At 31.5% G+C, this 56,437-nt stretch overlaps 5 protein-coding genes across 8 annotated transcripts; 2 read left to right on the top strand and 3 right to left on the bottom strand.

Moving 5' to 3' along the window:
• Nucleotides 1-2,487: 2,487 nt before the first annotated feature.
• Nucleotides 2,488-4,835, bottom strand: LOC112783244 (uncharacterized). The gene is made up of 4 exons (XM_025826092.1): nucleotides 4,350-4,835; nucleotides 3,717-4,286; nucleotides 2,926-3,520; nucleotides 2,488-2,834 (listed from the first exon to the last, which is right to left on the bottom strand). The coding sequence occupies exons 1-4, from the start codon at nucleotides 4,833-4,835 to the stop codon at nucleotides 2,488-2,490; spliced, it is 1,998 nt and encodes a 665-aa protein (XP_025681877.1).
• A 20,160-nt stretch (nucleotides 4,836-24,995) lies between these two features.
• Nucleotides 24,996-27,781, top strand: LOC112791907 (probable serine/threonine-protein kinase PBL3). The gene is made up of 6 exons (XM_025834933.3): nucleotides 24,996-25,325; nucleotides 25,438-25,781; nucleotides 25,887-26,022; nucleotides 26,328-26,464; nucleotides 26,555-26,678; nucleotides 27,233-27,781. The coding sequence occupies exons 1-6, from the start codon at nucleotides 25,259-25,261 to the stop codon at nucleotides 27,688-27,690; spliced, it is 1,266 nt and encodes a 421-aa protein (XP_025690718.1). The 5' UTR covers nucleotides 24,996-25,258; the 3' UTR covers nucleotides 27,691-27,781.
• A 2,694-nt stretch (nucleotides 27,782-30,475) lies between these two features.
• Nucleotides 30,476-33,086, top strand: LOC112791906 (L-type lectin-domain containing receptor kinase IV.1). Of its 2 annotated transcripts, XM_025834932.3 has the most exons (2): nucleotides 30,495-30,958; nucleotides 31,087-33,086. In XM_025834932.3, the coding sequence occupies exons 1-2, from the start codon at nucleotides 30,866-30,868 to the stop codon at nucleotides 32,722-32,724; spliced, it is 1,731 nt and encodes a 576-aa protein (XP_025690717.1). In that variant the 5' UTR covers nucleotides 30,495-30,865; the 3' UTR covers nucleotides 32,725-33,086. The 2 variants fall into 2 exon arrangements, with proteins under 2 accessions (XP_025690716.1, XP_025690717.1); XM_025834931.3 differs by having other exon boundaries at nucleotides 30,476-33,086.
• LOC112791905 (F-box/LRR-repeat protein At3g59190-like) lies at nucleotides 30,695-37,651 on the bottom strand. The gene is made up of 3 exons (XM_025834929.2): nucleotides 36,589-37,651; nucleotides 35,370-35,528; nucleotides 30,695-35,278 (listed from the first exon to the last, which is right to left on the bottom strand). Exons 1-3 carry the CDS (start codon nucleotides 37,627-37,629, stop codon nucleotides 34,943-34,945), a joined length of 1,536 nt encoding a protein of 511 aa, XP_025690714.2. The 5' UTR covers nucleotides 37,630-37,651; the 3' UTR covers nucleotides 30,695-34,942.
• A 12,935-nt stretch (nucleotides 37,652-50,586) lies between these two features.
• LOC112791904 (protein IQ-DOMAIN 30) lies at nucleotides 50,587-53,675 on the bottom strand. Of its 3 annotated transcripts, none has more exons than XM_072212741.1 (7): nucleotides 53,540-53,675; nucleotides 52,768-52,879; nucleotides 52,394-52,690; nucleotides 51,830-52,018; nucleotides 51,666-51,746; nucleotides 50,914-51,487; nucleotides 50,587-50,821 (listed from the first exon to the last, which is right to left on the bottom strand). In XM_072212741.1, the coding sequence occupies exons 2-7, from the start codon at nucleotides 52,864-52,866 to the stop codon at nucleotides 50,784-50,786; spliced, it is 1,278 nt and encodes a 425-aa protein (XP_072068842.1). In that variant the 5' UTR covers nucleotides 52,867-52,879; nucleotides 53,540-53,675; the 3' UTR covers nucleotides 50,587-50,783. The 3 variants fall into 3 exon arrangements, with proteins under 3 accessions (XP_072068842.1, XP_029153084.1, XP_025690713.1); XM_029297251.2 differs by lacking the exon at nucleotides 53,540-53,675 and adding an exon at nucleotides 53,426-53,495; XM_025834928.3 differs by lacking the exon at nucleotides 53,540-53,675 and adding an exon at nucleotides 53,222-53,462.
• Nucleotides 53,676-56,437: the final 2,762 nt, after the last annotated feature.

The following is a 56,437-nucleotide window of genomic DNA, read 5'->3' as shown; positions in this document are numbered from 1 at the left end:
TAAAAACTCAAAAAAACAACTTTTAAAATTTTTCAAACAAAACCTTAAAATACCTCAACCCTTGGAAGTTGGAATCAGGTCAGTGGGATCCAATAAACTACTACATGTATATCATCATTGGAGTATTCATTATGTATTTGTATTCCTTTTCAAGTTAGAGTAAAGTACCAATTCGATCCCTGTCCATTTCCCAAAATGTCAAGACGATCCTTAACCAAAAATACGTTCTATTACGGTCCCTGACCCTGAACTCCGGCTGCCAACCCGGTCCTTCTGTCAAGTCACGGCGAAAAATTGACGGAAAATGCTGAGGTGTGAAGGCTAGGGTATGACAAAGATGGCTCGGGTTGTGACGTGGAAGATGGAATCCTATCTGGCAAGATGAAATGGACAGGGGCCTTTATGTCATAGCCCAGAACACAAAAACGATGGCGTTTTGAGGGTTCCAGGCCTCCTTTTTAGACGAGTCTGGTCGTCTATGTTCCCTGTTTCGTGTATGGAACTTATACCACCATGAGCAACAGTAGAGATCGTGGGATTGGAGGAGATGCGTCGGACGATGAGGGTAGGAGCATTTCTGTGAGCTCCGTTGGTAGTGCTGGAGCCAGGATGAAGAAAAGATTCCTTGCCCCGAAATGCAATTGTGGGATTCATGCAATTCTATTCATGTCATCAACAAAGTCGAACCCTAAGAGGCTATTCTTTGGATGCCCAAATTTTAAGGTATGAAACAGTTAATTATCTTGCTAATCATGCCAAGATCTGTAGCAGGCATCTCTACATTAATAATTTGAGTTTGCTTTCTTTTTACTGTGCAGATTGCACAAGGTGGTTGCAAATATTTTCAATGGTTGGATGAATATATTTCACTGTTTGAAGAGGAGCAAATAAATAATTGCAGTCCTTATGCTTGGAATCGAAAGCCAAAAAATTTTTTGGATACTGATGTTTGGATGGAGGAGAAAGTGACAAAGTTAGATAATAGAGTTTCTGGGTTAGAATTGCAGATGAAAAATTCTAGCCAGGATAAGTGTAATAGGTGGTTTAGTTATCCATTGATAGTTGTTGTATTTGTCTTTGGAGTTGTATGTGCAAATTATCTCCTTTAGAGTAGATAGTGGATAGTTAGTGTATCTTGTTTGTTTTGTGTTGGAAGTTGCTGCTGCTGAATTAGATGTATTGTATCAGTTAACAGTGTAAATCTGAGTTTATTAAATGAAACAAGTGTGTTGGTTGTTTGGAAAAGGGACATTGTGTAAATATGTTATAATCGAATCCTTTCATACCATGAAAAGCAATTCAGTAATAACTAATAGTAATATGTAACATTAACAACTGCAAACAGCCACCAAATGTCAACATGTTGTTCACAAAATAACCCCAAAAGTGGTGGATTTATAGCCCTATACCAACATCAGCAACACCAAAATAAAAAGAGTATTGTTGACCTAAATTCACATATGCTATGAAAACACAAAGCAAAAAACTATTTGTGGTGGCTATATGTAAGCTAGTTTATCAAAAAGTCAGCATCTTCTTTTAACTTGATATAAACTTAGGACCACACTTCTAGTTCTTCCTAGAAGGCCTAAATCCAGAAGTGGGGATAAACTTGAATAGTCTTGATGCAGTTTCGGAAGCTGCTGCAGCCATTGTCTCGGCACTAAGACCATGTGGTTGACTTGGTGTAGGCATCCTTGATCCAGTAGGAACATTAATATCATTATAGGGTGGAATTTCCATGTTGGTAGGAGTGGGAGGCCTGAAGTGAGGTCCAATAGTTGGAGAAATTTGATTCACCACAGAACCTTGAACAAAGGTGGATGAGATTGGTGGCCTCACAATTGGTTGCTTCATCCTTTGTAGATGTGGATTATTGAAGGTGGGGGTGTCAGATGCTCCCTGCGAACCAACAAGATTGCATTATACCTCACACAAAAAGTAAGACTAAGACATTGCTATTCACAATTCAATTGTGAGATACACTGGGCACTTACAACTTCTGGTTCAGGAGCAAACTGTGAAAGAGGAATTTCATCTCCTTGTCCCAGTGTTGTTTCTTCCTTTGATGTCGATTTAGGTAGCTTCTTTTTTTTTTTTTTTTGCCTTTGTCTACATTCATGAATAGTACTCTATCTCAATCTAGAGTCAACAATAAAGATCATGAAAACATGTAAACAAATTAATCCTACAAACTACTTACCACAGGGTTCAGTATTGTTCCTTCAACATTAGTACTCATATTGTTTTCCTCACCAACCTGGTTCTATGTGGATCATCATACGAAACAGATATTTAAATACTGGATCAATCTTTGTTATAACAATTAAATACCTAACCATTATATCATGTGACACTTAAATCCTTAACCATTATAAAAATATGACAAATCGAACCCTGAAGGAGGCATACCTGTGTGGTGTTAGCAGAGTCCACTGTTTGAGCAGACTGCTTCAAATTCCTCCTTTCCTTCTTGGTCATAGGCTTTCAATTTGGATCTTTGGGTGGGTTGGAGCATGTTTTATAGTAATGACCCTTTTGGCCACACCTGTTACAAGTCACTTCGAATGACTTTTTGGCCTTGTGGGAATTCATCTCTGTCTCCACAGAATTAACTTTTCTCTTCATCTTTGGACGATGTGCAGCTTTCTTAATTAGGGGAGGTAGTGGCTGTGGTGAATCAGTTGGATTCCAGTATTCTTCACTGTTAACTGGATTAATGCAGACAGAGTAGCCTGATTTGATAGCATCCATAGTGAGCCATTTATGCACAAAGTCCTCTGCCTTCAACCCCATCTTAGCCATGGCTGCAACCGCATGTCTGCAAGGCATGCCTGGACACAAATTTTGTTAAAAAAATATTAACTAGTTAAAGGCTACACATTTGTAAAATAGACCAGTCATATAAGATGATGAATTGTATACCAGTTAGCTGCCACACATTGCAAGTACATGTCTTGCTTTGTAAGTTTACTCCAACTTTGTGCCTTTGCATATGAACCTTAAACAGTACTCTATCAGAATCACCAGCCCAGGTTGCTCTCCACTTGGTACTCTTGGGCTTGATAAACTGATCAAGCTTCTTCTGCTGCACAGGGGCCAATATACCAGTGTGGTGCTCCAGTCTCTTCTTGTGCATAGCCCTTTTTCTCATGATGTAACACCTCAAGTCTTCACACATTGATAGAATTAGCTTCTTCCTGTATTCAAAAATTTTGGCGTTCCACACCTCGCACATATTGTTCGTTATGTTATCAACTTTGGGCCCATGGCTGAAGTAGGCCTTGCACCACACACCCGGGTCAAACCTCTGCAAATACTCCCAGGCTCCCTCATTCAGTTTCTTCAATTTCTCCATTGCACTTCTGAATTCTTGAATTGTTGTACAATGAGAGCACTCCCATACCATCTGCTTTGTTTGTTCATCTTTGAAATGTTTTATGAAGTTCTTCCAAATATGAAGAACACAGTTTCGGTGATGGGCAGTAGAGTTGACATCCTTCATTGCTAGTTCCAAATCCTATGGCAAATTCATAACACAATATCAGTGTGATTATTATCAAGAAAAGGTAAACTGAACATGTGACATTTAACAGAAAAATGTAATTAACTTAAAATAATATAATTATGATAAGAAGGTATACTTGTTAAATAATTTAAAATAATTAACTTACTTTTTGTTGATCTGAAATAAAGTTTTAGCCATGTTATGGAACTTCACCCAAGTCTTCTTTCAATAAAGTTAAGAACCACTTCCATGTCTCTTTGCATTCATTTGGGACCACTGCATATGCAATGACATAGAAGTGGTTATTTGCGTCCTGGCCCACCGCACTAAGAAGCTGGCCACCATAACGTCCCTTCAAGAAGCAGCCATCCAACCCTATTAGTGGCCTACATCCCTCCTTAAACCCCTTCTTGCAGGTATCCAAACTAATGTATAACCTATCGAATAGTGGCAGAGATTCAGGTTGGGGAATTACTTCCATCAACGCGGTTGATCCGGGGTTACTTCTGTGCAATTCCATCAAGTAATCCCGTGTCTTTCCATATTGTGCCTTTTCACTCCCAATGACAACCTCTCTCGCAACCTTCAATGCTCTAGCTACCATTCTAATGTTCACCTTCACATTGTATTCATCTATGATATGATCCCTGGCTGCACCTAGCTTCAGGTCAGGCTCTGTGAAGAGCTTCTTAACTAACTTATCAGTGACCCATGCTCTGTCAGCCAAGTTGCTACCAAAATCTCTTCCACAGTTGTGTTCATTGTAAAGGGTTTTGACCTGAAAATAACCTTTTGAATTGTTCTAACTTGTAAAAATTAGCCAAGGACATTTTTCACCTACACAAGCTGCTCTCACCCTCAACTTCTCATTCTTAATGTATAAAACATCTTTATCCTCGTGTACAAAATAATCTTTCAGAGCCTTCTTGAATGACTCCATGGTGGGGAACAACTGTCCAACCTTAAACTGGACCTCACCATATTTAGTGTCCTCATCAAAAGTATCATAGGCTGTAGTACCCTCATCTCCAGATGAAACTGGACTGTTGAACACTTCACTTTCATACTCATAAGGTTTCTCATACTCACTATCTTGCTCTACTGCAGTTGGGTCTGGTACATGGTCTTCAGCTCCATTAGTAGCATTTGTTGTATTCTGCCTCCCAGGCCCATGTTGTCTGGAGGTTCTTGGGCCTCCCAGCTCTGGCCCAGACCCACTGTTCTCCCCCTGCATATCTCGCCCACCAAGCCCCTCCTTTAGCACATGTTTTCTCCTAGCTCCAGAGTATTTCCTACTAGCCCTTCTCTTAGCTGTTTTAGGAGACATCTTTGGCCCATCTTCTGCTGACTTAGTCCCCTTCTTCCTAGTCACACCAGTTTTTTTCTTCCTTTAGGTGACGTCTTCTCTTTAACTCGGGTCTTCTGCTTTTTCTTCTTCTCATTCAAATTGTCATCACTTCCACTGTCATCAGACTCATAACCAGGAGGAGGCGGTTTGTAAGCCTCATCCTCAGCGTTTTCGTATCCATCATCCGAGGAAGATGATGATGACCTAAGCGAATTGACATCACTGGCAATCACATCCTCCTCCACAACCCCCTCAGCAACTACCTCTGGCAAGTCCACAGGATGATCAAAGTAGATGTAAAATTCATCTGTGTGCCTGTTCTTATCAATACCCTCCCTCAGTTCGTTAATTTCTTTATCCCCATGAATTTGATGAAGCCCAGATTCCATATTACAGGCAGTCATATCACACCAATACATTGCTTTAAACTCCACATAGCCTAACTCTTTAAACAAAACAACCAAATCAAAGTAATTAATCAGGTCAACATCCATTGGTGGCCACCTATGAACTTTTCCATGCATGTAGCTAACATTTCCTTCACTGTCCTTCGTGAAATTCCCCCCATGGTGAAACACAGGGGTAACGAGACATTCAGACATCTGAAAAAAGTGCAAATAAAATTTTGTTAATTCCTAAATAAAAAATTTAAACATGCAACACAGTTTCTTTAATCTTACATCAATTTAAATAGCCAATCCTAATAATCTGTTCCAACTATCACTAATTTTTTAACTGATCTCTACAGTTTCATTTTTTTTAAATACATACAACTCCTATGATATGGCAGCAGAAACAATTTTTTAACCTCTCTCTACCCCACCAACACTGAATGCAAACAACAATGGTAGGAGAAGAACCACACACAAGCAAAATAGTGAAAGGGACAGTAATGACACCTACCTCAGCAATCACTCCAGTTTGTCGAATCGTCCAACTTCCGTCAAGAGCGCCGTCCAAGAATCGTCCAACTTCCGTCAAGAGCTTCGTCAGCAACCTTGTCACCAAGATTTTCACCAGTCACCAGTGCCTTGATGGAGAAGAGAGCTGTCTGCTAGGGTTTAGAATGTAATTGTATTGCAGAGTCAAGGGGTCTTTAGGGGATAACCCATAACGCACGAAACCAAACGACGCCTGAAACCCTCAAAACGCCATCGTTTTTGTGTTCTGAGCTATGACATAAAGGCCTCTATCCATTTCATCTTGCCAAATAGGATTCCATCTTCCACGTCACAACCCGAGCCATCCTTGTCATACCCTAGCCTTCACACCTCAGCATTTTCCGTCGACTTTCTGTCGTGACTGTGACAGAAGGACCGGGTTGACAGCCGGAGTTCAGGGTCAGGGACCGTAATGGAGCGCGTTTTTAGTTAAGGATCGTCTTGACATGTTGGGAAATGGACAGGGACCGGGTTGGTACTTTACTCTTCAAGTTACTTTGCTACAATTTTCTTGGTGTATCAGAGCTAGCATAGCTTTTCTGCCTCCGTACATTATTTTATTTTTAAAAGCAATTGTTTAAGCCTTTAAAGTTAACCATACGTATTCCAAAATTATATTGTGATCGCCTGATCGAGGTTGGCTGGTTAAGGTTTTGCTTATTTTTTTTTAATTAAATAAAAAACAATCATTCAACTATACATATCCCCAATTTCTCAACTTTTTGGTGTTATTTAAATTATTTTTTTTAACAATTTTAACTTTAGAATTTAAGGTCAAAGGAATCTAGAATTTTGTTTGTCTGTAAAATTTTTTTCTAAAAATTTGATTTTTTAGTATATATATTTTTTTAATAGGAGTTTCATAAATAGATTCCTAGTTTGTGTTTATTAAAAAATTTGCTAATAAAAAACAAAACGAACTAAATCCATGAGAATTTTTCAATTTGAATATAATTGATTATTTTGCATTAATAAAAATTGAATTTCAAACAGTACTTTTCAAATGAAAAACGTACATATAATTTTTGAAAAATAATTTTTTTTAAAGTTATAAATAAAATTCAAATTCATAATTTGTTAGATGAATATAAAAAAATTATACTATTTAAATTATAATTTATTAGCACTGCCATCTCTTAGCTATTACCGATAAAATTTAAAAATATATCCAACGTGGCATATTAAATATCTACTTGACACATCTCTGATAACTCAAAACTTTTATATTGGAATGCACACGTATGAGTCTTAAGCCAATTAGGCATCAGATTGTGAGTCAAGAATACATAAATTTGAGGAATTAGACTTTGTATTGGAAATTAGAAATAGGATTAAAAGTAAATCAAGTCAGTTTATGAGTCCGTTGGAGTTTGATTCGTTAATAATTTGATAAGTTGAGTTGAATTTGAGTTTAAAATTTAGCTCATAAATTAAATGAGTCGAAATATTAGCTTGTGAGTTGAATTGATATATATATATATATATATATATATATATATATAATAGTTTAAATTAAATATATATAAGATATGTGTATTAATAATTTAATATATATATATATATATATAATAATATATAATTTTACGTATATTAATGTTCTTAATTATTTAAAATTTTATAATAACTTTTTATATATAATTTTGATAAAAGATATAAATAAAAAATTTATAATTTATAGATAAATAATATATAAAATTAATTTTTTAAAATATTTTTAATATATATAAGTTATAATTTATTGATATAGAATTATAGATTATGTTCCTATTATTTGAACCAGTTCGTGAGTTTGAGCCAACTCGTAAACTTTCGTTTAATCGAATTTGAACTTACAAAATAGTCTCGATTGTTAATGAGTCGAACCATGAGCCAAGTTTAATTTTTGTGAGGCGAGCTTAAACTTGGTCTAACTCAACTCAATTCGACTCACTTCTATCCGTAATCAAAAGTTATACATTTTGGAGGTGTTTGATTGACGTGAAAATAAGAGAAAGAAAGTCGAAAAAAAAGAAATTAAAAAAATATTTTTTTATTTGATTGAATAAGAAAAAGAGTGAATAGTATAAAAGAATTAGAATTTACTAAATTTTTTCTTTTGATATTAGATGGAAAAAAATTGTACGTGATATTAATATCGTTTTTTATTTTTAATATATTTTAAAATATATAAAAATAAAATTATTTTTTATAATATTATATATTATTTTTTATTTTTTATTCATCTAAGCATATCTAAAAAAAATAAAACTTTTACTCAATTTTTTTTTCTGTTTTTTTTTCTCTATTTCTTTTCTTTTTCTATTTCAGCGGTTAGTGGCTAAATAGGATTGGCAACATAATTTGTATCCAATCTATTCTAATTTTGTCGTAGCAAATTGGTAACCCAATTACAATTAGGAGAATTGAATTAAGCGTCGAACAAATTTTATTCGAATACCTAACATCCAATTTGCAACTTTAATATAATCTAAATATGTATATATAATATATAAATGAGTAAACATTTGAACTCAATTTTTTTCACAAATACTTATTGTCAGAAAACAAGTGATTTAATTTGCTAATCATACATAAATAATAGCTAATATTATAAAATATAAAATGATTAAATATTGTATTTGAATTAAAATAAATTTATTTTTTAAAATTGAACTAGTGTATATTCTCGTGCCTTGTATGGAATAATACATAAAATTATATAATTTTTTTAAATTTAAATGAAAAATATCTATAGTAATTATTATTATAAATACTTTACAACTTAAAAATATTAAAAATAATTAATATTCATTTTAATTATTTTAAATTGGTTGAATAATCATCTCATTTGTCTGCTTAAGTAAGTATTTAGAGTTCGAATCTTGCATTGTGTGTATAACAATCCATTAGTTAGCAACAGACCCTTAATAAATAGAGCATTAATATGTGGTGGATTAGTCATCTATTTTCCGAGTTAGAAAATTGGTAAAAAAAAATTGTATTTGACTTTAAAATAGATTAATTTTTCCTTAATAGCAGTACTTATGGACTTTTGTCTTTGTTAAAATTTACTTAAAATAATTTTATTTATTAGTATTATATTCATTCTTGAAGTCAAAACAATATGATTAACATTGTTTACTTGTTAAAACTTCACATTTTATGAAATAATTTTTAAATTTTCAAATTGATAAACTTATATCATTACAAATGTTATTAGATCGATTAATATTTCTTAGTAACATGGTGTACCGAAACACCATCGTTGAGTATTAGTTAGTGTGAAAAGAAACCTATAACAACTTTTATTATTCGATATATAATTTATTCTATTGAAAAATAAATTAATATTTTCTAAACTTGTAAATATATTTTCTTCTAATTTCTTAAACCATTTTATTTGACAATATTTATCATTAAAAAAATAACAAATATATATAATGTACAAAGTAATTTCTTATCTTAAAATTAATTCTGGTTAGTAAGATAAAATTTAAAATATTTTTTATTTTCTTACTCAAATTTAAATTTAAATTTAGAATTGATTAACAACTCATCTTTTTTTAATTTCAATAAAAAAAATGTATTCGTTAGATGCAAAATATTAAGTATTTAATAATTTCAATCATTTAAATTTTAATTACCAAAAATTAGATTAAAAATTAATTATAAATTTAATAATCGATAATATATATTATATTAATACGTAAAGAATAATATTCAATATATTGATTATTTATTTTTTTTGACAGAATTAATATATAATTTATTGAGAATTGATTTATTATCCAAAATTTTTTCATGAACTTTATAATATATAAAAATAATGATCTTATTTTTTATTATTATTTAAGAAATTCTTCATCATTTTTTAATTATGTAATTAACTTAATCAATAACCTTTATTATTACTTTTATAATAAAAAATATCAATTTATATTATTTATATATTTTTTTGCTACTAATAAATAAATAAGTATTTGTACTATTATACTTATTGTCCTAGATGATGACTTAAGTTACTTATTTTGTATGTTAAATTTATTAAATATTAAGATGAAAAAATTGTTCAATAAATTATATAAATAGTCATTACAAAAAAAATATATATATCATATATAATAATCCTTGATATATATAATGTCATGTATACGTTAAAATTATCTATTTTAATTATGTGAGTGATTATTGTTATTTTTACTTTTTTGTTACATTAAAAAATAATATTTAAAACTAAAAAAGAGATAATTAATTTTTTAAATTTGAATTAAAAAATGTCTTATAAATATATCTAACTTTTACATATACTAAGTGTTATAAAATTAAATAGTATAGTATTTGCTATAACAATGACTCAAAATATTAATTCAAAATATATTTAGGTCTAGTAAAACCTCAATGCAAGCAAGATTAACTAAAATTCATTGTTAGGGTCCCAAATCTGACTTAGCAGTTCATTACCTTAAAAGCCCAGTGCAAATGAAGTCCACGCGTCCTCTCTTAAATCGATTCAGATTGGATCTCTGTTACTAGTTAGATACGGTAATGAGTACTCGGGGGAGCGTGAGAAGCCCTTTCTATCCTTCACTCCTATTTAAAAAAATGTCCTATTATTTCTCCGTCATTGCAAGTTTCTATTTAATTACCCCTTAGGGAACGCAGATCTCCTCGAGTATCTACGAATATTCTTTGAAAACTTTTGATATAATATAATAATCATAAAATAATCCATTCAGTATAATTAAACACAATTTATAACATATTCGTTATAAAAAATAACATTTTAAAAGGAAAAAAAATAAAAATATATTCTAACATAATAACATAACATAATTTTTTAGGACGATACTGAGCAACATAGTGACGGACTTGAGAGGTAGAGAAAATGAGTTAGAGAGAGAGGATCGAGGTTGAGAATGAATCTGAAAGAAAAAGAAAAAATTCGAATTGGAGGCAAAAATTAGGGTTACTAAATTCAAGAAATGAATTGATGTATATATGAATTATAATAAATTAATAATTTTATATTCACGTATATTTAATAGGTTCTATGAGGCGGGTACTTATGTCCATATCCCCATTAGAGGTGGCAAATGGGAAAGCCTGCCTTGTCTCGCCAAAAGTCCGCTATCTGGTGGGCTAGCCCGTCCCGCCCCATCTAGTAAGGCGGTCCTGAATTTCTCCCCCGTCCTACCTACTGATAGGCTGGCGGGTTGGTGGGCTCTCCTTTTTTTTATAAACCATTACATATTAAACAATATATATTATTTCACAATAATTTTAATAAATTTATAATTTCTAAAAACATAAAAAAATTATAATTTTTAAATTTACACACATTAAAATTTTTATAATTCTAAATATGTAATAAACATAATTATAAACCAAATTTTTTGAAACAAAATAATAAAACAACATTGTCCAAAATAAAATAAATATTATCCAAAATATATAATTAAACATCGTCAAGTTTATAATCAATCAAACATAAAGTATAATCCAAAATATAACTTAGAACATCTTCATTTATCATCTTTATCCTTTTGTAGATCAATAACATCATAAAAATTTGAAAAAAAAATGGCCCTGACAAAATAAAAGCTTGACCCAGTGGGAAAGCTTTCCCCGTCCTGCGAAACCCGCTAAATCCCATGGATTAAGCAGTGCGGGGTAGGCAGACTTTTTAAGTTTGGCGGTCTCAAATTTTCAGTCCAACCTGCCTTTTTGGTGGATTATGCAGGCCAGCCCGATGGGTTTTGACCCGTTTACCACCCCTAGTTCCCATTTATTTTCGTGTGGCAGGTCGTGAAGATTTTACGAGTCCTCATCTAGCCCCAAAATGTGAGTAATTTCTGCAAATATCCGTTTTGACTGTCTTTGTGATCATCCCTGTTGCTAGCATTCATTGGTTCGTAACGTGGAGCTATTCTAACCACTCAATAAATTCTTAGATAATCAAAGTTTAGGTTATATCATTTTTATAAAGTCACATGTATCCTTGTTATGACAATATTAATAAAAAATAAATGGATAAATACTAAACTATTGTTTGGATATAGAGTAGAAAATAAGAGGAAAGAAAATAAAAAGAAAGAAAATGAGAGGAAAGAAAATAAAAAGAAAAGTATATTTTTTTGTGTGTTGTTTAGATGAAGAGAAAATTCATGGAAAGAAATTAGAGGCAACATTTTCTTTTGCTTGGATGGAAGAAAAAGTAAGAAGAGAAAAAATTATAATAGAGTAAAATTATATTAATGTTTTTATATATTATATATAAATTATTATTCAAATTATAATTCTGTATTTTTACCCATGCTTGCACTTCTGCATCATTTTTTTCGCAACTTAAAAAAAAATTACATGAGCTCCACATATACTTTTATGTTTTTCATTCAATTTTTTTGTTGATCCAAATAATGAAAAATTGATTTTTTTTTTATCTATTTTCTTCTCCAACATTTTATTTTTCTACAAATTCTTTTAATTTAAACAATGCATAAATAAGTCACATTTTTCATATACATAACAATAACTAATATCACATATTAGGTTCATTTACATTGATAAACTAAAGCCACCCTAAAATTATCTGAATCCTCCAAACCCAAAATCATTACCTAGTTGTCTCCATTTACATTTCTATATAAATCGAATTTAATAAATTCGAATTACTTGACATTGTGATTCGAAAATAAATTGAATTCAAAAAATTCAAATTATGCCATCCCCTACTAAATCGAATCTATAAATTTCGATTTATATGATCCATGCTAAATCGAAGTAATAAGGTTTGATTTATACTCATTTAGTAGCAATCCAGCTCGTTATAAATTGAATCTCCTTCATTCGATTTAGTAGCATAGATAGCAACAAAGTAATTCGAATCTTATAGATTCGATTTATTACAAAAACACATAATTCAAACTCCATAAATTTGATTACATAGATATGTAAATTGAGACATGCACGTAGCCTTTTTTATTTTGAGGGATATACGTAAAATTAATATGCAAATGGTTTATAAAGGTGATTTATCCCACATATTATAACTTGTGAAATCATAATATTTTGAAAAGTGATGTATAAACAACTTAAATGTTGATAAATCTAAAAAATTTTAGAAAATAAAAATAAAAATAAAAATATTAAAAAATTACATATTGATCCATAAGATTTTTTTTAAATTTGTTCATAATTTATGATTAATAACTTTAAAATTATATATATGTTATTTATGTTATATTTTTATTTTATAGAGATTTATAATTTTGTTATCGGCGATGTTAGTGATTATAGAGAGATTTTTACCTTTAAATAAAATATAGAGAAATTAAAAACAAAATTGGTTGCTATTTTCTGTCAATTCATTTAGTTTTTAGTTTAAATTAAAATTAAATTATATATTTAATTTATATTTATTTGTTTATTATAATGATTATATATAATAGATAATATATTTAAGCATTTTTGAAAATAACTATTGAATTTTATATAATTGAAAGTTAACTATAAAATTAAAACTAAGATGAAGTGAAATACAATAAACATATGAGTGAAAGTAAAATAAATAATTAAAAATAAGGTAATAAAATAATTTAAAAAAAGTAAAAAAAAGACAAAAAAATAATGTATGTAGTTGATAAAAAATACACTGTAAAAAAATAGTATAATTAATAAATATAAAAGATGAAAGACAAAAATTAAGATATATTTTTGTTAAAAAAATAACAAAAAATATTGTGAAAAAGAACCTATTAATCAAATTTTATGAAAATATTATAAAAAATTTAAAATATTAGTAAATAAAATAATAACTTTTTTAAGAACTATTAATCAAAATACATAAAAGCACATTCTGAATCTTAGATATAAAAAATAATAAGAGAATAATTTAAATCAAATTTATTTATTTTATTATTTATTTATTATTTATTAAATAATTTAATGTTTATTTAATTTTGTTCAAATCAAATAATATAATTGATTAGTTATAATTAATGTTGTTCACCCTATTGGTATAATTGAAAATATTAAAACTTCAAAAGTAAAATTAAAACTAAATGTTAAGGATAAAATTAAAATAAAATTGTATTTGCTTTCTTATAATTTTTTTTAATAAAAATCTCATTTATACATCTTTAAAATACATCACTTTAATGCAATGATATTTTTATTAAAAATAAAAATTATGATAAGTATCTCATATATTTGTTAGTAAATTATATACAAATATTTTTTGAAGCATATCACTTTTATTATATGAAAATAACTTAAATACCTTTAAATGTGATTATGATAATTTATTAAGTATTATATTTTTTTTTACAAATTTATATTTAATAATTTATCTTTAACTTTTAATTATAGTAAAAATATAAGATATGATGCAAAAAAAAAGCTAAAGCGACATTAATTTTTTTATTAACAAAAAGATTATTTTTTATTTTTTAGACATGTATCTATTTTTTTAAGTTATATATTTTAATTTATATAAATTAATGACAATTAAATGTACAAAAAAATAATAATTAATAAAGAAATAAAATTTAAGATAAACATGTCATGAACAAATTGAAATAAAATAAAGACTTTTAATTATGATAATTAATTATAATTATATATATTTACTTTAAGATTTATACTTCGAAAATTCAGTATGTTAATATTTTGTATTTTTATTTCTCAATTTTAGATTATTACAAACATTAGTTACTCTCCAATAATGACAATGCTTTTTAAAAAAATAAACATAATTAAATGATCTTAAAATTATATAAATTTTTAAAATAACAAAAAATATACAATTACCTAAAATATAATATTTGTGTAGTAACTGAAATTTAATTGCCAATATGAAGGTAACATATAATATCATTTCATAATCAAATAAGTGTTTAATCAAAGAATTTAATATTTATATAATAACATGACAAAATAAATTAAAATTTGAGTTTAACCATAACAAGCGCTCAAGTTTAAATTTTCATAAATTAATTTATTTTTGTTAAAGTGAATTTCACAATAAAAAAGTTCATAAAAAAATTCATAAATTAAAGTATAAAAAAAGTTTTATTTATAAATACAAAATTAAAAAAAATATTCTTAAAAGTTGATATGCAGATAAAAAAAATAAATTATAACTTGTAAAAATTATTTCTAAAATTTATTACAATAAATAATAAACTGTAAAAATCATGTATCTATATAAATTAAATTATAAGATATCTAGATATTTAATCAACCTAATTAATTAGTTTGTAACTTATTTGATTTAATAATTTAAAAAAAATTAAATAACCCTTTTTAGAAATATACCAATCTAAATAATATAGATCGAAGATAAGAAAAATATAACTAAATTATATAATACAATATAATATTTCTAAAAATTTGTTTTATAGTAGATCTAATGTCAAAATATTTATCATCATATGTGATATAATCTAATTTCACAATTATTTAAATGTTGTTTTAATGAAAAAATTGCATTATTTATTTTGAAAAAAAATAGTTACTCACTGTTATAATTTAAATAGAATATAAAATAGATATTAAACCAATTTTTTAATAATTATTTAGTCACAAATATCCATCAAGGACATGAGATTTAAGAGCTTATAAAATAAATATAATACTTACAACTTTTATACTACCATGATAAGATGATGATTATCATAAGTTTTTTTTAGCATAATTTAAACAGAACAACATATAATAATAAAGAAATAATCAAATCCAAAAATGTTATAGAATACCTATCATACACTACGACTGTTAGTATTGAGGAAGCTTTAATATTTGTTCCCGTAATATTTCAGACTATAATATTTGTCAAACAAATAATTAATGAAACACTCATCCATACCTTCTCATTTTGAGTACATTTATACATAAAAAAAAGAGTTGAAACAGCAAAAGCTATAAAAATGATGATTTTTATAATTTTGTGTGGCTATCTATATATAGAAGACCAAAAGACCATGATTATCTAACAAAATTAATTTTATTTATTGCATTCAATTTGAATAAGTAAAAAATCATATTATTTTAGTTTAGTCATTAATTCACATTATTTAAATTTAGCTCAATAAATATCGTTTGATTTGATTTACTTATTAGTAAAAGATATCTCGAGATTTATTCATAAATTTATTATTTTAATGATTAATTAATTAATCACAGATAATTATTATAATTAATTTGGTTTAATAAATTAAAAAATACTAACAGAACATTAAAAGAAATAAACTAAAAAATACTACCAAATCAAATTGATATAAATTATAATAAATTATGTGATATTTAAATATCTAATCAAATCAATTAGTTGATATAGTTAATTTATCATAATAAATTGTATTTAATGAGTTAAATGAAACACTTCGCTAAACACTTTCATATATATATATATATATATATATATATATATATATATATCACGTTGACTCCATCATTAATTAAGTGTAGAAACATAGTTTTTATATAATAAAATAGATAATAAATAGAATATATAAAAATATGATATGTGACATATTTTAATTATGAAATTGGTATTATATAATAGATTTTGTCTGAATCCTTATTGCTTGTTCATTGCTATATTTTACGTAATTACTTAATAATTTGCGCCTATGAAACTACCAACTACCTAATATTATGATTTTATTAATAAGAACGATGACATTAACATTTTTTTATAAGTCTTGTTATTATTTATAATTAGAAAATAGCCATAAATAAATTTATTTCCTTAATTAATGTTAATTCTGTTGTCAAATTCTATATTACCTTTAAAATTTTAGCATAATTGAGTCTAATTTCTATATTTTGAAATTAATTTATTCGAAAAATTAATATGTAAATCATATTATTATTACAAAATTACTTTTTTAAACATAATTAGTGGTGCTTATTTGAACCATTAAATTTAGCTTTTAATGATATTAAAGTCAACCTATTTTATTATCTTGTGCCTTCAAAAAATTTACACGACTGACATAAAAATATAACAATTGAAAAAAATTATTACAATGAGTATATTCATTTTAACAAATATTCTTCTATCTAATACTATAAAAAAATACATTGGCCACTTTGAATTGTTACAGATCAATTTCTATCCACAGTAGTAAAATACATAAATTGAGATATATTCATCAAACAAATAATCAATAAACACTCATCCGTATTTTCTATTTTGGGTCCATTTATACATAAAAGAAATTATACATAAAGAAAAAATAAAAGAAAAAAAGAAGAGTTAAAATAGTAAGAGCGAAAAAAATTACGATTCTTATAATTTTGTGTGGTCATTTATATATAGTAGACCAGACAACTATAATTATCTAACCAACTTAATTTGTGTTTATTCACTCAACTTGAATAAGTAAGAAATTATCTTGTTTTAATTTAGTCCTTAATGCACATTATTTGAATTTTGCTCAATATGTATTATTTGATTTAATTATTAGTTAAAAATATCTCAATTGCCTATTTTATTCATAGATTAATTATTTTAATGACTAATAAATTAATCAAATTAATTAATTAGTACATACAATAAATTTGGTTTAATAAATTAAAATAAATAAATTAAAAAATGCTAACACAATATTAAAGTAAATTAGGAAATACTATCAAATTAAATTGATATAAATTATAATAAATTATATGATATTTAAATATCTAATTAAATCAATTAGTTGATATAGTTAGTTCATTGTAATAACTTGTATTTAATGAGTTAAAAGAAATAAATCGAAAAACATTTTCAAAAATATATCACATCAACTTTATTATTAAATGCAGAAATCTAATTTTTATATAATAGAATAAATTATATTGAGGTATTTAATATACCGATAGATTCAAATTTAAGAGTTTAAACTCATAAATAAGATTAGAGTAAAGATTAAACCTATCTTATTTTATCTATTGTCACTCTTACACGTTAGTCCAACACCATTTTGATTAACTATCTTAAAATTCATAATGAATTGTATATTAAATGTTTAATATCCAACGAAGAGTCTATTTATAGATTAACATGCAATCAATTATAATAAAAATTTAATTTAATATTAAATTAAATTAATATACAATTATCACAAAATATAAAATAAATATTATATTAGCAATATAATATCAAAAATTATACTTGAATTTTGTCACAAAACTTTAATCTTTTAAAAACTACAGGTTCATTTTTCAAATGGTCATGTACCCTTATTTTTTATTTTTAATAAGCTGTTATTTTTTTTTTTTTCAGAGTAACTTTTAAATTTTAATAAGCTCATTATTACAATGATTCGGCCAAGGAGAGAAAATAAGAGAAATAAAAAGTGAAGTCAGCCAACAAGCGTATAATTAACGAAAAGAAGACGAACACAGAAGACAGAACTTTTTTTTTGGTGACTAGAAGACAGAACATTTAAATGGCAGTCAAGTCAACACTAGTTTTTTTTTTTTTTTTAATAATGAAAACAAGTCCATTTTGATTAAAAAGAAAATATCCTGCTATGCTACTGTTTTGCATTTTTTCCTTTTTTTTTCTTCTTTCTGTCAAATTGTCCCTTTCACATTAGAAAATTGGAATAAATGAATAACACGTATTAATTAGTACTTGTGGGCAAGTATATCTCTAGATTCTAATAATAATACATAATATAAAAATTTAATTTTGATATATTGATATGTAAAATATTTTTATAAAATTCTATAATATAATATTTATTTTTTAAATAATTATTTGCACGATTTATAAAAATAATAATTATTTTATCTAATATTATATTATATAATTAAATATATATATAATTATTTTATATATAAAATACATCAAAATTAAATACATAATATAATATAATGGATTGACTAGTTTGGTGCATACTGGTGGATTGATCAAGGGTAAAATTGTGGACAGAATTTTTTTGGATATTCAAGATTATTATATTGACAAGCAAATCTAATTATATTTGGTTCTTAAAATTGTACACATGCTTTATTTTATTTCTAACGTATTAAAATATATTAATTTATAAATAATGCTATATATTCAATTTTTTTATAAATTAAATTTAATTAAATTAAATAATAAAATTTAAAATAATATTAGTTATAACTAATTTTTATTATGTTAAATTAATTTAATTAGATTTAATTAATAAAAATATTAAAATGTGTAGTATTATTCTAATTTTTAAAACTATATTTTATATATTATTTTAGTTTTTTAATCAGTTTTATTTTAGTCATTCATTACTACTTTGTTAACGTGTCATGTTAGATATTAAGATATTAATTATTTAATTTAAAACATTAGCAAAATAATAATATTTAACTGGATAAGAACTAAAATAATAATCTTAATGTAATTTTAAATACTAAATTAATATATCTGACTGAAATATCTAAAAATGAAGGTAGTGCTGGCAATTTTGGATGCTAATTAGTAGGAGGAGTGTGCTATACGGATAGGATTAAGATTGGATTATTGGATACAATTCAATTAGATATTTAGGTGTGATTTATTTTTTTTTTTTGAAAAAATATAGGAAACAAATATATAATCAGTAAAGAATTGAACAATTTAATTAATTATAATTATTAATAATTAATTTTAAATTTTTTAAATTTAAAATTTAAATAATTAAAAATAAATTAATTAAATCTAATAAAAAATTATAAAAATTTTCTCCTTTTGTTTTATATTAACCTACACATCTGAACAATAATATACACAAATTTTCTCTCAAGAAATTCGCCGCCAAAGAAATAAAATCATGCATGAAGACGATCTTGTTCTTAGCCGATTCTTTTGGAACACCACTCTTTGTACACCAAACTGTTTTAGGTGTTTTTTTTGGATGCTGATACTGTTCTACCCGATTTAACCACAGTCGTAGTGAATGATGATGCAAATGAAACTGAAAGTGCCTCCACTAAAAGTGCTTCACCTGAGGAGTTTTATGAAGTGGAAGAGAACTTTAGCAATATAATTGATGGACAGGAAGGCAAAGATGAGTATGATTCTCATGCTTTAATGACAGTGCTGTCTTTGATAGAAAACATAAAGAGGTTTGAAAGGGGGAGTTGGATTCTCACAGCTTTTAGGATTGTACGCCAGATGATGGGCTTTAAAAACGGTTCGATGAGATAGATTTTGGTATTAATGAAGTGAAAGACATTTCTATTGATAATGTGAAATACAAGCTTGATGAGAGCATGTATTTAGATCCTCATGCAGTGAAGAACATTGCTGTGGATGATGAAAAAATTAAGTCAACCGCTGTAATATTTTCAGACATAAAAACAATGAAAATCGATGTGGATGTTAACCAGTAAATGGTAATCCAAAACAAATATGATGAAGATAACAAAGCTATAGAAAGGGACTTAAAATCCAAGGCAGGGCAGCAGATAGTTGATATTGCAAGACAAAAATCAAGTAAATTTATTCCATTGACTCCGAAGAAACAACCTCTATCAAACTCAAAGCCAATGGGAGATTCAATTACAACAAAGCAAAAGACTAAACAGCAAGAAATTAAGGTACAATTAGGAGTTGTTTACGGAAGGAGCGGTGGAATATCTTAATATTTAACAAAATAAATGTCTAACTATAAGATTTAAAAAAATTTATTTAATTCTTAAAAAAATAGAAATATTCACATTACTAATACAAAAAATTCAAAAAATATATTAAAAAATATCTATTGTGAAAAAAAAAATTATAATGTTTAGCAGAAAAAACATCTATGTATATTAACTTACTTTTGTTAAGTCAAGTTTCGAAATCGAATCCATTAAAAAGTTGGTAGAAATTGACTGGACTCTAGTTGGTTCTCTAGCAAAACTCTTTTTTTTTTTAATTTTCATTTTCCTTAGCCAACTTGGTGGCATCTTGTTCTTCTTGTGATTAGGGATGGCAACGGGTCCATGGGGCGGGGACATGCCCCCCGCCCCCGCCCCCGTCTCCATTATCCGTCCCCTCCCCGCCCCGTCCCCGTAACGGGTAACGGGGGCCCCGTATCCGCCAGGGACCCGCGTCTCCGCGGATATCCGCGGATTTTTATAAAAAATAATAAAAATTGAAAAAAATTAAAAAAATTGTGTATTGTATATAATTTAATATTTTACTTTCATCAATATCTACTTCAATATTATGAATTACATGTATAGCACTCAAATGCTTAACCAAAAATTCAAAATCAGTAAAATAATAAAAATTTCAGAATAATTATAACAAATGCTTATCCAAATCACAGTAATTATAACAAAAAAAGCAAACAAAGATAATGAAGATGATAACAAATGCTTAATTATAATCATATAAATTATACTTAACCTAACTCAATAATTATAACAAATACTTAACAAAATCATAGTACACACAAATGAGGTATTCTAGTTTTTTTACGTAAACGGAGTTTAAACGGATCTCCACGGGGCGGAGACTTCTATCCCCGTCCCCGCCCCGTTTAATATACGGGACCCCGTACCCCGTTCCCGCGGGTACAAAATCGTCCCCATATTCGCCCCGTGACGGGTAAATCCCCGCGGATACCCGCCGATTTTTGCCATCCCTACTTGTGATGCTTTCTTTGACCGTTTTATCGCAAGAAACTACGAAACTTTTCTTCCCTTTGGACGCAAGCCACTCATTCATGAATCATAATCATCTGTTTTGACCATTTTGTCCTTAGTTTGTCCAACCTAGAATTAGATGTTTTTGGATCGATTATAATAAAGTTTAATTATTTGATAAATTTTATTAAATTTATAATTAGAATTTTATATATATTATTTAATAAATTTTTATATTATTTTTAATTTTATAATTAAATTATTTTAATATAAAAATATTAAAATTAACTAAATATTTTTTTACAAATTAAATGTATCTACAATTAAAAATTTATTTAAATCTTTGACTATATAATGTTTTAAAAAAATATTCTATTAATTTTAATATTTTTAACATAAAATTATCTAATTATAAAATTAAAAATAGTGTAAAAATTTAATTAAAAAAATTTAAATATTTAATTATAAATTTAATAAAATTATATGAACTAAAAATAATTAAACTTTATAATAAATATAATTTTCTAACTAAAAAAGGTATAAGTATTTATTATTCCTTGTAACTCAGTACTACTATTCTCAGTTCTTAAATTAGTGAGTGATGTGAATACGTGATGAGTGATGTCAAGATTAAATAACTCAAACTGATGGTAAACCTTAAAGAGAAGCCGATTCCAATATGAATTGTTTCTATTAAAAAGAAAATTATTCAACTAATTGAATTTGAATCAGTCATTTGAAGGCAGTGTCAATTCAACACTTTTTATTGTTGCAGAACTGATATGACGATGAGTGATTGCATGACTGGGTTCTTCGTCACAGTTCCCTTATCTATGTTTCTCTTAGTGTTGCAGTAAATTATTCATTTATTTTGTGAAAGAGACATAATCGGTTTGGAACTAGGTTAAGGGTACCGAAGTAAATGCAGTGGGGGTATGGACATTGGAGAAGATTAATAGAGTCCCCACGCGCTTCCCGTGTCTCTTTCAAGTTTCAAATGGACCGTGTCTTATTGAGTAAAAAATATTTTTTTTTTCATGTTTAAAATAGTCTATTTATCTACTTTGATTACAAAATTTTTTTGGATTAAACATTTTAATTTTCAACTAAAATTAATTATTCAATTAATTTTAATGGTTCTTTGTTCCGTTTAGGGGTGCACATAGACCGGGTGAAGCCGGGTTTGATGTAACCCAGACCCGGCCCGAAATATACACCGGGTCTATTTATTAGACCCGAACCCGGCCCTAGACCCGATGAAACCAATACACTTTCTGGCCACAATTATACCGGGTGAAAATCGGGCCGTTAACATTACATTACGTTGATACCTTCTTGTAAACTAGCATGTAAAAATATCCAAATTTCCAAGGCTCCAACCATTAGTTAACATGGTAAAATTCACTTAGAAAAATATAACAAGAACCAACCATTCTTCAAAATTAAAGCATAACCACAATCAATATTAAAGCATAACCACAATCAATACTAATATTGTCTAATAATACCAAATATTTAAATCAATACAAATAACACAATCTTATGTATTAGTCTAAAATCTTATGCATTCTAAACATAAAACATTAACTTATAGTCTTATAATGACTAATAACACAAAATATTAAGGTTTACAATACTTAAATTCCACGTAAGAATAATCATGATCCATCACTAATAACACAAAATATTAATTGTGTATGATGACCGGGCCACCGGACCGACTTCGGGTGACCCGAGCTATGGCCCGGACCCGAACCGAAATAATGACCGGGTCTATTTTTGAGACCCGTACCCGACCTTAAACCCGATGAAATCACTCCAAATTAGTTCCTAAAGTGTTCGGGACCGGGCCGGGCCTTCGGGCCGGGCCGGGTCTGTGCACCCCTAGTTCCGTTAACTCTAATAGATAATAAAATAGTTTTCGACAACTTTAATAGGGGACAAAATAGTCTCTGACTCCTTCTATTTAGAAACGACATTATTTTTTCCTAATTCCTATCATATTTCGCATAACTCTAATATTCTAACACTTGCAACTTCAAACTACACAATACACAATCTGTAATTTCAATGTTCACAAGAAAAAATATCCAACTTATTCTCAACCAATTCATACTCAACAAACAAATAACTATGTCTTTGAAGTATTTGTTATTTTTTATGGATCCCATGAATCTAGACAGCAAGTTCGATTTGTTAAGATCCATCATCGTCGCCATCTCCCTCTCCCTCTGTCTTATCATCTCTATGGTCACATTGTCCACCACTTTGATTGCTTTCTTCATCTTCTTCGAACCAATATTCAGTAATCGCTTCATTTTTTATATGAGCGACGATGACGACATTACTCGCTGTACTGATAGCTTGGATGCGAGATCGAAACTGTTTGCCAGCTTGAACTCTGGGAGAAAATGAATGAAGTACTCAGGATCCATTTCAAATGAGAATTTGCATATGATGTCGAAGGAGAATATTCTCATGATGTTCTAATGTCCAACAATTTATATTTCTAACCGGAGAGTGAAAAAAAGCGTACCTTTGGAGTAGTTGTGGAACTTGATATTGGAGATGTGGTGGACGTTGTCGGGATTAGAGGTGATGTTGTTATCAAAGACATGGAGGTAGATGCTTCTAGTGGGTGAAGTGCGGAAGACGGAAAGAGGTGGGTATACCAATCACAGAGATTTGGAAAGTGTATGTGTGGTTCATGACATGTTGAGATAGGTGCGATACGCGTAACAGTTACACCATGACTTGATCTTGGAATTGAAGAGAAAGAAAGAAAAGACGGAGAAGAAGACTTTGAAGGTGAAAAACGAGAGTATAAATGTTAGGGTTATATAAGATATGATGAAAATTGGAAGAGAACGGTGTCATTTTCGAACAGAAGAGATCAGGGCCTTTTGTTTCCCTGTTAAAATTGCTAGAGACTATTTTGTCTTCCGTTAGAATTGATGGAACAAAAGACCTAAATAACTGATGGAGTTAATTGTTAGAAACTAATCAAATAATTAATTTTAGTTGGAGACTAAAGTGTCCGTTCCAAAATTTTTTAGAGACCAAAATGAATAAATATTATTTAAAATAAATGTTATAAAATACATATTAAGATTTTTATTAGTAAAAAAATTAATTTAATAAATCTATTGAAATTAAATTTTATAATTTTAAAATTTTTTAAATTTAATAAATTAATTTATATATTTAGAGTTAATGTTAGCCTAATTTTAAATGAAACGATATATTTCTTAACTTATGTACCCAGATAGATTAACACGAGCGATGGTAGTGCTTATTTATTGACACATGAGTTAACTACTATTCACTTAATTTTTTTATTTCTCTTTATACAATCAAAACAAATTGGATCAAAATGTTTTAAAATAAAAGAATTACTAAAATAAAAATAAGAATTCAGTTATTTTTAAATAAAAATAATATGATAAAAACTATAAATTTAAAAAATTTTTTCAAATGTACTGTTATATCAGTGTTTCAGTAATTTTTAACCGTTGATATTAATTATAAACAAAATATAATTAAAATCAACTGTTAAAAATCACTGATACACCAGTACGATGATACACTTGAAAATCTTCCTAAATTTAATATTGAATGTAATGTTACCCCCTTATTTCCTCGCATCCTTTTCCAAGCAAATTAATGACAAGTGTGAACACACACAACGTTATTTTGTTTTCAACAAAAGAGGGTCCACCTTTTTGTGTGTCTCAGAAGGAACTTTCGTTACATGTTCCCTGTTTTTGAGGGTCTCTCTTCTTGTTGTTCAGCTTGATTATTTGTTTCTTGTTACCTCAAAGCAACTCATCATTTCCCTCTTTCTTCAAGCATTGCAGAGTCCGTGAAGTTAAACAGTTGGCGGCTAATAGCACAGTAATGGGTAACTGCCTAGATTCCTCAGCAAAAGTGGATGCTGCTCACAGTTCAAGGACTTCCACTTCTGGTAACCACCCTTGTCCCAATCTCATCAATCTCTCTCTATGATAATAGTGCCTGCTATCTGTTTGTGAAATTGTCTCATTGAAGGACTAATTTAATTCCATCAACAACGCCAGGGATTTCGAAAGCGAGTCGCTCCTCTGCGGCCTCAAGCTTATCCATCTTGTCACACAATGGAACCAGTGATTCTTCATCTTCATCTGCATCCGCTCTTCCCACGCCGCGCTCCGAGGGCGAAATCTTGTCTTCTCCGAATCTCAAGTCCTTCGCATTCAACGAACTGAAGAGCGCCACAAGGAACTTTCGTCCGGATAGTCTCCTTGGTGAGGGAGGATTTGGCTATGTTTATAAGGGGTGGCTTGATGAACACACTTTTACAGCTTCCAAACCAGGATCAGGAATGGTTGTTGCTGTCAAGAAACTTAAGCCTGAAGGTTTTCAAGGTCATAAGGAGTGGTTGGTAGGTTCTTGCTTTCAAAATAGGATAGTATATACAATTAACATGCTTTTATTTATTTCAATTATGCACTTGGTCTAATTAGTGAAACCTTTAATTAATTTGTAGACCGAAGTTAATTACCTGGGACAACTTCACCATCATAACCTGGTTAAGCTAATTGGTTACTGCGTGGAGGGGGAAGATCGGCTGTTGGTGTATGAGTTCATGCCCAAAGGGAGCTTAGAGAATCATCTGTTTAGAAGTAAGTTACCATAGCCATTACACTTTTCCCTAATAATTTCAATTTATTCGGCTATTTCTTTATTCAAACAGTCATTAACAAAAGGGGAGGAAAAACAACTCAGAGAAGTGGAAAGAAATAAACACCTACTGCTCCCTCCTTAAAAATTATGTCCTTTGTAGTCAATTATGTTATGTCAAAATTCTTATTCAGTTCCGTGTCAGTGGTTGCCAAATTTTTTAGTTTTTAGTTTTATCTTTATTTTTTTATTCCGATCACTATCTGAACTTAGGATGGTAGTTTCATGGTTTTGTTATATTTGACAGGAGGACCACAGCCACTTTCTTGGTCACTTAGGATGAAAGTGGCCATTGGTGCTGCCAGAGGTCTAACTTTTCTTCACAATGCCAAATCACAAGTCATATACCGCGATTTTAAAGCTTCGAATATCCTACTAGATGCTGTAAGACAAATTAGAATAGACTTCGAGTCATAATTTCTTCATCATTATTTTATTATGCAAAATAATTTATCATGATGCATTGCGTTACAGGAGTTCAATGCAAAACTCTCTGATTTTGGCTTAGCCAAGGCTGGTCCTACTGGAGATAGAACTCATGTCTCTACTGAAGTTATGGGTACTCGTGGATATGCAGCACCTGAATATGTAGCAACAGGTCTGATTCAACTTTTCATAAATTGTTATTGGTATTTTATGTTGCTTCTATATTTCATGGTTAGTGGTCTTAAATCATTGAATGCCCCTTTTTTGAGGGTCTAGTAATTAATCTGATCAATTATTTGGTATCTTCTCTAGTTCTCTTTAATATAAGACTGATGATTGAATGTTCTAATTCATTCTCCTAATTATACTTCTAATTCTTAAATGAGTAAAAATTTAAATACATGTGATTTTTTGAAAGATAAAAAAGAAAAGAATTCAATACTTCCTTATTTAGAAACTAGGAAGATAATTAAACGAATGAGTTAGGATTCCCAATTATTTTTTCAAACTGCAAATGTCTGGCATTGCTTGTCACTCTGGCTCTTGGGTTCGGTGGGGTTAATATTTTTCTTTAGAGTTCTAATCCTTGCTTCTGAAAACTGGAAAATCTGTGCCTCAAGTTCAGATTGTTTTGTTGTACTGCTTCATTGTGTATATCAGAAGCCAACTTATTTAACGTCTTATTTTATCCCGAATTACAAATTAAAAAGCTTTCAAATTTGACAGGGCGGTTGACAGCCAAAAGTGATGTATATAGCTTTGGGGTTGTATTGCTTGAGCTTTTGTCCGGAAGACGTGCTGTTGATAGAACAAAAGCCGGTGTCGAGCAAGACCTTGTAGACTGGGCGAAACCGTATCTAGGTGACAAAAGAAGACTATTTAGGATTATGGACACCAAGCTCGAGGGTCAATACCCACAGAAAGGAGCCTACATGGCTGCTACTCTTGCTTTAAAATGCCTTGATCGGGAAGCCAAGGCAAGGCCGCCAATGACAGAGGTTTTAGAAACCCTCGAGCAGATAGAAGTCCCCAAAACTGCAGCGCGAAACTCTCAATCAGGGCAGAAGAGAGTACATGTTCCTCCAAGCCCAAGGAAGTCTCCTGGACAGAATCTGTCCCCCATGAATGTTACTCGAACTTCATACCCATTGCCGCCTTGCCGAGAATCCCCTCATGTACATTAAACCTTATGATCATCTGTATATAAATTCCTTTATTTATGAGATTGCGTTTTTGACAGGAATATAATGAGGTATTCATTTCTCCAACATAAAACTTTTGTAGCAAAGAATAATATAGAAAGGAATATGAACACCATATTTCCATTAGCTATGGAAGTCTGCACAGGGGTGTTTCCAATGCATGTTTCAGTTCCCAACGTTGGTTAACTATTATAGTAATGAGATTCGACTAGCATGGCCACATTGCTTTCCAAGACACAAAAATGTCCGTTTCCAAGACACATTAAAAATGACTGCATTTTTCTTTTGTTTTTGTTCTTTGTTTTACTTGCCACAAGCCCAGCTTTAAATACAATTGGATCAACTTGAGAACAGATCACCCGATCCATGAGCTATTACGAAGGAGCTACATCCTTTTAGTTCTATAGTAGCTGGGGTTCTTCCAAATGATTTCTGATTATGCATTCCCAATGAGCTCTAGTTTCCCTAAATCAACCCCAACCTCAGACACTGCTGGTTGCTGCTAGGGACTAGAATATATAGGCAGGGACTAGAATATACATGCAGCTGAGTATTAACAGTTAGAAACAAGAGAATAATCTGAATAGTGTATTATTGAGTAAGTTGAAAGATACAATACATGGATGTATATATAAGTGCTAGAGGAATTAAAGTAATAAAAGTATACAATCCTACAATTAATATAAAGATATTCTATTTAAATATAAATGATACTAATTGATCTAAATTGATTCTAATTTATTTTCTAACAATTTGCTCTAATACCATATTAAAAAGGGTAAAAGAAAATGATAGAAAAAAAAATTTGGGTGTATTCAAGTTGTTGTGGACAATTGTAGCTAATGTGACCTTTCTGTTGATATTTGCGACAAAAAGATCGTCTGAAAAGAGGTGTCCAGAACGGCTACAGTTACGATAAAATTTACTTTTTCTGTCTGTGGCAGCAAAAACATTTGAGTTTTCTATAATAGTAGATACAAAGATCAAAGAAAGGAGAGAAAATTGCAAATTTAGGGATGAAAATGAGAAAACTGACATCAGAATAAAAAAGAGCTCACCAAAAAACCCGTAGAGAAGGCCCTACCATCTTACACATTAGCTGCCACGTCAGATTCCACATCAGCATGAAAGGTGACACGTGGCGACAGCTGAGTGGAGGAGGGAAGCCACGTCAACACTGAGTTAGCGAGGGCAGTGCGCGGGTTGCGAAGCAATCCGAGTCGGGTCGGGTGTGGCACGGGTTGCTGGAGGCGCTGCTTCTGCGACACGTGGCACGCTCTGGACCATTTGATCGTTGCTGATGATCAAACGGTGATGGAGACATTTGGAGAAGGAAAACGATAGAAGCGGACAACGATATTGTAGCGGCGCGTCCGGCTGTTTCCGGCGACGGGGATGGGCTCGTTAAACTCGCGACGACGAGACGAAGGCGGCGGTAATGGCGATGACGAACCAAAGCTTCAGAAAAGGATCGAAAAACGAGGTCAAAGAACACTTTCGGGAGAGAAAAATAAAAGGGCTATGAACAAATTTTCATGGAAAAAAAAGAACCTATGCTCTGATACTATATTAGAAACATAGATACAATACATAAGAGTATATATAGGTTCTAGAAGAATTAAAGTAATAAAAGTATAAAAAAAGGACATAAGACTTAGATGTTAAAAGAAGATTTTTTAAGTTGAATAGAGATATCACATACAAAGGAGGAGCGCAAGAGGTGGATGGTGTGTTTTTGACTTTTTGTGCAATTATAAAGAACATTTGGATGAAAAGGAATAAAATGATATTTTAAAATAAATAAAAAGATATTGAAAAAATTATTAACATGTCCTTTTTAAACTATAAAAAGTAGTTATGTGTGGATTTCTTTAATTATTGTGGCCGTATCAGAAATGACAAAAGGATAATATTAGTGCTCATTTGCTTTCTTTATTTTGGTTTAGTTGTTGTTGTCTTTGTTTGCTCTACTCTTTTGGGTGGAGATCTTCTTTCAAAAAAAAAAAAGACTTAGATGTTGAAAGAAAGGTAACATTAAATTCTACTATGTAAACTTGTTTGGTAAGTGAGATAAATATACGGTTAAACTTTTCTTTCTAGAGACAAAAAAAAATGTATATTTTTTGCTTTCTAAATAAGTAAATATGCATAATAGAAATTACTTAGATAAATATTGTATGTTTTTATTTTTGTACTTACTTTTGATATTTGGTGATGGCTAACGGTGATATAGGTAGGGCTGTCAATGAATAGGGTAGGATACGGTTTAGATTCTATCCTAATCCTACTCGCAGATTGAAAACTTTCTTAAAATTTTATCCTATTCTATCTGCAAGTTGAGAATCTCTCAACCTTAACTCTACCTGCACCTTAAAGTTCTAAACTTTACTCTATCCGACCTACTCGCAGAAACAATTTTTTTTTAAATAAATATAAAATTCAACAATTCTAAAATTTATACATAATAAAATAGAAAATAAAAAACTAAATTCAAACTAAAATTAAAAACAAGATCTTAAAAAAATCTAACATAAAATTACAAATAATATAATAATCAACTAAACTTAACGATTATTTCAAATTTTTATAAGAAGAAAATTGTGAGCACAAGACTCAATTTTTTCACTACGTATATAACTTTTACATATATATTATATAATATATTAAAAATGCGGGTAGGATATACCCTAAACCTGTATCGTACCTACCCACAAGCAAATTTGCACTCTACCCTAGAGTAGACAACCCTATCCAAACGGGTTGGTCTGGATTGAGTACCCGCGGATAGGGTATTACCATTGTAGTTTCCAGTGACCTTGGGTGACTTTTCTTCTGGTTACAAAGTTAGTACAAGTAGCACTTTACCCTAAAGAATTTAGGGACTGTGAGCTAGGCAAAGGGTCAAACATGCCGGGCTATATGCCTATTGTTTCCGTGTGGACCCGAGATGAAGGTTTGAAAAGAAATTTGTGAATTGTGGAGTTTTGCCCAAAACCAGAAGAAGCAGATAGATTACATACTGTAGCCATGTCTCTGAAGCTTGCTGCAGTGACACTTTTGCTGGTGGAAGTGGCAGCCAGTGGAGATACCAGTTTCATCTTTAATGGATTCCAATCATCACAGTATAATCTTACTATTTTAGCTGAGCTCACTTCCAATGGCCTACTCAAGCTCACCAATGGTGAGTCCCTGCAAGAAGGACATGCTGTGTATTCATCCCCTGTGGTTTTCAAGAACAGCTCCAACAACGGTAGCGCCTTTTCTTTCTCCACCTCTTTTGTATTTGCCATAAGACCTCAGGCTGCTGAACTCAGTGGTCAAGGTATTATGTTTGTGGTTTATCCAGCAACAAAAAGTCTAACTGGTCTTCCATCCCAGTACTTTGGTGTCTTTGATCCGGATAGCGTGGGTAACAGCAGCAACCATGTTTTCGGCGTGGAGCTTGATACTTCTATGAGCACGGAGTTTGAGGATATCAACGACAACCATGTTGGGATTGATATCAATGACTTGAAGTCAGCAGCATCGGCAGTTGCAGGATATCATAACGATGATGGTATTTTCAATGCTTTGAGACTTGCTAGTGGCAACCCTATACAGGTATGGCTGGAATATCATGGGATGAATAAACAAATTAATGTTACTTTGGCACCAATCAACATTGATAAACCAAAACAAGCTTTGCTATCGTTTACCAAAGACCTTTCTCCAATTCTTGAAGAGAATATGTATGTTGGCTTCTCTTCCTCCACGGGTATGGGTACTGCTTCGCAATATATTCTGGGTTGGAGTTTTGAGATCAATGGCCAGTCTCAGCCACTTGAACTATCTCAACTCCCAAAGTTGCCTAGGAAAGGTGATAATAAACATAAAGGGTATAAGAAGGTGGTCTTGGCAGTTGCATTGCCTATGATATCACTCATGTTGGTTCTCTTGGTGACTTTAACAGTTAATCATGTCATCAAAAGGAAGAGGTTTTCTGAGCAACTTGAAGACTGGGAGCAAGAATGTGGTCCTAGTAGATTCAGGTATAAAGATCTCTACTTGGCTACAAAGGGGTTCAGGGAGAAGGAGCTATTAGGAAGGGGCGGATTTGGTAAGGTCTACAAAGGTGTGATAGTGATAGCAGCTTCCAAAACTGAGATTGCAGTAAAGAGGGTATCCCATGAGTCCAAACAAGGTGTAAGGGAATTCGTGGCAGAAGTTGTGAGCATTGGCCGTCTTCGCCATAGGAATCTGGTTCCCCTTCGAGGATATTGCAGGCGCAAAGGAGAGTTGCTTTTGGTCTATGACTACATGCCAAATGGGAGTTTAGACAAGTATCTCTTTAACAAACCAAAACTGACCCTGAATTGGAGCCAGAGATTTAGAATCATCAAAGGAGTTGCTTCGGCTTTGCTCTATTTGCATGAAGGATGGGAGCAAGTTGTGGTCCATAGAGACATAAAGGCCAGCAATGTGCTACTGGATGCAGAAATGAATGGTAGATTAGGGAACTTTGGTCTTGCAAGGTTGCATGACCATGGAAGCAATCCTCAAACTACTCATGTTGCCGGAACTTTCAGGTATATGGCCCCTGAGCATATCAGAACAGGTAAGGCCACTACAATATCTGATGTATTCGGTTTTGGTGCATTTCTACTTGAGGTTGCTTGCGGAAGAAGGCCCATGGAGAAAACAGAGGAATGGCTTGACAATGCAAATCTTGCTGATTGGGTGTATGATTTCTGGAAGAAAGGTGGGATTCTTGAGGCAAAGGATCAAAATTTGAGCACAGATTCAGAGACAGAGGAGGTGGAATTGGTGCTGAAACTTGGTTTGTTTTGCTCCCAGTCAGAGCCTACGGCTAGGCCGAGCATGCGCCAAGTTATGCATTACTTAGAAAGGGAAGTTCCTTTGCCACATTTACCTTCCACATTCAGACACCATACTCAAGACTTGCCGAATCCGGCTTCCCCGGATAGGCCGTTGCTCCAGACTTCGGTCGTTGAATCAATTCTCTCAGGTGGTCGATGATTCTAGAAGGCTCCATTTGAACTATTTCGTGTGGTTTTATTCTTAAGTCTTCCATGGAAATGAGCTTGTGCCCAACACTTTGTTTTTTATTGTCAAAGTTAAATGAGTTTGATGCCACACAACTGAAGTTTGAACAAGCAATGTGGGCTATTACCATTTGAATATGGCACACATTGAGTGGTATAGCATCATTGAGCACCTCAAGTGATATTCTTATTAGGTGTTTCTAGAACAATGAAAAGATTAAGATTTTCTATTTTAGCCTTGGTTTAAAATTTCAATTTTGTAACAGCTCAGGTCAGGTGTGACCGTGTGAAACAGAACAGTTTTATTAAGTATTAACTCTTTAGTTCCCATTTCAATTGAGTGTGATGCAGCTTACTAACAAGTGGGTTGAAAGTTAATTATTGTTCACATGGAAAAAAAGATCTACTAAGATCGGATATGATAGTAAGTAATTAATCTTTTAATTAAAGATTTATAATTTAAGTACTGCAAATGGAAAGAAATTTTATTAAGAAGGATATTTAGTTAGAGTATTCTAAATACAGAAGTTAAGAGTAAACAGAATAAAAGATATCAGATTTATTTTGGATTTTCCATATATTCTTTTGAAAGAGAGAGAAGAATTATCAAAAAGAAACTTACCCAATGACGTCAATTGTTGCAATATGTGGTACCTTGAATCACTTGACACAGTATGAAAAGTTCAAGAGAAGAGCTAGAAGCTAGAAATCATCCCAGGATTTGTAATGTCACAAAGAAATGAAGTAGTTTTTATCAAATGATACCAAGGGTTCCCCCAAACACTTCATAGAACACAGAGAATGTCGTAGCTGAAAGTTCTGGTCGTTGAAGTGTTCGAGGGAACACTAGGTACCACCCGATGATCCATAACATAATGCATGTCCTTGCATGGTGCTCCATTTATAATGCTCTTCCTTTGCATTGAGCTGCAAATATTGCTATTGTTCATTGGGAACGAAGAGTGAGTGAACCTGGACGCAACATTGGTCCATATAGGGATTTGGAGCATATATATAAATAAGAATCAGAATAATATTTATTGAGATCGAGTCGAGTGGCCACATGCTATTCTGAAACCATGTACTCTCTCTATGTAAAGTTGTTGTGTGAGGTGTAACCTTTTCAGACAAGTGTTGGAGGGAATCAAAGATTGTGAGCTCAACTTTGATGTCATATAAATGTCTCTTCTACCGAGAAGAACAGGATCTTTATATGTACAGTAGTCAAGTTAACATGATTCTTTTGTCTGCATATCACTAATTAATAAACAATAAACAAATTTGTTTTATCTTTTAGACCAGATAGATAATCACAATAATCTGTAATGGTTTGAGTTCATCCACTGAAATGAGTAGTACTTGCTTCATTAACATATATTCTCACAAAAGGAGAAAAAGTATAAACTGGAAACATTCTAAAGAAAGCAGAGAGTATTATTAAGTACACATGACTATGACAATGACTTAAAGAGATTCAGAACTGATCTTCTCTCTTAGCTTTTCTTGATCTGATTCTTAACATCACTTAGCTTCACCAATTCTGAACCCACAATCCTTCTCCTTTGCATACATCATGACCAGGTTCAATGCTACACAAAATCTTGACCTACTTGGACTTCTTCTTCTCCACACAAACAGACTTTAGTTTGTGAGCATATGCATATTTTGCACCACTATAAATACAACAGTTTCAGTGCATTGTTCCAAACCATGGCTAATCCTAGATTACTACTACTCAAGCAACAAGCTTGTCTTAGTATTTGAATGTTGGCTGTTTCTTGGAGTTCCTCTGAACACTTCACACATGAGGCTTAATTAATGCCAATAATGAGTCCTTTCCATCAGTGAAGTGTTTGGGGGAACTTCAGGATTCAACTAACACGGTACAATAGTTTTAGACATCATTGAAAACCAAGTTGAAGAAATTGAACCATGTTCATTTCACTGAAGTGTTTGGGGAAACTCCCTCTAGAGAGTTCTGTGCATGCAGTTGATCATTGCACAATACTAGTGATCCACACACTAGTAGTTTCATGTTTCTTATTTTCCTAATCTGGGTATAGAAGAAATAATGTTATCTATATTACTTATTTTTTCAACACATTATCCTACCTCATAGGCTCCATTATTTTCTTGATTTTGCAGCGTGCTGAGCATCAATCCTTGCATTAATCACCTTGAGATAATAAGGGCTATGGCTGACAGCAGAAGAAAAATTTGACAGGTGATGAAAGATGTTGGGCTTGTTGGTATAGAAGATGATGAAGCCTGTGCCTGCCACCATTGTTCCAAGTTTGACAAACTTGTGAACTACTCCATTTACCGTTTCCCAAGTAAACTCTTCTACGTGGGTCTATTATCATCTTCTGGAGCTGTCTTGCATTTTGAAGCAGATAAACCGCAATCTCAATCTCACTTTGGTGACCTCGAATTCCTGTTATTGTAACCTCCTTCAGATTACTGTGTGGACAAGCTTGCAGCCAACTTGTTTCCCTGAACTCCACATGAAATTTCATATGGGTCCATATCTGCATCAATACACTTGTAATTAAGCGAGAAATAACAAATTTCTTAGATGATCGTTATTTATATTTTGTTTTATATAGGATTATAGCGTACATTGAGGTCTAATCTTGTGAGGATTGGGCAACCTTTGAGCACAATCTCTATCCAGCAAAAATTCTGTTGATGTACGGCTTCTTTTGTGATTATCAAGTGTCTAAGATTTGGAAATGTGGGAACAATGCTGTTTGCCATTGTATTAACTGGCACATAAGTCTGCATCAAAATTTTCATCAACATATATCATTTCACACTAATATTTAAATATTATTTGATGGTATGGACAAAAGACAAAAATAGAAACAAAAACCTTTTTATTTTTGTTATATTCATTTTGTATTTATTCAAAAAAGAACAGACGGAATATATGTACAAAACTTTTATTATAAGATATAATAGGAGTTAATCCTCAATTTTATCTTTTAATTTACACTCAAATCTTAATTTAGTTCTAAAATTTAAATTGTCTCTGTTTAGTATCCAAATTTTACAAATTTACTCACGTTAGTCAAATTTTTCGCATACAAACATTAATGGAGCATTAATATAGACGATCACAAACCACGCTAGAACTACAACATGTAAATTAAATTTGATACTCAAATAACACAAAAGTGACTCGTATCACGGGCTTTGTGAAGAAAAATTTGGATAATCGTCAAAATTGTTCCAACATGAGTCATGTTTATAATGTTTGAAGCTAAATAAAGACAATTAAAACTTTAAAAACTAAATTAAAGTTTGCGACAAAATTAAAGGACAAACTGGATATTATCTCATGATATTCTATTCTATGCTTATCATTCATTATAAACGTATTTTCATGAAATTTATGTTTAAAATTAAATATATCTGTAGAAACAATAACAAATATTATTTTGAAATAAATTTTGTCTATTTTCTCATTAATAAAAAATAAAATATCATTTTTATCGTGATAAAGTTACCTAAAAAAGTAAGACTACTGTTGTATTTATAAAAAAGAGTTTCGTTGAGTAAAAATATCTAAATCTTCATTTTTTTCGTTGATTTTATATAAAAATGATCCAAAATGTTAATGCGGTGCTGGTATGCATGTAATGGAAGAAAGTAGGTAGGTGTGATTTGGTTTTATTGGTATAGGTGATGATGAAGAAGGAATTAAAAGAAAGAGGAGGATAAAGAAGAGGAAGATGATGATGGCAAAATTAAAATATGAAAAATAGATTTAAACGGTAAAAGTAATTTGAAACTTATTCTGTAGTAACAAATTAAATGGAAATTGAAAATGACATACCATGCAGTAACACTCGAGGAACAAAGTTTGAAGCTGAGGAAGGTCAATGGCAAGCCTGGAATATTGAGACATCTCTCCGCCTTGATCACTACCCAAAACCATACGACACGAGAAAGATTTAAGGTTTGGAGTATCAAACATGGTCTCAATCATATACCAGGTTCCGGTATACTCCATGCTCTCCAAACTGGAGCTTCTAAGCACAAGTGCCTTTAGCTTGTGACAAAGATTCACACTCAGGTGCCTCAATTTTTGGCATGAAGGGTACTCTATTTTCAAGTGCCCCATGTTGTGACATTCAGAGAGCCTTAACCATTCAAGGCTGTGACAGCTGGCCAGCAAAACCTGCACCTGTTCGCCACCCACCAAATCGACTTTCTCGAGGTCGAGAGTAGTGATGGTGGCGAACCCCGGGTTAAAGGCCGGGTGAGGCGCCAGCGCGCAATGCGCTAGGCGCACGTGCTTTAAACACGAGTTTACAAAAGCAAATTCTTTGTTGAGAAGAACCTCGCAAGGAAAGAGCAAAAGCGCTCCATACGATGGAGCGCTTAGCTCATGGCTTTCGGAGAAACAGAGGTCAATCTCATCAACCTTTCTATCCAAGGCAAATCCAATCCATTGAGCGAGATCGTGGCAACCGTGTCCACCTCGGCGGAAAGTGAAGTAAAGGCTCAATCTTTCAATTTTGGAACGGAAATTAGGGTCAAATTGACTCAAGCGTAACAGGTAAAGGTTAACCCTGTTCAAAAAGGCCCAAGTCCTGTCGCACTTGAGTATGAACCTTGATGTTGCACTTGAGTGATGAGAAATGTTTGTGATTGCATCTTGTTGTGGGTTTAGAAAGTTATGGGCATCTAGAACGAGATTGTTTGGGGTTTTCCAGATATTTCTCCACGTGGAAGACAAGACACTGGTCTTAGCGGCTTCTCTAGTGGTAAGAAAAGATAGAATGTTGCACAAAATGGGAGCGGGAAGGGCAGTAAGGTAATCTTGATCACCACCTTCTTCCACCACTCCCTCCTTCTGTTTCTTCCTTTGCATGTTTTTTTTTTTCTTGAGAAAAGAAAATGGAGCAAAGGGAAGGGAAGAAAGTGTGCAGGGAAGGCGGTATATATATCTGTGAGCAGGACGGAGAATATGTAGCATTTGGTTGTCTTTCATTATTCATCTATTCTTGTTTCTTAAGATGGACGGATCATTCAAAGACGTGGGAATAGATTGATACCAAGCATAAAAATTTCAAAATTAATTAAATGGCTCGTTAATTTGTCTATTTTATAATTTTATCAAAATTGTAATTATATTTTTATATATATTTTTAATTAAATTTTTATATTATATTAAATTTTATAATTAAATTTTTATTAGAATTAGTAAAATATTCAGTTAAATAAAATAAAATATTTAATTATTTTTAATATTTTTATTATGATATAAATTTAATTATGAAATCTCACATAATATAAAGACTTTATTAGAAGTTATATATAAAAATTTAATTGAAAATTTGATAAAATAATTAAACTTTACTCAAATTGCCGTCCCTATCCATATCTTTTATTTCCGCTGCTGCACATATCTACGTCTACATATTATTTATCCTTGGGGAGCTTCTATCTTCACAAAATAAAAAATCAAGACTTCAAAAGATTCTCAAGCTGGCCTATTTCACATTAACAAAAAACCATGTCGTCCTTATAAATCTTCAAGAATAATTTCAAAATGGTTGTAGTGGAAAATCAAATCTAATACTTTTTAACTATTAAGGTGTTGTTTGTATACAAGTATTAGACTATAGTTAATTTTGCACTTTTATATGATTAGAAAATTATATGAGACATATTGGCATGTTGTTTCATGGCGCCTTGGTGTAGCATCAGAAAAACCGAAGGGATATATAGTATGGTTAAGTGGCGGTGGATGAGTTTCCAAATGTTACCGATGATAACTAATTAATAAGATTTGACCACGTTGATTTATATATATCTTCATGTTATTATATTACATTATATCTTATCTTCTATAAATCCTTCAGGAAGTTTCCGGAAATCTTCACTCGCTTGGACGATGGATTCAATAATAACCATATATTAGATTTTGATGTCAGCTTTACATGCATATCTGATCTAAAATAATGCTCAATTTGATCAAATTTATATGTTTCTGTATTTTTTTAAAATACAAGCATTTTATTTATATTTAATAAATAAAAATTATATGTTTATACTTTTCTTCTCAAAACTTTAGAAGATGCATGGCGCCGCGCTCACACAAAATGCCTATGGTTTCGCCAAAGGCTATTAGAAGCTACGATTTCAGTTTTCTTACATTATTATTGAATAAGTCGTGGGAATCAACAATTCAATGCTTAACACTTAGCAAGAAGTGCTTAAATCCAACTTAATCAAATGGTTAAATTGTTTTATTCCCCGTCCGAGAGTCCGAAACCGATCAAAATTGCTTATTCCTTTTTTTTTTAATAGATTATTCCTTGTTTTTCCGAATAAGTGATGATAATTGTTTGCAATTTTAGGGGTTTAACGGTATAACCATAATCCATGAATCGAACTTATTATCTCAAAAGTATAAAAAATCATTGTTAGAGATATAACCATTAATGTTATCTTCTCTTATCAGCTTAAGCTTTTGGAATGAGTGGTTTCATGACATGGTATCAGAGCTCTATGACCAAAAGGTCAAGAGTTCGATTCTTGGTGAACTCCAAAAGTAAAAAAAATAGCATAAGGCAAATAAAAGAGAAAAAGAAAGCATATGCAAGGAGAGTGTTAGAGATATAACAATCATATATACAGTACAGCATTACATATGATCAGTTGCTTATTTTTTTTTTAATAATAAACACCCCTTTTAAACACTATAACATTTACAGATATATTATCACGTTCATACTAAGTTAAATTAATCAATTCTTTGGTAATATAGAGTCCTAATAATATTACATTATTATATTATGGGATCTATCAATAACATCTGATCCCTGCTAATTAATTAAAGAGTCTGAAGAGTGCTTAAAGGTTAGTAACATAACCCGACAATAAATTAAAGCTTTGTACTCAATTAGTCATTTAATTCCACTTGCAAAATAAAAACAGTACTCTATATATCTGAAGTGGTGCAAGGACAATTTTTTTTATAAATAAGATCGACAGAAGAATAATTAATTTAGGAACAAATAATAGTTAGGATTAACAGCAACTAAATTGTAATTTTTTTGAGGATAAAATATCTTTTTAAATTAAAATAAAAGTTGTAGAATATTATATATTTTATAAATTTCAGTGTATTTTACATTACAATACTTTTTAAACATTACTTTACTATACGTTTAAATTCATACCACAGAATTTAATTTTTTGATACATACATTCAACTATTTAGATGACTAAGATTAAAAAAGAAAAAAAAAGAAGGAAATTAAAAAACATAACAATAATGTGGCTTGCGAGAGTTCAAAGCTAATGATAGGATTTGTGAGAGAGTAATGAGATTAGAGAGAATGAAGGACAACGATTGAAATGTGTGTAATGTTTGATGATTACATACTGCTGCTATCAACAACTATTTAAAAGGAAAAAACATAAGGTATACAAGCTAAGAATCTCAATATTTATTTGAAAGAAAGAAAAAATAGAGAAATTAAAATAGCAGCACCTACATGCAGACATAGAGTTCATGGATTTTCCAATTTCCAACATATACATTTCTGACTTCAAAGTCGATCCCTTCCACGTAATGCGATGTTTCGTTCATTCTGTTGATGTTTTTGTTATTTTTTATCTAACACGTCATCACCGTATTAGTGTAAAATAGGATAAGAAAGGGTTAAAAAAAAAGGAGAAAGAAGTTGACTAAGTCAAAATGAGGCCTAGAATATTGCTGTAAATGATTTCTACTTATAGGTACAAACATGTCTTATCTCATTTACAGTGTAAACGATTTCTACTTATAGACACGAACATGGCTTATCTCATTTACAATGTAAACGAAATATACACGAAAAAGTTAACGTGTCTTATCTCGTTTACACTATAAATAAAATACATAAAATGTCATACCATATATACGAGATAAGATAAAAAAATTTAAAACGATAAGTTTTTATAAAATTATTTTTTTAATAATTATTACATTTATTTTATTTATAAAAATAAAAAATCCCTCATCAACATCACTGTATTAATCCGGAGAAAACTAAAATATTTTATTTAAGCTCTCCTTTTTCTTAATCTACTATGTTATTACCACGATAAATTATTCAGAAATTACTAAAAAAATGAAAAGAATCACATTGAAAAAAATAATATAATTACTTGCCTCACCAAACTGAATGTCTCCAACAACAGATCTGTTAAATAATATTTTTTATTATTTATTTATTTTGTGAGTAATAAAAGTAGCTGGAAACATAAGACTATATATATTTATTCTGAAATTGAGTTGTATTTGGGTTTAAACTCTAAACATGAAATTTAAGCTTTTTTAGGGGTAGTATTCGATGTGTCATCTTTCGAATATTTTGTGAGAAGATCTAAGTAGTACCTACAACGAACTCCAATACTTAAGTTATCAAAAGTTTTAAATAGATTTTTAGTAGATTGAATTTTGAATGTATCTGACATTGTCAATCTATTTATAATAGAAAAGATAACTATTTTTTAGAATAATTTCACATTTAATGATAGATAATTATTTCTTTTTAAAAAATTTATTAAAATTTTCCTTCCAAATAAGTTAGAGATATATTACGAGTTAGTCACTTATTTATATAAATAAAATTTGAATAGCCGCCATCGCACCCAATCAAAAAGAGATCGGATAGATGTAGTTAATTGAATTTCTTGAGTAAATTTTTATTTATTTAGACCTGACTATATTTTTTTAGATAGAATACAAACAATACTCGTTAGAAATACATTGTTCATTACGAGTCAATGAATTTTAACATCTCAACTTATAATGTTTGTAATAAGTGTAATAATCGCTTATTATAACTTGAAAAACAAAAATAATTAAAGAAACTGCTTTTACTAATTAAAGACTAATTTTTTTCCAACAAATAATTAATCAACCAATAAACTAAAGTATAAGTAACTATTAAAGCAAGGGAAGTATGTTATAAATTAAAACAAAGTTAATTCTAAAAGTAATAAACTAAATAAAGGCTAAATTAATTAAAGTTAATTCTCTTCTTATTTCATCGTCAATGATTACATTATATATACAGGCCTCAAATACTTTAAATTATTGTAACTAGTACACCCTCATCTATTGTATAAGATGCTAAATTTATAACTCCTAATACTTTATTTTATAATTGTTCTATCCTTAAAAAATGTTGACTAATAAAAATTAAGATTAGTTCTTAATCTTTTCTCTAATGTTATTGGTTTGAAATCCTCCAACTGACACCCGACAAATAATAGCAATTATATTAAGAGAAAAATTTTAAACGTCACTAATAATTATTTCAAAAGACAATGAAGTCTTTAAAAAAAAGATATTCAACCCAACTCCTGAGTTTTATTTTTATGGGACTGATTAATCATTGTATCGGTGTTTTTTTTCCGGCACAGGAGCTAATCGTCCCATAAAAGTAAAGATTAGGAACCGAGTTAGATATTTCTTTTATTTGGAGGTCTTGTAGTCCTTTTGAAATAATTGTCAGTGATCGGGTTGGGTATTCATTATATTATTAATGGATATATATTCTAAAAGGTAAATATCAAATCAGTACCCGAAAGATTTTGACACTGACAAAATGGTACTTGACTTTTGTTATTGACAAAATAGTCCCTAAAAGATTTTAAAATTTGACAAGCGTATCCTCGAGCTCTTCGGAGTAAATCTCCGACAAGCACAATGCTGACATGGCCACCGTATTTTGGTGACCTGGAAAACCACCCCCCAAATTCTAATCCCTCCTTCCCCAACGCAGACTCCCCCTCCATCTCCCTCCTTATCGCAGCTCTCCCCCTACCCAACGCAACCCCCTCCCCCTCCCTCCCCATCGCAGCCCTCCTTTCCTCTCTCTCCCCATTGCAACCTCCCAATGCACACTCCCGCCTTCCCTTTTCTTCTCCATCGCAGCCCCATTCCCTCTCCCACCCATTGCAGAACCTCTCCCTCCTCTTTCATCAAGTTCGTCAAGTCATGCCTCAATTCATTGTTGTAGAACCTCTCATACTCTCTGCTTTGTCCCCTTTTTTCTTCTTCACCTCAACCACTACGAGCTTCGGTGTCAGCTTGAATATCTTAACAACAATCGTCAATGGACCCGTCAAACCTTTTCCTTGTTCCTTCTAAGCTCACCCTGCAATCCTTCTTCCTCACTGAAAATCTAACAAAGTGTGCAATCTCCTCAAATTTCGATATAATCTTTTTAACCAGCGCCGACGTCACAAACCTCGTCTTGTTCTCTTTCTCCTCAAACAATTTAGACAAATCAAATCTCTTGGAAAATGAAATTATGTCCAACGCGTTCAAACTTGCCGGCTGAGACAAAGGAGCATTGCTAACGGCATGTCTTCTCTTAATCTCAATCTCATAATCAGATTCAGCATAATTTGAAAGAGAAACGTTGTCATTGTCTCTACAGTTATTGATATTAGAAGGATAATTATTGCTATTAATGCTATTAATTATGCGTTGGGGAGGGGCTGTAATGGAAAAGGAGAGGGAAAGAAGGAGTGTGCGTTGGAGTTAGGGGCTGCGATGGAGGGAGAGGAAAGGGGGGCTGCGAAGGGGAGGAAAAGGGAAGGGGAGAGTGTGCGTTGGAGGGCTGCGATGGGGAGGGAGAGGAAAGGGAGGCTACGATGGGGAGGGAGAGTCTGCGTTGTGGAGGAAGGAATTAGAGTTTGGGGGTGGTTTGTCAGGTCACTAAAATACGGTGGCTATGTTAGCATTGTACTTGCCAGAATTTATTCCGGCGAATTCGGGGACACGCTTGTTAAATTTTAAAATATTTTAAGGATTATTTTGTCAATAACAAAAATCACATACCATTTTGTCAGTGTCAAAATCTTTCATATACCGATTTAATATTTATCTTTATATTCTAATATATATGATTATCTTACCATAATTATAGTGACTATAATATTTTAAAAATAATACTAAAATTAAAATAATATTTTTTAAAAAAATATTACTAAAATATAAAAAATATATAATTTTAATTTTAACAACATTTACATAATTACCATATAATCATACTAGAATCTACCGTATATATACATAGCAGTATCATCAAAACAATTGCACCCAACTATTCTGGAAAAAAAATAATCATCATAACAAATTATATCCCTAACAAAGCATAGCTAATTCTAAAATCTATGAAGCCTATTATATTTTTCCACCTTCATTTTACTCAAATTCTTTTTAGGTCAAGGCTTATTATACATACAGAAAATAGGAAATTAAATGAGTTGACGAAAATTAATTAATCGTTATATTCTATAACTTATTGAAAATTCTTAAAATTTTTTAACTCAAGATCTATCATCCATATTAAATTATTACAAAAATATTTAAATGTAAAAACGTACCTTAATTTATAAGCATAATTGAAAAAGTTTAATTTTTGCGATTCTTTAATCTTCCTCAACCAAAGCCTTCTATATTACTGATAGGTTTAAATTGCAACTCTTTTGATAGAGAAATAACTATAGAGACGACTTTAATATATTGGAGACCGAAACTTTGAAATTACTATTTACATTAAATTCTAAAATTCAAATAAAATGATATTTTTTATTTTATTCTTATTTAATTCTAAATAAAAAATAATTATAATTTATTTAATTCAATATTTATAACCATATGTGAAATAACTTAATTTGTAATTATAATTGATATATGTATTGCCTACTATTAAACTAAAAAATTAATAATTTTCCAACATAACTAACCTTAATCTATAGCTTCACAGGATAAGAAGTAGTATCAGATCATCATGAGAATAAGAAACTGAAGAAACAAAATAATTTAGAAGCATACATACTATATACATATGTGTATGTGTTATGTGCAAAGCTTTGTCTTGGTTACGTTCTTCACCGGTGATTCCAGGAGTTCCTCCAAACACTTCAATAGGAAGAAAGAATGATGAATGATTGAATCTTTGTAGAAAATGAAAAAAGAGATCTCTTAATGAAGTGATCAGGGGAACTCTAGGGAACACCAGATGCATCATGCATGTATTAATTATTATTGTTGTTTTTTGGTTTTATTATACTTTTTATTTTTATTATTATATGACGAAAGCCTCACACGCTGACACGCTCATAACATTTATTTTTATAATAAAGGAAGTAGTATATATAGTTGTGATGATAGATACTGTATCTAGACGCAAAGGTGGCCATTATTGACCATAGATAAGGACAAGGTAACTCTCTAAAGTCAAGCTTCTTATTTTTTGTTTTTATTTCTTGAATAAAATATAGTTAAAGACAGCTTGGAAGAAGACTAACTCAGCACCCATGAATTCCCAATCCTAATGCATTGGCCACACAAATAAAATAATTCAAGTGATTGTCATTCTAACTCTATAAATAATTTGTTGAATAATAGAGTCTCGTTTTTTTTTTCTCCAAAATTAGGATTGAAATTCGAATTCCAGACTTTTAAACGAGGATGGAGAGATTATATTGCCTATTTGAGTTATAGTTTATCTCGTTATTATTATTTTCTTAATTAGATGATGGTATTTTGAAATGAAGAGTGTCATTTTTTTTTCAAAGTAAAGAGCTTAATACAACAAGGTGGAGCATATAAAATAACAAAGAACAACCCAACAATTCTAGTCATGACAATTCCTAGTTATCTTCGTCATTGCCATCAACAACCATAGGGTTCACCACCACTCCACTCATCGGAGAGCAAGAAGGATCTATTAATAATATCCACCACACGTGAGCTTTGATTCCTGAAGATTCTATCATTCCGTTTTAGTCAAACCGTCCAGATAACAGCAAAGAAGCCAATCACCCACCTCCTCCTCTTACCTCTTCTTGCTGCAGCATTCGTCCAACTTCCAAAGTATTGTTTGAGTGTACCAGGCATGGTCCATTTCCTTCTAAGAGCGAATAGCCAAGCACATCACAGCTGCCGAAAAATCTCAACCAGCAAACAAATGAAAAGCAGACTCCACAGACTTACCACATAAGACACATGTACGATCATTTGGGTTAATTACACCTAGTCTACGCAGTCTGTCCTTAGTATTCACCCTAGGGGTGTTCATGGTTTGGTTAATCTAAAAACCAAACTAGTTTTTTGGTTAACCAAAAATATAGTATTGGTTAATTAACCAAATTGGTTTTACATGATAAAATCGGTTATTAACCGGTTAGTAAAATTCAAAATCGGTTATTAAATTAAAAACCTGTTTTTAAAAAATAATCGGTTTTTATATAGAAAAACCGGTTTTTACATTAAAAAACCAGTTTTACACTAAAAACCGGTTTTTACATAAAAAAACCAGTTTTTATACTAAAAAATTGGTTTTTATACAAAAATTGGTTTTTACATGTAAAAATAGATTTTTACACAAAAATTAATATTTTTACATACAAAAACCCAAATTTTTAAACTTTTTTTAAATTGAATTTTTTAATCTAATTTTTTCTTTCTAAATAATACGAGTAACATTTGTAACTAATGAAATCCTTTCCATTGCTTTTGTTCCTTTTTCTTTCTTATCTCTTTTCAGCATTTTCTATAAATAATTTTTTCTAATATAAATAATTTTCTTTCTAAATGATACGAGTAACTTTTTCTTATCTCCTGCTTCCCATCTCTCTCGTTTTCTCTCCCCCTCTTCTTCTCTCTTCCTTCTCTCTCTCTCTCTCTCTCTCTTTCTCTCTCCCTTTCTCATCTTTCTCCCCCTTTCCTCTCTTTCTCTTCCTCTCTCTCTCCCCCTCCCCTCTCTCTCCTCTTCTCTTCCTTTTCTCTCTCCTCCTCTCTTTTTTCTCTCTCTCCCCCTCCTCTCTATCTATCTCTCTCTCCCCATTTCTCCTCTTTCTCCCCTCCCCTTTCTTTCTCTCTATCCTTCTCTCCCCCTCTCTCCCCATGCTCTCTCTCTCTCCGCTTCCCTCTTTCTCTCTCCCCTCCTCTCCCTCTCTCCTTCTCTCTCCCCTCCTCTCTTTTTCTGTCTTTCTCCTTCTCTCTCTCTTTCCTCTCTCTTTCTCCCTCTTTGTCCTCTTTTTATCTCTCTCCTTTTTTTTCTTTCTCTTTCTCTGTCTTCTCCTTCTCTCTCTCTTCTCTCTCACTTTAGAGAAAAGAGGAGAAAAGAGATAAAAGAGAGATAGAGATTGAGAGAAGGTTGAGAGAGAAAGAGAAAAGAGAGAGTAAGAAAAGAAAGAGAAGAGAGAGAAAAGAAGAAAAGGAAAGAGAGAGGAGCGAGAGAGAGAGAGAAAAGAGAAAAAAGAGATAGAGAAAGAGATGGGAGGAAAAGGAGAGAGAGAGAGAGAGGAAGGAGAGGGGAGAGAGAAAGAGAGAGAAGGAAAAAGAGAGGAGAAAGGAGAGAGATATAGGAGAGAGTGAGAAGCATAGGAGAGGAGAGAGAGGAGGAGGAGAGATAGAAAAAGGGGGAGAGATGATTAGAGAGAGAAATAAGAGGAGAGAGAGGAAGAGAGAGAAGGGAGGGGGAGAAAGAGGGCAAGGAGAGAGAGAGGGGGGGAGAAAGTGAGAGAGCGAAGAGAAGGAGAGAGAGACAGAGAGAAAGAGAGAGAGAGGGAGAGAATGAGAGAGAGAAAGAGGGAAAGCGAGAGAGGGAGAGAAGGATAGAGAGACACGGGAGAGAAAAAGAAAGATGAGGTGGAGAAAGAGGGGAAGGGGGAGAGAGAAAGAGAGATGGGAAGGGAGGGAAGAGAGAGAGAGAAAGAGAGGAAGAAAGGGAAAGAGAGAGATAGGGAAGAGAGAGGAGGAGAGAAAGAGGGAAAAAGAAGAGAGAGAGGGATGAGGAAGAGATGATGGAAGGGGAAGAGAGAGAGAGAGAGAGAGAGAGAGGGAGAAAGAGGGAGAGAGAGAAGCGGAGAGAGAGGGAAAGGAGAGAGGAGATAAAGAGAAAAATGAGTGGGAGAGAGGGGGAAAGAAGGGGGAGAGAAAGGGAGATGGGAGAGAAATAGGGGGAAAAGAAGAGAGAGAAGGGGAGAGATAATAGAGAGAGGAGAGAGAGAGAGGAGGGGGAGAGAGAAAAGGAGAGGAGGAGGAGGAAGAGGAGAGAGAGAGAGAGAGAGAGAGAGAGGGAGAGAAGGGAAAAAGAGAGATAGGAGGAGAGAGAGAAAAGGAGAGAAAGAGAAAAGAGAGAGAGAGAGATGATAAAGAAGGGAAGGAGAGAGAAAGAGAGAGGAAGGGAGAGAGAGAGAGAGAGGAGAGAGAGAGAGAAAGAGTATGTAATTTGGTTTTGAAATTAGGTTTTGATTTTAATTTGGTTTTGGTTTTGGTTAACCGGTTAAAAACCAGTTTTTTAAATTTGGTTTTGGTTAACCAATTCTAAAAAATATGGATATGGTTTTTAAAATTGTTTTATTAAACTGGTTAACCACAATGTGGTTATGGTTTTTTAACCGGTTAACCACATTTTGGTTTTTTTATGAACACCCCTAATTCACCCCCCCACCAACACAAACCAAGAGAATAACTCGATCCTTGGTGGAACGAACCCTTTCCAAATTGCACTTGTGAAGCTATAGCTTGTTATTTTCTCCAGGATAACCGCTTCCTGTAACACCTGCACAAATGAGTTAGTCGAATAAATACCAGATCTATCAAATTTTTAGACCACTCTGTCCTCCCTCTCAGATGTTAGCTGAACAGACTGTAAAACCTGATGGAGTTGGTTTACTAGTGCCAACTCCCACTGAAAAAGCTCTCTCCTCCATTGAAAATTCCATATCCACTCTAACCCATTCCAAAACCCGCAATCCCCAATAACAGAACCTTTGAGGTTTGAGACTGAGAAAAGCCTTGGAAATAACTCTTTAAGAACACCGTGAGGTAACCAGATATCCTCCCAGAACCGTACTGTTCTGCCATTCCCTACATCCATATACAAACTCCTGAATCCTGATCATTTTTTCTCTCACATGTGACTCACTGATTTGTAACTGGCAAATATCCTTGCAAAGACCCCCTTTGTAGGTACAGGCTGACCACACAGCATCACATTCGGATTCAAGTTATTATAGGAATAGACAACTTTCTTTCACAGGGGACAATCCTCTTTCGAGAACCTCCACCACCACTTAAAGAGCAAAACTGTATTCCAAATTATTGCGTCTCTAATTCCCAAACCACCTGTCTTTTTTGGAGCCATCACCACTTTCCATTTTACTAGTGGTATCACATTTCTCCCATTCTCTTTACTCCACAAGAAGCGCCTTTGGAGTGAGATCAGCTTCTCCGCTACCGCCTTCGGCATCTTGTATAGGCTAAGATAGTAGATAGACAAACTATTCAGAACAGACTTAATAAGAACCAGCTTACCCGCTTTGTTTAGGGTCTTTGCTTGTCACAGACTTAACTTGTCTTCCACCTTATCAATCACCCGTTTCTAAGTCTTCACAAGCCTCGAGTTTGCTCCAAGAGAAATGCCAATATATCGAACTGGTAGAGACTCCGCCTTGCAACCCAGCAACAGACACATCTTACGCGCCCAATGCCGATCACTGTTAATCAGAATGAAGCTAGACTTCTCAAAATTGATACTCAACCCCGACATTAGCTCAAAGCAACGTAACAATCGCTTGTAGTTCCTGATAGTCTCTTCCTCAGTAGGACATAATAGAATGGTATCATCTGCAAACTGTAAGTGCGACAGCTCAATGTTATCCCTTCCAACCAAAAGTAGATAGATGCAGCCATTCCTCACTGCCTCCCTGATCATCCTATGTAGCACATCAACAACTAGCACAAACAGAAATGGAGATAAAGGGTCTCCTTGTCGTAGTCCCCTTTCCATCTTGAAAGGCTTAGTGGGGGACCCATTTATCAGAACCGACATAGACGCAGAGCAGACACACTCCTTAATCCACCCCCTCTATATATGGCTGAAGCCCATCTTCTGCAAAATAATATCCACAAAACTCCATTTGACCCGGTCGTATGCCTTTTGAAAATCAAGTTTAATAACCGCGGCACTTCTCTTCCTAGCTTTCAGCCACTACACAGTCTCACAGGCTATCAATGTCCCATCATAAATTTTTCTACCCTTCATAAACGTACTCTGTGTCTCTCCTACTAACCCTGACATGACCTTCATCATTCTTCGAATCAATACCTTAGATATGACCTTATACACACAACCCACCATACTAATGGGCTTGAGGTCTTTTATTTCTTTATCCCCAACAAACTTCGGCGCCAGCGCCACCCAAGTGATATTCGAATTTCTAGGTAACCTAAAAGACCGGAAAAAATCCAAGACTGCTCCAGTAAACTCCTGCCCAACTTCTTCCTAACACTTCTTGATAAAATTCATATTATATTCATCACTTTCTGATGTTTTTGTTGACTCACAATCTTATATTACCTCTTTTATCTCTTCAACAGATGGCATTAACTCTAGTTCTGTTGTCTTTTCCACATCTATCTGCATTACTAATCCATCCCAAAAACTTACGTTAGGTGACACCTCCTGTTAATACAAGTCCTTGTAGAAATCTCTTATAACGAAGGGTGTCATATAATTTGTTTAATCAAATACCTACCCTTAGTCTCTAGTTTGTGTGGTATACTCTTTTGAAATTAGAGGAAAATCATTAATTATCACCATCAGCTTTTAGGATTTTAAGCACTTAAAAAAGGATGCTTGCATTGCTATTTAACATGATAAGATTCTTTTGATCCTTTCTCGTCTCTTAATACCCCTATTATATTCTCAGCATACATTCATAGTAATGCTTAATTCATAGTTATTTTGTTTGAGTAGTTTATCCTTTTTTTTTTTAACTAGTATTATACTCCATTTCGTTGTGTTAAAGTCTTTCTTTTTATAATATCAAAGTAGTAAAAGAAAATTGAATATGGCATACTAAATATGATCATGATTATTACACATATTTACCAGGTATCTATTGACAAATATGATGAATTAACAAAGACAAAGACAGAGACTGCAATGTTGGTCAACACAATCTCCACTCTATTTGAGATGATACAACATTAAATCACCTTCTCCACTGAGGTTGGATCAACTTATCTGAAACTGATAATACCAATAAAAAAAAATGTAAGCTTCAAGTAGAGTTGATATATAACTCCACAAAACATCATTAAAATTACAGAAAAAGTTGTTACCTGTCCAATCCCTTGAAGATGAGAGGGATCTGTTATCTACCTTTGCCATTCCTAACTTGCCATTAAGTGAAAATGAAAGTGACAGCCTCCTGCTTATACCATTTCTGTCTAATACCAAATCATTACCAAATCTTGGAGAGTTTAGCTTAGCTTTTGCAGACTCAGTAGGAGCCATATAACTTGGAACTCTTGGAGTAGTAGTGTTTTGTGATGACTCATTCTTATTCTTATCATTCTTCAAATAATTAGCAGGAAGTGAAGCTCTTCTCTGGAAACTACTATGATTAGTATCCTCAATTCTTGTCATGTGTTGTTTTCTTTTCTCATTTTCCTTAACTGATGAATGCAATGCCATGCTTGATTCCTTTTTCTTGTCAACCCTCACAGCTTCTCCTTTCCTTGCATTTCTTTTGGCTTTTCCCTCACCAGCTTCTACTGTTTGGCCTAAAACATTTTTCTCATCAATTTTCTTCAATTCTTGAAGAGGTGCCCAAAATCGTGATCTCGTCCAACGTTCAAGCCATTCATATCTGAGTTGTCTGGAAAGCACAGCCGCCGGCGACGATGCCAGAAGCTGAAAAGGCACATTAATTAACTTTTGTTACACATTTCATATTCACAAATCATATCAACAAAAAGATTACATCAACTTAGTATTAGACCTACAAAATTCCAGTATTATCAACTTTGAATCAATGCAAAGAGTGCATTTTAATCACACTCTTAATCAAGAAGTACTTCTTAGTTCTTACCTTGTGAACAAAGACACTATCTGAAATCTTCTCTGCCTTTGTTGATGTAACTCTCCCAATGGAATTTGAACATTTAGTATCCTAACCGAAAATATGTTAATAAACCACTATAGATGATCATTGTATAGAGTAAATAAAATTAGTTCAAGAACTTGCTATAAAACCTTAAGAGTTTTCTGCACTTGAAGACCAATAGCAGAGTGCCTAACTTTATAACCACGAGCGAGTGCTTGAACTTTAACTATTCCCTTAACACAGTATAGAGCAGAAACAGCTTCTCTTCGAGCCAACTTGCCACGAATAAGAGCTTGAAGGGGTATCATCCCTTTCAGTATCTCAAACTTTCTGCGTGCCTGAGATATAGAGACATATGAATCTGTCTAAGGCTTTATGCAAATGCAAACCAATATGTATGCTATATTGCAAGATTTATGGATCCTATGTTTTCATGTCATGAATATGTTCTGCTACATCAACTATCCATTTAACAAGATAAATATAAATTCTAGAAGAATTTTGTAATACACTTGTAAGTTTCTATCCATATGTACTGAGAAGATTTTGTGATGAATCATAACAACAATGAACACTTGACAGTTATATACAAAATCACATGAAATTTTTACATGAGAGAATCTAATATAGTCCAACTAAGAGAAACAAATACACATTAATTACCAAAAAAAATGGTAAAAATGGAAAAATTGCATGAAAGAAAGGTTGAATACCTGATAGCCTCTAAGAGCTGCTTGAGCTATTATAGCTGCCTCTGTAAGGTTGATTTTCTCAGCATGATCCTCAGATCCAATATTAGCAACAGCATCTTGTACTTCTGCATTGGCCTGTTCATCTTCACTTGCAATAACAAAAAGCTTTTCATTTGATGATCCATTAACTACCTCATTTTCTGGTACCATTCCTTTTGTTATGGCTTTAGCTGAAGAACTTGGAGGGGCTGGATGAGGAGACATTGATGCCTCAGAAGACACCACCACCATCACCATATCCTTGTTACTTGAAGGTTTCTTTAGCACAACAGTTGAAATCACAATCACAATTACAGAATATGTTTAAATAATCATCCCAAAAAAAAGAAACTCACAAGAACATCTTGGGGTTTTGATGAATTAGACTTCGATGATGATTTCTTGCCCAGAATTAAGTTTCTAATCCACTTTCTAGCACTTTGTCTTCCCATCATTCAAAAGATCAGTCTGCAAGAATCATGTACTAATAAAAAACTCAATGTCTTTTAAATTAGAAAAAGGCTAAACTAAACAAAACAGTCCCAATCAACATCACTACACTATCAAAAAGTTCAAGTTTGCAGTTAGATGAACATTATTTTATTAATGATTCTCCAAAAGGGATACATGATTGATCACGTTAAGGAACATACATTGCAAAATCAAAATCAAAATCAAGCTTCAAATAGTTCATATTATTCTACTGTGGACAAAAACGTGGAAAAAAGCCAAAGAAAACAGAAACAACATCAGAAGAAAAGAAGAGCAGCCACTACATTGAGAGGTGAGTACTGAGTAGCATGCACTTACAGTTATTACAGGTAATGAATGAACCAACTATGAAGTTACAGAATGAACAAGACTTAGAAATTACAAGTAGTTATAGCTAAAAAAATAAAGAAAGAAAGAAAATGGATAAAAGGGTGGCAATGATTAAGAAAGTGGCAGAAGCTATAATGAATCATAAAATGAATGAGGAGACAGTGTTTGTAACTGGCTGCAACTGTAAGATACCTCTCACGAGGTTTCATGTTTCACTATTAACAAAATTGCATCCACATCTTATTTCTTTTATCATTTATATATTATATATTTATTCAAGACTTAGTATTAAATTAGTAGTAGTACCACAATAATGATAATAAAATAATTCAGTTCCATCTCTTTTTTCTGTAATGCAATGATTTGAAAGAAGGCATTGGCACATGGAAAATGGAAGTGAATCCAAGGAGGAACTTGAGAATATATATTTCACACTTGTAAAGTATTAAAAATGGACAAAATATTATTCCGATGGATGGGCCAAGCATGCATGAATAATAATATTCCACCTGAATTCTCATAAATCACAATGTCTTGTCTACTAATTAAGGATATATATCATAAAGAGACATAACATAACCACTTGGGCAGTGACTAGTTTGTGAACTGTGAGTTGCATCTCTAAAATCATTTATTTTTCTTTCAATAATTGAATGATATAATATAAAGTCACAAATCATGCATGGGCAACAAATAAACAAGGCCAGTAGTGTCTAGCACGTGGGCCATGTGCTAAGGAACCAAACCAACAAACAAATAATGAAACTAACTAATGCCACACATCAAAATAATGTTTTTCTTTCTGGTATTGGGCCTATGGATCCGTCACAATATGGGTTTTATGTTTTATGCAAAACCGTCCCAGAAACGCGAATGCTTGAAATTTGGAAACTTTTGGGGCGTTCCTATTGTATACAATGTTCATAAAATAAGTTGAGTTGGTCTAATAGGTAGTTCACTAGTTTGTTTAAGTAAGTGTCAGAAATTCGAATCTCGTCTTGTACATGCAGGTTGTAGCAACTCATTGGCCAACAACAAACTCTTAAATGAAGCTTAGTATTACAGCAGATTAATTCTTAGTCTGTCGACCTTGAGAGATATCATAGAAAACCAAAAAATATACAATGCTCATAGTGCTATATAATTAATGCTACTAGGAAACAAACTAACATTGATTGGAAGGTTAAATTGTCCAATACTTGTAGGGAAGCTAATAGATTCCTTGATGGCCTACTTGAGTTTCCGTATAGAGTTTCAAAATGAGAGAAAAAATTTCATTTCATAGAGTCCTATATATATATATATATATATATATATATATATAAAGGAATTTGGGATAGAATAACTATAGCTAACTTTTTTAGCCAATATCAATTAATTTTTTTAAAATATTTTATTTATTTTAAATTCTAAATTTTAAATCTTTTATTTTAAATTTTAAAATATTAATTTTAAACAATAAATTCTAAAAAAAGAATTTTTAAAATTAAAAAAGTTGATTAATATTCACTAATTAAAAATTAGTTTTCGATATTTTTTTTGTTATAACTATCTTTAGTTTTATTAACACTAAGTTTGCTTCTTTTTTGTATTTGACATTTCTTATTATAACCATTTTCAATTAAATAAAAATGGTCTATTAGTAAATATAAATTTTGTTCTTTAGCGTTTACAAAATAGAACAACAATCCCTTAGATTTCTATTTTTATCCAAAGTATGAGTTAAATGACAAATATTATCTAAAGTAAAATACTAAAATATCAACAATTGTCACTATGTCAAGGTTCTGCAAAACCTGAATCTTGGCCTTCTTTTATTAACAAAATATTCTTCTATATAAGTTTTCTATTCTCTGCAATAAAATAAGAATACAACCATCTAAAGTCAAAATTCTTATCTCAAAATATAGTATTAACTATTAAGATCTTGTACAAAATTGACTTGTCCATCATCACACATGCATCCAAACAAAGTGATTAGGCATTTGATTTCATTAACTATTACTATTGTTATTATTATATGATCAAATTGCTAGCAACTTATTACAATCCAATACAAGTACATTTACTAAATCCAGCAATGCATGTATATAGTGGAAAACAATGCTAAACAACACTTCTTCGGATTCCTTTAATTCTTTTCCTTCCATATCAATGTTTTATTACGAAGTTATTATTATTATTATTATTATTAATAAAAAAATGGTATGCTATCATAAAGAAGAGCATGATTAGGTGTAACTAACTAATATTACATTAAAAAAATGTGTCAGTGTCATATGCATTGTACCAAAGAATGTGCGTGGAAACATGGACCTTAGAATGCTTTTTTGAGTTTTGAGGAACACTTCACCGACACAATGTCACAATCACAAAACTCCAAAAATCTAAGCACTCTCCAACCAAAACCCAAAGGGAAAAGTTACGCTATTATTGTTTGACAATGAAACTTTAAATTATTTGGATATACGAACCCTACCCTCGCTAAAGCCACGTGCCGTGGCGCCTGGGATTCGTACATTAATTAATATATTACTATTACATCACTCACATTATCCTATTAATGATGGATAAATTAACTAATCAATTTCTATGGTTATTTTTTGGTGTCTTCGAAGAAATTAAAATACGATATAAAAGACAATAGAGTGAATATCCAATTCGATCCTAAAAATAATTTTAAAAAAATTATAAGATTCTTGATAAAAAAAATATTTAATTTGATATTTAATTTTTTTAATACAAGAACTAATTAATCCCACAAAAATAAAATTTAAAAATCAGATTGGGTAAGTTTTTTGTTAAAAATTTTGTTATCTTTTGAAATAATTGTCAGAGCCGTCTAAGATTTTTCTCAAGATAAGAGTATGAAAAATTTGCTGGAATACTGTAATTTTTAAAATGTTCATATTATTGTAGAATAACTAAATAAATAAAAAAGAAATAATAAATATAAAATATGAAAATATAATTAGGTAACTCAAGTAGTAATATTCACTAGAATTACTATATCAATATAGTAGATATAATTAATAATATTAAAGTATATAAGAAAAAGAATAGTATGAAAGAGAGAATAATATAAAAGAGAGGCTATTGTTTTTATTGCTTGTAATTGTGTGTACGTACTATCACAAATCCATGCCCTATTTATATTTGTCCAAAATTCCCCTTTTCAAACTTCATTAATGTAAAGTCTATCAT

This window comes from Arachis hypogaea, chromosome 13 (genome assembly GCF_003086295.3).
Source record: "Arachis hypogaea cultivar Tifrunner chromosome 13, arahy.Tifrunner.gnm2.J5K5, whole genome shotgun sequence".
In the NCBI taxonomy this organism is placed as follows: domain Eukaryota; kingdom Viridiplantae; phylum Streptophyta; class Magnoliopsida; order Fabales; family Fabaceae; genus Arachis; species Arachis hypogaea.
Note: the sequence above shows the minus strand (reverse complement) of the source record. Positions and strands in the feature narration are given on the sequence as shown.

Coding starts and splice junctions, on each gene's coding strand:
- LOC112791906 (XM_025834931.3), top strand. CDS start 30,736: ATGTCTCTGAAGCTTGCTGCAGTGACACTTTTGCTGGTGGAAGTGGCA.
- LOC112783244 (XM_025826092.1), bottom strand. CDS start 4,835: ATGTCTCCTAAAACAGCTAAGAGAAGGGCTAGTAGGAAATACTCTGGA. Junction 3,521..3,716: donor TGAAAGAAGACTTGGGTGAA/GTTCCATAACAT, acceptor AATTTGCCATAG/GATTTGGAACTAGCAATGAA. Junction 2,835..2,925: donor CAATGTGTGGCAGCTAACTG/GTATACAATTCA, acceptor ATTTGTGTCCAG/GCATGCCTTGCAGACATGCG.
- LOC112791907 (XM_025834933.3), top strand. CDS start 25,259: ATGGGTAACTGCCTAGATTCCTCAGCAAAAGTGGATGCTGCTCACAGT. Junction 26,465..26,554: donor CGAATATCCTACTAGATGCT/GTAAGACAAATT, acceptor ATTGCGTTACAG/GAGTTCAATGCAAAACTCTC. Junction 26,679..27,232: donor ACCTGAATATGTAGCAACAG/GTCTGATTCAAC, acceptor CAAATTTGACAG/GGCGGTTGACAGCCAAAAGT.
- LOC112791905 (XM_025834929.2), bottom strand. CDS start 37,629: ATGCAAAGGAAGAAACAGAAGGAGGGAGTGGTGGAAGAAGGTGGTGAT. Junction 35,529..36,588: donor TCCTCGAGTGTTACTGCATG/GTATGTCATTTT, acceptor ATTTTGATGCAG/ACTTATGTGCCAGTTAATAC. Junction 35,279..35,369: donor TCACAAGATTAGACCTCAAT/GTACGCTATAAT, acceptor GTATTGATGCAG/ATATGGACCCATATGAAATT.
- LOC112791904 (XM_072212741.1), bottom strand. CDS start 52,866: ATGATGGGAAGACAAAGTGCTAGAAAGTGGATTAGAAACTTAATTCTG. Junction 52,691..52,767: donor CAAAACCCCAAGATGTTCTT/GTGAGTTTCTTT, acceptor GTTGTGCTAAAG/AAACCTTCAAGTAACAAGGA. Junction 51,488..51,665: donor ATAGTGTCTTTGTTCACAAG/GTAAGAACTAAG, acceptor GTGCCTTTTCAG/CTTCTGGCATCGTCGCCGGC.